Source organism: Myxocyprinus asiaticus, chromosome 8 (genome assembly GCF_019703515.2).
Source record: "Myxocyprinus asiaticus isolate MX2 ecotype Aquarium Trade chromosome 8, UBuf_Myxa_2, whole genome shotgun sequence".
Taxonomy (NCBI): Eukaryota; Metazoa; Chordata; class Actinopteri; order Cypriniformes; family Catostomidae; genus Myxocyprinus; species Myxocyprinus asiaticus.
In genome coordinates, this window is record NC_059351.1 from 24,890,749 (window position 1) to 24,962,837 (window position 72,089).

Below are 72,089 nucleotides of genomic sequence, written 5' to 3' on the forward strand. Positions count from 1 at the left end.
CAGTAAGCTTTTGGAAAAGGAGGATGTGGAACTTCAGTGAAAAAATACAGTTTTTGCTCAGAACAAACCAAAATGATAAACATTTTGTTTTTAGTCCCTGATATACAATATATATATATATATATATATATATATATATATATATATATATATATATATATACACATATATATAATATATATATACAATATACTATATATATATATATATATATATATATATATATATATACATAATAATATACACATATACAATATATATATATATATATATATATATATATATATATTCAAATACATACATACATACATACATGTGTGTGTGTGTGTGTGTGTGTGTGTGTGTGTATCACAATCATTTAGTCCAATGATGGCAAAATGGCAAAAAGCAACACAAAAGTAGTCCAAACGACGATGTGCCACATTCAAAGTGCTCTCTACAATAGCTTTGTGTGAGGTAGAGACTGGAATTTAAGTTTTAAGACATTACATTAACAAAAATAATTCAAGAAAACATTCTCCTTATCCATTCTGTGAAAATATATAAAAATATATTATTGTCAGCAGTCTGGCAATTTCTCCAGCCACAAAGCACTTGACTAAGTGAGTTGTAATTATGACTTCAGAAATGGGACTGTGAAGCTCCCAATGCTCACTCATGCCTCGTTTTGGGAATGTTCTTTAGAAGAATTAGTCAAATTGGGTTTAAATATCCAGACGAGAACTGTCTTTTTGATTACCGAAAATGCAGAAGCATAAATATGAATCACAAATGCATAATTAGCTCCCATAACAAGCAGTTGGTGCACCTTTAGAGGCAGTGTGTGAAGATAAAATGTCAGCTTGTCCTCATTTTGGGGTTACGCTTCAAACACCAGTATGACCCAATGTCTGGGCTAGGGTGAAATGAGCCGCTTGGCTGCGTTCGAGCTCAGGGTGCACATGTGCAAAAATAAAGGCAAGAGACACTTGGGAGAGGATGTGCATATTTTAGGTATAGTCTGGGACACAATTTCTCTGTCTTAAAGTTTTTTTGTCACAAATACAATGTGTATGAATAATATTTACAGTATTCCATGCTGGAAAATCTAATGTTTTGGAATATGGTAGCTGGTTTTCAGCTGGTCATTAACTGGTAAACCAATTCTTGGACCAGCTACAAACCACCTTCTATCTGATCATCAGCTAAAAAAAAAAAAGCTACCAGCTTAAGCTGAATTTCCAGTATGGTTACCACATTATAGTAATGTGGCAGGGCAGTCAGGTAGGGGCAATTACAGGGAAGGGGGACCAGGCCTCGCTTTTGCGGGCTCTAGTAAAACCAAAACAATTGGTGAGATGGGACACAAAGGAAAATAAATTAAGGGAATGAATGAGAACCCTATGAATGACACTCTATAGTCAAATAGTGCTCCCAATGCTGCTAAGCTTCATTTACATTTATGCATTTGACAGATGCTTTTATCCAAAGTGATTTACAGTGCACTTATTACAGGGACAATCCCCCTGGAGCAACCTTGAGTTAAGTGCCTTGCTCAAGGACACAATGGTGATGGCTGTGGGGATTGAACCAGCAACTTTCTGATTACCAGTTATGTGCTTTAGCCCACTATGCCACCACCACTCCGTGGTAATGTGTGGTAAAATGTGGTAAAGCTAATTCTGTGATGCTCTAATAAGGATAAAATTACATAGCACACACAAACATTATATAAAATTATTTTTTCATTCTTTGAGCAATTTTTATCAATATTTTTTGGTATTGAGCTATTTTTAACAATATTTTTTTGGTACTGTATAAATTAAATGTCATTCAATTAAGGATCTAGCTTAATAATTTCTCGCTTTATCCGCCATCTTGATTTTTTTTACTGATTAGCTGTGTCCCAAATAGCACACTATGCACTTGGCCATCTAGTGTATGCATTTTCGAAGAAATTTCGTTGGTTGAAGTACATCATCCAAGTGCTCATAGTACACTTCTTTTCATTGCATTTTCAGTGTGAACATACTTCTCGCACTACTTGCACTACAAAGAAAATGACCAGATTCCTGCTTGTGGAAAACGGGACAGCCCCCTCCCAGCAAAAATTAAATTGACATATCCTTACCTAGGCGCAGATCAATGTGAAGTAGAGGGTGCATCCGGATCTGTAACTGTTGTCACCTTGTACTTTTCGCTGGCAGCAATTTCTCTCAGTGTGCGCTTGTCTTTCAAGAGTTTAACGTAAAATGCATAGCAGTCCAGTCCAAAATTAAGATGTACAAATAGCATTGCCTTCATGTCTGTTACACTTAGTCAAGATTTAGCCGGTGTCCATGTTACGTTCTTTAATGAGGACACACGCTCCACAGATGCAGATGTCCCAGGCAGGCATTAAACAAACTGCACGAACTTGGCTAAGACTCCAAAGTTGATGGTCTTGCTCTCCAGCTCACGAAAAATATCTGTCCATGTCTCAGACATGGCCATCTTGTTCATGTTCCACTCAGTGATGCGACAAGTGACAATATTTTTCGCGCAAGCCCACTCATCAAAGAGCGAGGTTTCATCAATCAAACTGAGAGTGGGGATTCTAGAGTAGAAATGTTCGAGGCTGCTCTGAATGTCTTTCCATTCTGGGATATCTTTCAGTAGGGCCCACTCAAGTTTTTCTGTGTTCTCCAATGAGCAGCTCCAATTTTGGAGGTAATCCACCGATGCTGAATAAAAGTTTCTGACTGCACAAAAGAAATCATCCGCTCGCATGTCACCAGCTTCAACCAGGGCATCCAACTGCTTTTTAATTTCAGAGGGAATGAATGATTCCTCCAGCCTGGCCTGCAAGACTTTTCTCAGGTCATGAATGTGCAAAGCTATGGTCGTGCACAACAGAATGATAAGCAAAAAGTCCTTCGCTTGCGAGCACCTTGTCAGATTCTGAACTTTGCTTCACAAAAAAATCGCTAACACTTGGTGTGGCACACTTACTTTTAGCAGCATCCACATTCTTTTTTGTATGAACATGCTGTGCGATGTCGGTGCAGCCTCCATGGGCAATGGAAAAGTGAGCTCCACAAATCTCACACCTCACTTTACAAGGCTCTGTGTGTGACTCCTTTTTTAGAAATTCAAACTCTTTTTGAAGATCCTCATTAAATGTACATGCACGCTACCTTTACATTTTTCCAGCCGCAATTTAATCTGTGTGCTTTTTCAAACTGACTCTTCAATCAGTTCACTAAATGGATGTCTATTGATAGGGGATTGTGATTGGATAGTTTAATCCAATCATGTACTTCAAATAACATGGTGTGATTTTATTGGTTTACAAGCCGTAACCTTGGCTACCTTTGATTAGAATACTCACGTGACTGAGAAAGCCGCATAGGTGATAGAGACATTTTAGAAGAGGGGAAATATAGACAAAACATGATTTTTTCAGAATAAGTCGAGACACTAGAAAAAGTGCTTAAATACGGGACTGTCCCGGGAAAAATGGGACGTCGGGCCACCTTACTACAAAGTGCCGTAGAATAGTGCAGAAGTGTGCATTTGGAACACATCTAGTGCGTTTACATGATAACTACCACCCCATCCCCCCAAAATAATAGAGGATGTAAGAATACCGCATTTACAAGTGATTTGAAATAATCTGGTTATTTTCTGCTTATGATGTCAAAGCGTAAATAGGCATGCACGGTACACTTCCTCATATTGCAAGAGCACGTAAGAATGCCAGTAAAGATGTTTACGTGCAATGCAAAATAGGGTTGATGGGCAAAAATCTACCAGTGTCGACGTTTTTTTGCTTAAACTGTTTATGACCTTACAACGATAAAGGAAAGATATTTTTAAGCCATTTACATGACCATATCTTGCAAAATCGTAAAAATTAAGACAAAACCTCCCTTTGAGGACATTTAGGAGACCCTCATTTGGAAGCGACCCATATACTGCAATAAATAAATAAATATTTAAATAAATACATAAAAATTATAATTATAATAGTAATAATAATTTTCTTAATAAATATTAGTAATTAGTATTGTTTTCCAAGAAAAAAAAATCTAAATATTCTAAAAACAAGATATATTTATTTGAAAATAAAAATGGCATAATATATTAAGCATTGTTTTCAGAGAAATCTGACAAAAATTTTTAAAGTTTAGGCTAAAAACAATAAAAACAATCTGCCAATGGGGAAATAAAAATAAACGTGTTTTCCCCTTTGAACTAAGTTTATTTCCACATTGGAAAATATGTAAAAAATATTATTATTATTATATTTTTTTTTTTTAAGCATAAACCTCACTAAATTTAGTTACTGTAGATGTCTCTGCTTGTTAAGTAAATATATACTGTACTAAGAATTAAGAATGCATTAAGGGTGGGTCACATGGCACCATGCGAGGGTCAGACGTGTGAACGGCGAGCTCTGCACACTTTGCTAGTTTTAAAACTTTTTAGGTCATAAACCAGTGAGATACGATACACTCTGACTCTTAACTGTTCTAGGAATACAATATGTCAAAGAACTCAAAATCCTGGAGCTCTGGAGACATTAAAAGACACTTACGTGCTCAAGCTGAAGCCCCTGAACAACAAGCTGAAAGCCCGGAACTCAATTTGGACAATGCAGTGAAAGAGATTCAGCGTCAACTGTTGAACATGATGGCGATGCTGACGAAGGTCGTTGCTGACTTGGAGGAGCTTGCTGTAATACGTTGATCGATCACTGCCATGGAGATGAAATTCACTGAGATGATTACAAGAGTGTCGGATGTTGAGAAGCGGATCGATTATCTGGAGTCATCAGAGAGGGAATTAGCTGCTAATCCGCTACTGACCAAGACAGACTTGGAGCGCATTTGGGAAAAGTTGGAAGACCTTGAGAATCGTAACCAGCTAAAGAAGTCAGAATTGTTGGAATTCCTGAAGACAAAGAAGGCCAAGATATGGTGAAATTCCTAGATGGGCTCTTCCCGAGTCTGCTCAGCATAACAGGCCATAAGCTGGAAATCGAGCGAGCTCACAGGGTTCCGGCTCGGAGATCCATGGAGGGAGACAGGCCCCGATCAATTATGGCCAAGTTTCTGAGATCATCCGATAAAAATCTCGTGTTATGCGAGGCGAGGAGTAAAGGAAGGCTTTCTTGGAAGAACCACAGCATTTTCTTGTTCCCAGACTTTGCAAATTCGACAAGAGAGTAACGTGATCGATTCAAGGAATACAAGAAACTCTTACATCAATGGAAGGTCACTTTTGCACTGATGTTCCCGGCCAAATTGAGAATAGATACTATGGATGGCCGCAAAATATTTACTTGCCCACTCAGCAAGCGATGTCCTTCATAAAGTCAATGGAATGAGTAAGTCATTGTGAGATACTGTCCATGCAGCCGAGTGGGCCTGACACACTGAACATTCACTTGACTGTCTAAGGAAACTGAGTGCCTTCTTTCTTTTTGTGCTGGTTCTGCCTAGTGGCTGGAGTATGTTTTGTGGAGTAACACTCCTTCGAGACAGTTTGTGTATGAATCTGCACGTTCTTTGTGCTTATGCCTCCTATTGGTTGGAGTTTGTTCTGTGGAATATTTCTTGCAAAACATTGGAGTTATTAGGGCATTTTTTGCACTCATGTAACAGCCGAGTGGGCCTGACTCACTGAACATTCACTTGACTGTCTGAGGAAACTGGGTGCCTTCTTTCTTTTTGTGCTGGTTCTGCCTAGTGGCTGGAGTATGTTTTGTGGAGTAACACTCCTTCAGAACAGTTATGTGGATGAATCTACAGGTCTTTGTGTTTATTCCGCCTACTGGCTGGAGTTTGTTATATAGATTATCTTCTGTTGTGTAATTCTGTCTCACAAAATTTGTATAGAAGCAGCTTGAACAATCTGACAGCAAAGTTGTCATGGGGGCTCTCATAGGCGTAAATGGACTGTTTGAGTTTAGAGGGATGAACACCAGTTGGCGCTGTCGTGCGCAGGGTTAATGCACACGTTTTTATTTTTTCTGTTTGTTTGGTTCAGGGGGAAGTTCGGAGTTTGATTGTTGCCCTAATGTTGGAAGGTGGTCTTTATAATTTTATTTTTGACACACAATATATTTTTTCTAATATGTCAAAATGTCAAATGTTATTATGAGTAGATTGTCTCTCTCCATGTGGAATGTGAATGGGTTGGAGCACCCCATAAAAAGAAGGAAGGTTATTTCTTTTCTTAAACGTAAGAAATATGATATTGTGTTTCTTCAAGAAATGCATCTTTCCCCTCAGGAAGCTGAAAAATTTGGGAAGATATGGGGAGGACATGTTTTCTTTAGTGCTGGCTCAAGTAGGAGCAGGGGAGTCATTACATTGATAAGTAAACATCTACAATTCAAATGTCTCAAAACAGATTAATGATAAATTAGGGAGAGTCAGTATTGTTTTAGCAGAAATTCAGGGGCAAAGCTGATTTGGGCTAATATTTACACACCTAACGCTGATGATCAGGGCTTCTTTATAGATCTTGAAGGGATGTTGCAAGCCACTGGCACCCCTCATGATATAATATTGGGAGGAGACTTTAACCTTTTGATGGACTCAGTCCTTGATCATAGTGAAGCAAAAATGTGCAAGCCCCCTAGAGCAACATTGACACTTCATAGGATGTGTAAAAATGTTGGTCTTACAGATATTTGGAGACTTTTGAACCCATCTGGTAGGGACTATACATTTTTTTCATCAGTCTATAAGATTTATTCTAGAATAGATTATTTTATATATATATATATATATATATATATATATATATATATATAAAATAAAGTCCTACATTTCATCTGTTGTTGAATGCTCAATTTGAAACATCTTAGTCTCAGATCACATCCTGGTGAGTTTAGAGGTGTTGCCACATACAGAGAAAAATAAATCATATAGTTGCCGCTTTAATGTATCCCTTTTGCAAAATCCTGAATTCAAACAAATGTTAAGGGCAGAAATCAATGCTTATATGGAAACCAACTGGTCCTCATTATCCTCTGTGGGCGTGGCTTGGGAGGCACTTAAGACAGTTCTTAGGGGTCAGATCATACATGTCTCATTCAACAAAAAATCCAAAGCACGAGAACTCATGGAACTGGAAGGGAATATTAAAGATGCTGAGGCAGAGCTGAAACACCGAATGTCCTCTGATGGCCTCAGAGAATTGATCCGACTAAAATACAGTTATAATACTATTTTGTCATGGAAGGTGAGGTTTTGGCTATTCAGGGCAAGACAGTCATACTTTGAGTCAGGGGACAAGGTTGCGAAGCTTTTGGCTAGATATATAAAGCAGAGAGAGTCTTTTTCTACCATTCCCTCAGTGAAATCTGCTGGTGGTGAAATATTTACCTCAGCCTTTGATATTAAAAATGCTTTTAAAGAATTCTGTCTTGATCTCTATAGTTCCACGTCTTCGTCTACTGATGAAAATATTAGAAACTTTGTGGAACCATTAGAACTCCCTAAACTGACGACTGAGCAAAAACATTCTCTTGATTCTGAAATAACCTTGGAGGAGCTTGGTGAGGTAATTAAGGCCTTGCCTACAGGCAAGTCTTCAGGGCCAGATGGCTTTGCCACTTGTAGGGATTTACTGGTTGTTTAGATCAGTGTTACTATCAGAAATAATTAATAATTATTTCTTTAGTTATTAATAAATATTTAAATTAATTAATTGAATCTAACTCATTAAAACCTCATATGGGGCTCCATTAAATGTAGTGCGCTACGTTTAGGAGCGGGTTTGGTTATTAGCAATAATTAATAATTATCAAAGATAATTATTAATTATTAAAATCAATAGAACATTGATGAGAATCAATGTTAGCTTTTTTTATCCTTTAAATCAACAATTGTCAAAGATAATCGTTAATTGATAACATCGATGAAACATTAATTAAAATTAACACTAGCTTATTGATCATTCAAATTCAACAATCATCAAAGATAATTATCAATTATCAAAAATCAACAGAATATTAATAAGGATTAACATTGACGGGGTACCACCCTGGAATCAGGGACTAATAACCAGATAGTATAACAGTCTCAATATTAGATTGTTTTCTTAGGAAAATCAACATCCGAAGAATATCGATTTTCGGGAAAAAAACAATGAATGAAGGCTTGAATCCGAGCACTGACATCCCGTCAGCATGACACAGGTGTATGCAAAACAAACCAAAACACTTCTCTTTTTAATATAAACAAAGTTTATTTATGCAGTAATATCAATTTATAATTAATACAATGCAGTCAATAAACTTCCGACTTACAACTACAAACTAAACAGTGATATGATTAGATATGGAAATAAAAATAATTCTATAACACATGAGGGGGTGAGTGTGTGAGAGAGCGAGTGTGTGTGTGTGTGTGGTTAGTATGAGAGAGAGAGAATAAAGTGATGGCCCTAAAGCCGATTTCGCGATCGTGGGAGAGAAAGCAGCTGTTAGTTTATTGCTCAAAGACGCGGTGGACGGCTCGTAAAAGTCCCGCGTTCTTTGACTCTTTAAAGGATAACTCAGTTTGCCGGTTTCACCCGCGATGGCGAAAATGCACAACAGTCCAATTTGGTTGGACCACAATACAGCAAAACATATTCGTGATAAATAATACCCTGAGTATTAATAATGAGCGGGCATGGCGGTCCGTAAACTGTACAAGCAAAAACTTTGAAACTCAAGAATAACACACTATAATATTCTATCTCTGCCCAGACGTAAACCTCTTACTTGAATCGCATGAGAACAGAATGTGTGTTCATCCGTCCTTTAATTCCGACCCGGTTCCTTGAGGCTCGGGTGATGACGGGAGGCCGTTTCCTCGCTCTGTTGGCGGGCACGGCTGTTGATTCTCGGCGGGCTGGCGGAGAACTCAGAAATGTTGACTTGATTGAAGATGGAAGAGAAATCTTTAATCTCTTCACTTCTGCAGGCAAACGGATGAAGATGCGGATTGCTCGGCGGTCTCCTTCGGATCCGTTAGAGTGTTCGGTTGAACACAGAGTAATCTCAACTTGTCCAGCAAGATGGAGATTGTATGGCCACAGTTTCAAGTCGGACGTTACTTCCTTGTGCCACGAGGTTGCACCTGAGAGCAGCGATGAGCTGCGTCTACACACTGCAAACAAAGTTGCTGGAAGCCAATCCCGGAAGCATTTCAGAGGTATTTCAACTCCTGATGATGTCATGGTTTGAGGGACGTTCTGTTGTGTGCCTCATCCAATAGGAGTTGAGAGTTCGATCCTTTAGTGAGCAAGTCTTCATGGGATTTGTAGTCTGTTTTGGACTCCCTTTGTTTGATTTTGGCATGATTTTTATCAATATAATTTATGACCTGGTATGTGGGTGTCTGAGTTAGGTTTTTACGACTGTGTTAGGCCTGTCTTTGTCTTCTATCTGAATACATGAGGCCCAACACGCTGAATTTTTTAGATCTTATGCTACAGAACTGGCTCCACTTTTGTTAGAAGTTTATACAGAAGCATTAAAGAATGGTAAGCTTCCGCCAACCATGACACAAGCCCGGATCAGTCTGATTCTTAAAAAGGACAAAGATTCAAGCGAGTGTAAGAGTTACCGTCCAATTTTCATGATCCAGCTAGGCATAAAAATATTGTCAAAAATTTTGGCTAACCGATTAATTAAAGTTATGACATCTCTTATACATGTGGATCAGGTGGGGTTCATTTGGGGCCACAGCTCTTCTGATAACATCAGGCGTCTCCTCAATATCATGTGATCAGTGGCGAATGATCAGACTCCGGTCGCTGCCATTTCACTTGATGCCGAAAAAGCGTCCTGAAGTGGTTTGAGCGATCGGATTGCAATCCACCTCAAATGCATTTCAGAAGGCATTTACACCTGGTCTTTTCATGATCAGATAGCTATCCGATTGTCATGGACCCATCTGACCCTTCTGCCACATTCACTCATCCTTCGCTCTCTCCTGATTACTAATCACCTGCACCTGTCTCTCATCACCGCGTCAGTCAGCTCCTCTACTTTAACCCCATTCTACATCAGTCATTGTTTGGTCTTGACAAAGAATTCAGACTCACTTACCTGGTCCTCCAAGGAACTTCTTCACAAGATACCGAATAATTCTGCTCCACTCCTGCGATCCCAATCTCCCGACGATTCCACTCCGGCGCTCCTGATATCTTCCTTTCCTATGTGAGCACTCAGTAGTACGATCACCACCTAAAGTATATCCCACTCCTGAATTATCCCAGTCCTTCACAGCTCGTCACTACACATCTGAACCATCTTGCTTGTTTACAATTCACCTGTTTGTTTCTGTTTGTTTTTGTGTTGCAATAAACTCCTGCCATTGGGTTCAACACCATCTCCGTGTCTGGGTATTCCTAACACCGATCAGTGAAAAAGCATGAAACAGCCAAGTGTAAACAGGCCCTTTTATTTCATTTTATTTATAAAGTGTAACACCCATCCACTGACATACAGATGCAATCTTGGTTTATTAAAAGAAAAAGTTAAATTTGGGCGAATTAGAAACCAGAACCTCTAAACACTGGACCAATTAGTCATGTTTTAAAGTGCTCATCTATGTGTTCATCTACTGACTAACAAAATCCCAAGACTGATAGTGGCAGTTGTAGAGATTAAATTACTGAAAATGTATTTGAGTACTTGAATTCATCATTAAGAATGATAAGTTTATCATAACAGGTAATTTAAATAATCATTTACTGTGTATAACATAATTAATATTCATGAGTTTTGCAGCACTACCCCCCACAGTACAATTTTCCCATTAAGATGGCTTAATCCAGCTATTACAAAGGTGATAGGCCTACAGGACTTTATTAGCAGAATAGCATGGGATATGCATACACTCCATTCATGGGTACACAAAAAAATTAAACGTCACCACCTTTGTGGCCAAATTGTTTTGTCCAGATTGTCAGCTTTATGGCAAGCTAAGGATCATTAAGAATTTGTTGATGTGTTTAAAAGACAATGTCTTGGTGATAGTCTCTGGAGATAGAAATGTTGTTACTTATTTGTTTCTTGTTTTTATTGTTATTTATTTATATATTATGATGGCAAATCAGTAGCAAAATGGTTACTATGTGGTTTCTGTGGAAGTGCAGTTGTATTGCAGATTCATGGATATTTGTTAGTGACTCCAATTAATGAAATATAATTGCAAGCAGCGATGACGGGCCCAAGCACCATGGGTCCATTTCCACCTGGTGACATGCATTTGGCATTTGACATTATTCTAAACCATTTTGAAGCAATTTGGGTAAATATAAGAGGACTTTTTTAAGTCTGTTGTAAAAGCCACACTTCCTGCTGCCAGGTAGTGGCGCTATGATTGTGACACAAAATAGTCACATCCATGTGATTAGCCCCCAAGACTAAACATACAATTCAATTTTGATCTAAATCACACATTGCACACAGAAGACACGACACAGTTCCTGTTTCCCATTTTTCCGCCATTAATTGAATGCCTCACCATGGCAACACCGTTCAATATATAAAAAATCTGTTCACAATTTAGCATCCTCAATGTCTTGGCATAATATTGTCTAAATGTGGTGACAGTCTCATGAATTCCGCTAGGATGAATATTTAAAAGTTCAGAGACTGCAATATTAAAAAAATTATTTCCAATATTAAAGAAACAGACTTCCTTTTGGGCGAGGCTAATGACTATAATTATGAAAGTTATCCGGCTTGATGAGAACTATATATGTACCAATTTTGGTGAATGTACACTACCGGTGAAAGTTTTGAAACACTTGACTGAAATGTTTCTCATGATCTCAAAAATCTTTTGAAATGAAGGTGTATGCTTAAAGGTTTGAAATTAGTTTTGTAGACAAAAATATAATTGTGCCACCATATTTATTTATTTAATTATAAAATTAAATTTTATAAAAAATAAAAAAAAAGTTTTGAAATTGATGACTTGGACTAAATAATAAAGTAAAGCAGCCAATAAGTGCCCAACATAGATGGAACTCCTTCAATACTGTTTAAAAAGCATCCCAGGGTGATACTTCAAGAAGTTGGTTGAGAAAATGTTGAGTACATTTCTGCAAAATCTAGGTAAAGGGTGACTACTTTGAAGATGCTAAAATATAACAGTTTTGATTTATTTTGGATTTTGTTTAGTAACAACATATTTCCCGTAGTTCCATTTATGTTATTCCATAGTTTTGTTGACTTTACTATTATTCTAAAATGTGAAAAAATAAATAAATAAATAATTATAATAAAGAATGGGTAAGTGTTTCAAAACTTTTGACCGGTAGTGTAGGTGAAAATGGGGGTGCTACAGAGGCGGTCTTACACACCCATTTTAAAAGGAGTGCAACAGAGCTCCCCTCCCCCTTCATGCCCATGCTTGAACATTTGCCCATCCCTATTGGCAAACGATTCTGATGTGTGTGCAAAATGTAATTAAATTTTAAGCATGACAAGTGCCTCAAAAACACCCAAATATAGGAAGAAAGGGATAATAACAATGTGTTGCCATGCCAAGATATAAATTATCTCTTGACAATTTAACATCAGCAGTGTCTTGACATTATTCTAAAGAATTTTGAAGCAATTCATGTACACATAAGAGTTTCACACAAATTTCAGAGTCTGTTAAAAGTGCCATACTTCCTGCTGCCTGTTGGTGGTGCTATGACCATGACCCATAATAGCATCCATGTGATCAGACCCCATTATCAAACAAACAGCTGAATTTTCATCAAAATTACACGATGCACACATGAAGATATACGGCACTTACTGTTTCCCATTTTTAACCATAAATGTATTGCTTCGCCATGGCAACACCATTCAACATTTTAAAAATCCATTCGCAATTTAACATCTACAATGTCTTGGCATGATGTTGCACAAATTTGGTGCCAGTCACATGAATCCTCTAGGAGGAATATTTAAAAGTTCGAGCCTGTGATTTTCAGAAAATCATAATGGCTGACTTCCTGTAGGGCAGAGCTAATGACTGTGAGTATGAAAGTTGTTTAGCTTTTTTGAGAACTATATTTGGTGACTCTCTGTGAAAATGGGGGTGCTACAGAGACCCTGTTACATGCCCATTTTAAAGGGGCTATACAGAGCCCCCCTACACACCCATATGTGATCTTTTGCCCTGTTCTAGTGGCCGACGACTCTGATGTGCTTGCAAAATTGCATGAAATTTTAAGCATGCCAAGTGCCTCAAAAGCACCCAAATATAGGAAGAAAGGAATAATAACAATTAATGCATTGCCATGGCAACAGTATTTAAGATATCAAATATTCCTTTTCAATTTTATCAGCAGTGTCTTGACATTATTCTAAAGAATTTTGAAGCAATTCATGTAAAAACAAGAGGGCTATTTCAAAGTCTGTTAAATGTGCCATACATCCTGTTGCCAGTTGGTTGCATTATGACCGTGATCCATAATAGCCACATCAATGTGATCAGCCCCCATTACCAAACATACTGTATAGCTGAATTTTCATAAAAATTGCACAATACAAACAGAAGATATAAGGCACTTCCTGTTTCTCATTTATTGCCATAAATGTATTGCTTCGCCATGGAGACACCATTCAAAATATAAAAAAATCTGTTCGCAATTTATCATCTAAAATGTCTTGGCATAATGTTGCACAAATTTGGTGCCAGTCAAATGAATCCCCTAGGAGAAGTATTTAAAAGTTCAGAGCATGCGATTTTCAGAAAATCCGAAATGGACGACTTCCTGTTGGCCGGAGCTAATGACTGAGTATGAAGGTTGTTCGGCTTTATGAGAACTATATATGTACCGATTTTGGTCAAGGGGGCACTACAGAGCACCCCCCCCCCCCCCCACAACTTTGCCCAGCCCTAATGGCCGACGATTCTAATGTGTGTACAAAATTTTAAGAGTTTTCAAGCATGTTAAGTACCCCAAAAGTACCGAAAACCTTGATGATAATAATAATAATAATAATAATAATAATAATAATAATAATAATAATAAAAAATATAGCTGCAAGAAGCGATGACAGGCCATCTCCACCCAGTGGCTTTCGGAAAACAATACAAGGTGGACACATAAGGGTAGAGGTGTGTGTGTGTGAATGGGTGTATGTGTGTGTGTGTGTGTGTGTAAGGAGAGAAGGAGTGCACAAAATGGCGGGTGTGGCTCTCGTGGAGAGTGTGTCATGTGATGTTTACGGCCAGAGAATGTGGGCGCGAATGTGGGTGGAGACCCATTTAACATGTGTCTCCACTGGTATGATAACTTAGGGACAAAGCTGAGCTCTATCGCCAAGTTATCTGTTCGCCAAATGTGTGTGCGGTATGTTTGTAAGGGGTCATGTGGGTGTGCGGTTAGTATGAGAGAGAGAGAACAGGGTGAAGGCACCGAAGCTGGTTTAGCGATCGGGGGAGAGACGGCAACCATTAGTTTTATCACTCAGAGATGCGGTGAACGGTTCGTAATCCATCGGCCACATTGGCTCTTTAATGGATAAACTCAGTGTGCCGGTCTCACCCGCAATGGCGGAAATGCACAAACAGCCCAACGTGGTTGGACGACAACACAGCAAATCTAATTTGTGATAACAGTAAGTTACAGTAATACCTTGAGTATTATTAGCAGCAGTGAGTGGACTCGGCGGTCCGTAAACTGTAAAAGCAATAACCTTGATACACAAGAATAACACACTATAATAATCTATCTCTGCCCAGATGTAAATCTCTCTGACTCGGATGAAGAAGGAGCTCTTCTTTCTTCACTTCTGCAGGTAAAAGGGTGAGATGCAGATTGCTCAGCGGTCTCCTTCGGATCCGTTAGCGTGCTCAGTGGAACACGGAGAATCTCGGCTCGTCCAGCGAGATGGAGATTGTATGGCCAAAGTTCAGGTACGTACGTTACTTCCTTGGGCAGCGAGGCTACACCTGGGAGAAGCAAGACTGCAATTAGATGTGGCAAATACTGTCGCTGGAAGCAAGGCTTAGGAGGAATCTCCAGGGTTTTATACTCTCGATGATATCATGGTTGAGGGACACGTTCTGTTGTGCGTTTCATCCAATAGGAGATGAGAGTTCGATCCTTCAGAATTTCACATCTAGGTGTAAAGTGCTTGATGGGATCTGTAGTCTGTTTGGACTCCTTTGTTTGATTTTGTCTCTTATCTGAGCACATGAGGCCCAACAGTAAAAACTTAATGAGGGTTCTTACCAGATGTGGTTTTGTTGCTGTTTCTCCCAAAGACAAACTTCGCTGTGATAGCGCCATGTTGTTTTGTCACATGACTTGGTGCATCGAAAGTTTAACACTTTACTGACAGTCAAGAGTCTTCTGAGCTAAGTCAGTTTAAATTAATTTAAATTATGCGTTGTGTATAGCGAAGCCAAAATACAACGTCCACGCATGTGTGCTCGTGAACGCACAAGGCTAGAGGCGCTACGACAACTGTGCGTTTTATTCACTTACTCACAAATCACAAGTACAATGCCTGATTAAGACTTTAGAAACATTATTTTTTGCTGTTTTGCCTATACAGTACTATGATATTATATCAAAACACTTTTACTGTAACGCATAATTTGAAAAACAATACGTTTTAATGCTAGTAATACAGATCCACCTACATTTACACACTTATTCCAATATGATTAGTTTCTCTGGTATCTCACGTAGAGTGCTGAACTTTGAATCGGGGGTCCGCGGTTCGAGCCTAGCCAAGTACACAAGCTTTTGCATTTGTTTTTTTAAACACTATCGGTTAGGTTTAGGGGTTGGTTAAGGGTCAGGATGTCTCTTTTTTTCACCTATCATTTTATTTAATACACTGTAAGTATTGATTAGGTTTAGGTTAATGTTTTAGGTTAGGGAGGTACTTTATGTTTTTGTAATATTACTAAAAATATTTCTTAAAAACCTTGTCTGATTACGACACCATTTCACTTACTTCCAGCTGTTAATTTCAACTTCATGGTGGTGATCATGCTTGTCAATACGATCATTACAGCATGACTTGAACCCATCATAAAAAACAGATAGAAATTTCAATTGAATAAGTCAATAAGGCCGTTGTAAAATGCAGATAAATACATAAATAAGATGTGGCTTATTTGTAAGTCACTTTAGATAATAGGGGTGTGCAGCGAAGCCATAATCTGTATTTGTATCTGTATCTGTTCATATGACAAAATTATCTGTATCTGTCTTTGTATTCGGATAGAACATTTATAGTTTCTATTAATAAAATATGCCTTGTATATGCCTTTTCATAATAATAATAATAATAATAATAATTATTATTATTATTATTATTATTATTATACAATTATTATTTTTTTTTTATTTACTTTTTTTTTTTTTATTTCTTACCAGATGAAGCTGAATTTGTAGGCTACATTAACTGTGGAATATATTGTGGTTTCTCCTGGTATTTCAGATATTAATATCTGCATGAAACAGAATTTTCTGTTTTTTGTCTGTGCATGTAAAACAACATTATTCTGGAGGCAGGAGGTGTCAAACAAAAAGTGAAATGTCAAGCACACATTTTAGAGTGAATAATAAATACAAATTCAAATATTAAAATAAATGAAAATAAAATCAAAATAGCCTACAAACAGGTGAAAGTCCCTTAAGTCTATCAGGAATTGTTATGATAGGACAAAATTATTTAGTTAAATAATAATAATAATAATAATAATAATAAGTAGTTAAGAACATCAGAACAGTTAAGATTTTCAAATTTAGCACAGTTTAAAGAAGAAGAAGAAGAAGAAGAAAAAAGACAGAGTTTCAGTTTCTTTGTTTTACATAAGGAGGAATATTCCTAACAGATGAATACGCTATGGAGCATTTAAAGCTGGAGTATGCAGTTTATACCAGAAGCATTTTTATTATACTGGTTGACAGTCTCTTTGCATCCTGATAGCAATCAATAAATCAAGTGCTCTGCTACAAAAAAATAAAAAAATAAAATAAAATAAAATCCATTATCTGTGGCAGTCACAGGCCTGTAAAAGGCCCATCCAATCATTGCATTCGGGCCAAATGCAATGATTGGATGGCCTACCTGCCTATCTAACTACGTACCTGCCTACCTCCGTGCTCTCTGCCCGTGCACTCAATGGTGTGAGTTGGGGCGGGACTATTCTGAACAACTGCAGGCAAGGGGCGTATTCAGAAGGCTGTTTTAAAAACAAAGTTTATTTTTGCAATTCCGTTTGTTGGCGCTAGTGTCACAGAAATGACATACTCCAGCTTTAACAGAGACAAACGGAGCAAATGGAGTTAAGACCACACCCATCCGATCTGAATTCACACCGTGCACATTTTCATTTGTAAGGTTTACACTTTAGAAATATTGTCTGCACACATTCATAAATTCTTTGTAATTTTGGATATGTTTATATAAAATGTCGCTTTATCCTTGTGCTTTTTGGATTATCAGTCATACAAATATTTTTTTTTTTATATATTATTTGGATGAATCCGTTATTCATTTTGAAGTTGTTATTTGTGCCTTTCTGAAAAGTTATTTGGCTTCAGGCACATCCCTATTAGATACATTAGCTATATTGTTTACAGGAAGAATCAGTTTAGTTGAAATCATGGTTAGCATGGTATATTTTTGTAGTGCACATCAAACACACACCTATTCAGAGTGCACGATTCTTTTTGTGTTTGACAGGTACAGTATAATGTAATCACAACTGGTTACTTTCAAATAAGATATTTCCTCAGTGCTAATCTCTGAGCGCTTTTAGTGAACATACATTAGACAGGTCAAAGCCACAGAGTCTCCCACAGACTGCAAACATATATATATATATATATATATATATATATATATATATATATATATACACACTGTACAGTATATATTTATTTTAATGTGTATTTTTGTCTTATTTTCCGATAGAAATATCTAAACATACTTAAAACAAGATAAAATTACTAAAGAAGCAGATTGATATAAGATATTAAGTCTCATTTTCAAAAAAAATATAACAAAATTGTATAGGGTTTATAATTAAAAAAAGAGGAAAAAAATTAGGCAAGATAAGATTTTTCTTCTTCTTCTTCTTCTTCTTCTTCTTCTTCTTCTTCTTCTTCTTCCTTACCCTGTTGGCAAATAGTTTTTTTTATTATTTATTTTTTATAAGCATAAACACTTCTAAAGTTTTTTTTTAATTTATTTTGTATTATTATTTTTTTAGATTTCTCTGAAAACAAGACAGAATATCTTATGCCATTTTTCAAGTATTTATCTTGTTTTAAGAATGTTTTGTTATTTGTCCTGAAAAATATGAAAAAAAAAATAAAATACACTAAGAAAATTATGTTTTACATGTGACAAAATTGTGCATAATGCATCTTTAGGCTGCACGTTTAAAACATTTTAACAAGTGTGCAAAAGAGATTTGCTAATTATATTTTAGTGTTATGGCTAAAGGGAATTCTTTTAGGGAACAAAAAACTTAATTTTGGTATGTTCCTCACACAAGGCAACTGTATATCTTCAGAAGGCACGGATGTATCGCACTATAGTTTTTATGGTGCTTTTGTGGCTTTCAAATGTTGAATTGTGGGTTTTAAATGCCATGAAACCATGATGCATCCATGTGCGTCTCGCAGCTGCTGCCGCAGAGGATTAAATAATAATAATAATTTATATTTGCTTGAGCAGCAGCCACGTTGGTCTACAATCAGTCTGAAATCTTTAAATACCAACCAAAGAAAATTTCATTGAGCTCTTCTTTAACCGCAGAAACATGGAGAATAATAATTTTGAGTCATAAATGTAACAGAATTGTCCTTCAAAAGTGTCAGAGGACAATTCCATTTATTTACAATAAAAAATAAAATAAACATTTAAAATAAAAACATTATAACCAACTATATTTAAACTTGTAACATGAAGTTTAGCTTCATACACAAACTCTGTTATCGAATAATACATTTATTTTATAGTCTATAATTAAATTATAAACAAAACATTTCACTGCCCAAAATATCCTAATATTTTATTGTGCATGGTTGAATATTGTGAATGGTGGACAAATGCTGTAAAAGAATGTATTTTAAGCAGCTTGTCAATGCTTTGAAAATAGTCAATCAACAATAAATAGGTGCTGTTTATCTGTTTAGAGGTGCTGTCTGTTTTAGCAGTAACGCTTTTTCCCCCGACTATTTAAAAAGTTACCCAGTTAATTCATCAAGCTATTATGGACCAGTTCAAGCTGACAACACTGAGTGGACCACAAGAGACTACAGAAGCCTACATGTGTAGATACATTATGCCTAAAAAGACTTAATATCCAATATTAATACTATTTTTATGTATTTTTATTTTGAACCGCTGAACCGCTGTGTTAAACAAGGACAGTTTCACAGAGAATAATATTTAAAAGCAAAGTTACAGATTTTCCACTGCTCAGCAACCTGTTGTTAACCTTGAAGTGAATAGTTGCTGTGGTAAGGGTGCATGTACTGACACGACTGAAGTAGTTTAAGTAGGGCTGGAAATTGTTTCCAAAAAGAATTGATTCTTCCACTCCGAGGTGTTCTACATTTTTAATCAAAAAAATTTTTTTCATTAGCCTACATTTCATTAAAATTATTCTATGTGTATCCGGTGGGTTGAAAATAATCACCACAGGAAACAAAAATATATTTTGGGTGTTTAATCTGATGGCTGTTTTAAATTTTTTTTAAATAAACAGCGGTTTATTGCTTTTTTTACTGTCACGTTATACTTTATTCAAGGACCCGGTAGTAGTCGTGGAACACAGACGATTGCCTTACGCTCACACTTTACCTCGCAACTTTCGTAATGCACCTCGCAGTGCAAGGCAGGTGTTCAAATGGCAGCTGTCTTGCAATCATGTTACAAAGTTCCGAGCTCTATCTGTGAACTACGGTTTATTCAAAGGATCATATTACGTGTTAATGGCGTTAAAAAAAATTGTGGCATAAAACAAATTTTGCGGTAACTTCGACAGCACTAATATATATATATAATACAAAAACTGAAATATGGTACAACGAAATACGCTAATGAAATATGATAGAGGCTAATGTCAAATATAAATACAAACAGGGCATCAGCCTACCCATATGCTTCAACTCATACTTAAAATACAAGCTTAAACATGATTAAACACTCACAGTATTTTATGCATTTAAGTGCTTGCTTAAATCACTCAAAGCATTTGATGCATTTTTAACAAGGCTTTAAGGACATGTATAACAGTTAAAACAATAGAATTCTCATAACACGTTTTCACATATAGCACATATTGCGCTTATTTACTAAACTGGAAAACACTACAGGCTATAAATCATTAAATAAGATATGGTTAATTCAAAATGTATATACCCAGTCCTTACATGTGCACCAAAATATGGTCAAACTCCACACATGCAATCCATATGCATCCTTTGTGTAAAGTTTTATATTTACCCAAAGAATTATCAAACTATGATCAAAACCAGGAGCTCTCCTGCACAAAGTGTGCCCTCACATCTCCAACACGAGGGAGGGAAATTTCTCCACTTGGCAACATTCTCCCCTGCTAAAAGTCATTGTCCCCGATGACTTAATACATATTTTTCACTTCTTTAACAGCTTCTCTAAAGACACACTACCCATGCTTGTTAACACCTGAGAGAAGTCTTCAGGACTGAGTGAAACAGCATTGCATGCTGATTTTCTCTCATAGAATGGGTTTGAGTGTATGCCAGCATTGGCTCTTTTGGTTGTTCTTGGTGCTGGTTTAGATATTTTCATATCTGAATCAAATACTCTAGGAGCCGTGCCAGTGTTAGGCTCAACTCTTTCTGGACCAGACACTCTAAGAGCTGTATCATTGCTAGACTCAACTCTCTCTGCTATAGAACCTTGGTGTTCATTGTTCTCTGAAATCAGTACAGGTTCACCTATAAGGGCTTCAGCGGCTGACACAGGATGTTCAGGGTTCACATTCTCTGTCTCTTGAAGACTAGGATATGTAACCTCTTCTAACACAAGAAAATCAGGATCAGAATCAGAATGCACAACCTCAACCTGCTCAGTAACAGATTCTCCCCTCGACTGTGGTGTTGTGGAAGAACGGGTTTCAGACACCGCTCAGGAACAGAGTTAAAACAAGGGTGCAAGTCAACTCTATGGACTCTCTTTATAGGACCACCCTCAATGGGCTCAATTGCATGTGTGGCACCCTGCACATCTATGACCCTGTATACAGCAGGACCCCATGAATCCTGCATTTTGTTCCTACCAAAAGGTCTGTAACGCAAGTATACCTGTTGACCAACATCAATCACATGGCAATAGACCTGGTTATTATAAGGGGCAAGTCTCTCTGCAGCCTTATGTTCATCGTATTCCCTGACTTTTTCATGAGCTTCTTTCAATCTGTCTTGGTGAATCAACCAATCATGTTTTCTGTCCACAGTTTTCTCTTGACCTAGAAGTGCATTGTAGCGTGGAGGAGGGTGGGGCTGGGCTGGAATGACACACGCCCAGACCCCAATCAGCCTGATGAGGTGAGTGAGGGATAAAGGCGACCGGAGTTGACAGTTCCAGAGAGAGAGAGAGAACTATGGGCAGCTGCCCTGTATGTGTTTATGTTTGTGTGTTTTTGTTTAAGGTTATTATTAAACTAATATTGTCAAGCCGGTTCTCGCCTCCTCCTTTCCCTTTGAACCCCTTTACATGCATCTACTGGAAGATGTGGGATGACTCCAAAAAGCAAGTAATGTTGTGAGTACCCAATGGTTGCATGTGGTGTTACATTATAAGCATAAACCAACTCAGGAAGGTGTTTTGGACAACACTTTTTCTTTTCAGGGGGGGAAAAGTACATAATAGATCATGGAGCATTCTGTTCAAGCACTCAAACTGAGCATTACTCTGAGGACAATATGGTGTGGTGTGGGTTTTCTTTACATCATACATTTTTCATAGCTCACCAATCATGTTGCTTTCAAAAAGTCTGCCCTTATCAGAATGCAATCATTATTTCACACCATATTTCATGAACCACTCTTTCAGAAGGATCTTGGCAGTGGTATAAGCCCTTTGATCCTTGGTTGGAAACGTCTGTGTAACATTGTGAAAACATCAGTCACAATTAACACATTCTCATGGCCATCAGAGGCAGGTTCAAGCACAATGAAATCTACTGCCACTAATTCAGGGGGCCTTGAAGCCAGAATGGCTTCATAGGAAAATGTATCCTTGGCTGTGGAATCTTGGTTATGATGCACCTTTGACACTTTTTGATTCACTGCTACACATCATTATTCATGCCAACCCAAAAGCATCGTTGCTTCAACAGGTTTAGCATGCGCTCAATGCCCTGATGTCCCATACTGTCATGAACACTTTCAATGACCTATTCTTGAAAAATAATTTTTCTCCTTGTAGTGCATAAAAGCTTTCATCTATTTTAGGCAGAGGAAACGTGTCTCGCTTGGTCTTGAGTTCAGCTGCCTGTAATCGACACAAAGCCTGAGACTACCATCAGTTTTCCTAACTAGCACGATAGCTGAAGCATAAGCACTAGTGCTTTCTTGGATCACTCCTTTCTTAAGGAGCTTGGTGATATGTTCTCTGACTTCCCTAAACTGAGTGGGTTGGATACGCCTATAAGGCTGGGCCAGCGGGACATCATCCACCACATGAATCTCATATTGCACTTTGTCTGTAAATCTGAGGTCTTCATCCTAGAGAGCAAAAATATCAGAGTACTTCATCAACAAATCACTCAGCTCTTCCTGCTGTTCAGGAGTACTACTAATGTGTAGCTTGTTGAGAAACTCATTAGAGCTGTCCTCCAATAAGTTTCTTTTGTGTTTTCTCTGATCTCTTCGATACCAGCTGAAATTCTCAGGAATCTCACCTCACATGTCTCAATGGACTTCACACTCTCGACACGAGACCAAGACTGGTTCAGACCTGTAACCAGATATCTTCTGGGGAGAGGTTCACAACCTGTACAGGAATCAACATTTTTTCTGAAGACACAAGAGAGGGAACAACAATCAGACTGCCAGGTAAGGGTGTGTTCACTGGTTCTAAAAGGAAGTCCCTTGAACCATCATTTAACATACTCTTTGACCCCTTGACCATTACTATTTTAATTGATGAAGCAGGTATGTGTACCGTGTCTTTTCCAGCTACTCGGACTATGCTTCGCTTCTCTAGACTGCTGACACTCTGCATCTGCTGAAAAGCCTCCCTCCAATCAGACTGCAACTCTCCACCTCGGGTAGTATCAAACTCTGCTTGAACCAGTTGTCTACATCTGCTAATGAAGTTCATGCCAATGAGGGCTGGTAGCAGAAGTGTTTTGTGAGTCTCTGACTACTAGAAAACCACACTCTTGTAGGTAATACCCATGGTTTCAACCTCCAACTCAAGATAACCTAGGTAAGGTATGTCTAAACCGTTGGCAGCTGTAATCTTCAGCCAACCTGCTGTGGACAGTATATCTTCATCCTCCCTAGACAGGTGTTCTCTGAAGAAACTCTAAGAAACAGTACTGACTTGGCTTCCTTTATCAAGTAAACAAGAGGCCATTGCTCCACTAATCTTTAGATTAGCATCATGACATTTTCCCACAGCACACTGGAATAGTCGGTCATGACAAGTATCGATATTGGCTGAGCCTATGGACTGCCCTCGCACTGCCTGGCTCACAGCAAGCGAGGGTTTAAGTTTCCCTGCTGCACTGATCAAGTTCAATTTCAAGTGAGATTTATTGTCATTCCGCAATATGTAGAGACATACAAGGGAATGAAACCACGGTGCTACATACTGTATATACATATATAAACATATTACACATAGACCTATCTAACTTATTTGAGAAGTAATCTAACTGTACATGTACTATACATTTAGTATACATATACTTTACATATACTTTCAACATATACTTTTCATTTAAAGACAATTAACATACGTAGTGCAGCAGTACAGAAAAACAGTGCAAAAGAAACATTCAGGGCAAACTGTACAAGTGGAAACAGTGCAATAGGACATTAAGGGCTTGAGGACGTTAATATTTAATATACACAGGAAATGTATGTAGATGTGTTTCTCTGGTGAGCCTGCGTAGCAGCGAAGATGTTAAAGTGTCCAGTGTGTATAAACTGAGAGAGAGTGAGAGAGAAAGAGAGAGAGAGAAGAGAACACACACCCAATATTGCACATAAGAATTGTCCTTGTAGAAAAATTGCAGCAAGAGATTACATGTCTATTGAGGTGAGAGTGTGTGTGTGTGGGGGGGGGGGGGTGTTGAAATGTTTCTGATTCAGGAGATGGTGGGGGGGGGGTCAGAGGGGTGATTGGTATTGAGGGCTCTCACAGCCTGGGGGAAGAAGCTATTGAGCAGTCTGGTAGAGCGGGCTCGGATGCTCCAGTACCATCTTCCTGACGGTAGGAGCTGGAAGAGACTGTGGGAGGGATGGGAGGGGTCCTTCACAATACTGGTGGCTTTGCTGGAGAACCGTGCAAGGAAAATATCCATGATAGAGGGGAGAGGGACACCGATGTTCTTTGTGGTTGTATTCACTGTTCGCTGTAGGGTTTTGTGGTCTGCGGCACTGCAGTTCCCATACCAGACAGTGATGCAGTTGGTCAACACACTCTCAATGGTGCCCCTGTAGAATGTGGTGAGGATGGATGAAGGGAGACTTGCTCTTTTCAGCCGGCGCAGGAAGTGGAGGCACTGCTGGGCCCTCTTGGATATTGATAGAGTGTTGGTGGTCCAGGTGAGATCCCCTGTGATGTGCATCCCTTAGGAATTTAGTGCTGCTGACACTCTCCACAGTTGCGACGTCGATGGTCAGTGGGAGGTGGTCAACAGAGTTTCTCCTGAAGTCCATCATAACCTCCTTTGTCTTCCCCACATGGAGGGACAGGTTGTTAGCACCACACCATTCAAGTAGCTGTGCCATTTCCTCTCTGTAGAGTGTTTCATCATTGTTGCTGATGAGGCCTACCACAGTTGTGTCATCCGCAAACTTGATGATGTGGCTGGAGCTGAACTTGGCAGTGCAGTCATGTGTGAGCAGCGTGAAGAGCAGCGGACTGAGCACACAGCCTTGGGAGACACCTGTTATCAGTGTGGTAGTGCTGGAGGTGTTGCGGCCGACCCAGACTGACTGATGTCTTCTTGTTAAAAAGTCCAGGATCCAATTACAGAGGGAGGTGTTGAGGCCCAGCAAGTTCAGCTTTTTGATGAGCTGTTGTGGGATTATTGTATTGAATGCCGAGTGTCGATAAACAGCATTCTTACATATGAGTTTCTGTGTTCTAGGTGATTCAGTGCCAGGTGGAGGGAGGAGGATATTGCATCATCCGTAGAGCGGTTTAGATGGTATGCAAACTGTAACAGATCGAGTTTGTTAGGGAGACTGGATCTAATGTGATGCATGACTAACCTCTCAAAGCACTTCATCATGATTGGTGTCAGTGCAATGGGGCGGTAGTCATTCAGGCAGGTCACAGATGACTTCTTCGGTACCGGTATGATGGTGGTGGACTTGAGACATGTGAGGACAACTGCCTGGATCAGCGAGGTGTTAAAGATGTCTGCTAGAACTCGGGCAGTTGTTGCCATCCTGTACTTGTCCCACAGTTGTGATATTCGGATGTACTGATCCTGTGCAGGTGTTGTTACACGTGGTCTGCCACTGCGAGGACGATCAGCTGTCCTTCCTGTCTCACTGTAGCACTGTCTTAGGTGTCTCACAGTACAGACATTGCAATTTATTGCCCTGGCCACATCTGCAGTCCTCATGCCTCCATGCAGCATGCCTAATGTACGTTCACGCAGATGAGCAGGGACCCTGGACATCTTAATTTTGGTGTTTTTCAGAGTCAGTAGAAAGGTCTCTTTAGTGTCCTAAGTTTTTATAACTGTGACCTTAATTGCCTACCGTCTGTAAGCTGTTAGTGTCTTAATGACCGTTCCATAGGTGCATGTTAATTAATTGATTATGGTTCATTGAACAAGCATGGAAAACATTGTTTAAACCCTTTACAATAAAGATCTGTAAAGTTTTTGGATTTTTACAAAATTATCTTTAAAATACAGTGTCCTGAAAAAGGGACGTTTATATATATATACAGTGGGTGCCTTAAATCACTCAAAGCATTTGATGCATTTAACGCGTTTAAATCTCTCAAAGCATTTTATGCATTTTTAACCAGGCTTTAAGGACGGTTTAAAACAAAAGAATTCTCATAACACATGTTTTCAGATATAACACGTATTACACCTATTCACTAAACTGGAAAACACTCTGGGCTGTAAATAATTAAATAATATATGATTAATTCTAAATTTACATACCCAGTCCAAAATGTGGTCAAACTCCACACATGCAATCCATATGCATCCTCCAAAAATAACCCACAACAAACACTCTCTGAACACATATTGAATGTCATTTATAAGCATTTTGTGTAAAATTTTATATTTACCCAAACCTCATGTCTCCAACACTAGAGAGTGCCAGAAAGCAGGTGTCACAAAACTCCAGTCTTAAAGTGGTCACGTCCAATTTAAATTACATGAAATTTCTTGGGACGGTTCCACCTCTAAAAAACTAAATTGTGCCCAAAACAAAAAATGACCAAAACGGCAATTGCGAGTGGGGTGGCCAATGGGGTTGCCAGGCCACACCTGGCCACCCCCTAGCTCCGCCACTGTTGTACAGAGCATGCCATTGCACAAACAGTATGTCTATCTTTCACAGCCTCTTTTTAAAATGCGTAAAATTTACACAAGGTTTATTTCTTGTGCTCCAAACTTACTTCAAACTTAATTCTCTGTCTGCTCATATTAATGTAACACATCATAAGAAAGTGTTTCACCACTGTTCAAATGCACTTTGGATCGCATCATTTATATGTCTAAATCTTTTCCATCTGAAAGGACTAAATATTAACCCTTTAAAGCCTGAGGCCAAAATTCCATTCTGTGCCAGAATATGATATTCATATCCATATTCATATTACATTCATATTCATATAACATCACACACCTGAACTGTATATACCATATTGAAGAGAAGAACTAGGGCTTTCAAATTATATAAATATATGTATGATTATTTAAGGCTAATGATCCTTTATCAATAAGATTTCACACAGCAATGTTTACAAAAATCTTCTCCGGCCACCATACTTCATCAGACAACTGCATTTTCAACCATTTTATTTACAAGCTAGAGGGAAACTTACAGCGTATGAAATATACATAATTTTGTGGGCAATGAAGAATAGCAGACAGATTAGAAATATAATCTATTGTTTAAAAGTTATGACCATTCTAGTGATTAGTGGGAAAATGGAATAAAACAAACATTTAGAATGTTAAGATACATTTCACATGACCACTCCTCAAATACTCCTTTTGAGCACCTGTAATAATAAATTGAGATTGCATCTGAAATTGAAGGACACAAACACTGAAATATACATTTTATGTGTTCAATAAAACACACACTTTATTTAATTTGAACATTAGAATTACACACGAATTACACAGCAAAACATACAAAATCAAACTTTCTAACTATCTACAGTAAATATATTTTTAATAAAGAGTGCAGGAACAGAATATATATAAATTCATATGAGTCTAGCATCAGTCATATGAGAAATAGAAACAAACAATACATACACATTCATACATACCGTGTTGATGGTCTTGGCTGGGGATCAGGTTCCATCTCTTCCTCCATCTCCTTGTAGTCCGGGTCTTCCTGCAGTAGTTCCTGGTCCAGCAGATCTTCCTCCTCTGTGCTCATGCCCTCATGCCACATCCTCCTCTGCTATGAACCTAAGCTCATCAACAGTCAGCTGCCTCCTCCTCTTGAGGGTGCTGAGCAGGGATCCATAGTCTCTATCCATCTCTACAACAGAAAAAAAGTACAACAATTGGTAGTCAGCAGTGTGTTCTTCACAAATCCTTACACTGAATAGTCACCAAAGGCTTGCAGACTAACTAGAATGTCCAACTGCAGACAGCCCTCTCACACTTTCTTTGTGAACAGGAAGCTACACACAACCTAAAATCATGTCTGTGTGATGGATGGGTAAGGCTATCTGCTAAATTACAGAAAGATATCTACCATTTTTTTTATTACATGGGAAAATCAACAAGCTAGATAACTTATCTAAATAGCAGGCCAGTTTCCAGGCAGGTCTGAAGAGCATCTGCTCTCTGCCTCACATTACTTCAGGCAGATTTTTCACAAGCTAAAATGTAACATAGTATTGCTAGCTAATGTTTATTTAGCAAGTTTCACAGAAACTGCCAAAAAAAAATTATATAAAAAGAAGAGGCTCCCCGATGACGGCCCTTACGCAAAGAAAATATATTTCCTTATAAATTAAGGCTCAATATATTAAATAATTTTCAGTATATTCATAATTATATAGAATAATATATTGTGTTAATATATTACAATATACTGACTAATACATAAGGAATTGCCGCTTTTCATATATTGGGAAATATATGACAATATATGTCCTTATATATTGTAATGTACACTACCAGTCAAAAGTTTTGAAACACTTGACTGAAATGTTTCTCATGATCTTAAAAATCTTTTGATCTGAAGGCGTATGCTTAAATGTTTGAAATTAGTTTTGTAGACAAAAATATAATTGTGCCACCATATTAATTTATTTCATTATAAAACTAAAATTTAATAAAAATAAAAAAAAAGTTTTTGAAATTGATGACTTGGACCAAATAATAAAGAAAAGCAGCCAATAAGTGCCCAACATAGATGGGAACTCCTTCAATACTGTTTAAAAAGCATCCAAGGGTGATACCTCAAGAAGTTGGTTGAGAAAATGTCAAGAGTACATGTCTGCAAATTCCAGGCAAAGGGAGACTATGTTGAAGATGCTAAATTATAACAAAGTTTTGATTTATTTTGGATTTTGTTTAGTCACAACATAATTCCCATAGTTCCATTTATGTTATTCCATAGTTTTGATGACTACTATTATTCTAAAATGTGAAGAAAAAAAATTATAATAAAGAATGAGTAAGTGTTTCAAAACTTTTGACCGGTAGTGTATGTCATTTTATATTCAATAATACACTTAATAATATATTGATGTGCATGTGATAAAAAATAGTAGTGCGTGCTTAAATATATTTTAACATATATGTTGTACATATGTATAGTCACATTTTTATGAGAATATGTATGAGCAATATATGTACACAATTCTGAGGAAATATATACTGTAATATATATTCATATATGTGAATATTTATGTAATTATATATTTGTAAATATATACATATTGAGTATAAATATATTTGAACATATATGCACTATATTTTAACATATATATGGGAACATGTATGTTAAATATATATACACAAATCTGAGAGAAATATATTCTGTAATATATATCCATATGTATTTTATATATATATATATGTGTGTGTGTGTGTGTGTGTGTGTGTGTGTGTGTGTATATATATATATATATGTATATATGTATATATATATATGTCACAGATCCACCTGACCTTCCCGCCACAAACACTCAACCTTCCCGCTCCCCGAATACTGATCACCCGCACCTGTCTCCAATCACCGAGTCAATCAGTCTGGTATCAAAGCAGTATACAGACTCATTTACCTTCTACTTACCTGACTCTTCAGACACCATTCCAGCATGCTCCCTCGACGATTCCTCTCCAGTGCTATTCCGAAATTTGTTCCAAGTCTCCTCTCCTGCGTCTCCTTCCCTTGGTGTTATCCTCCAACCCAAGTAATACTTCTACCTGCAAATACAATAACCTCCATCAAGTACTGTTGTCTGTTCCAGAACCAATCTGCTCATTCACCACTCATCTGCCATTTGCTGTCTGTGTTTGTGTTTGTTCAATAAATACCTGCTATTGGGTTCACCACCATCTTCGAGTCTGGGTTACTGTAACAGGATACAAGACCCTCAAGAATCATGAACCCAGCAGGTCCGGATCCCATCCAGGAGCTGGTTGACACACTCCGTCAAGCACTAACCACCTCATCTAACCCCATTGCCAAGCCAATCTCGAACCACACTTCCACAATTTCTTCACCGGTCTATTCTGCCAGTCCCTTGGTCAATCCAGCGCCATACTCCGGATCGGCGGAGAACTGCGGCGGCTTTTTGCTTCAATGTTCGCTTGCCCTAGAGATGCAGCCACATCTATTCCCCATAGAGCAGTCTAAGGTGGCATATATCATCAACTTGTGACGAGCACTACAGTGGGCCCAACCACTTTGGGAGCAAAACATTCCCGTTACTCAAACTTTTGAGAGCTTCACTCGACACTTCAGAGAGGTATTTGGACACCCTGTGGGTGATACTTCCACTGGTGAACAACTCTTTAATCTTCATCAAGATAAAGTCTCCGTCCAAGATTACGCTCTCAAGTTCTGCACCCTAGCAGCCTTTAGTGGATGGAATGAGACTGCTCTACTCACCACTTAACATCAGGGGCTCGACCCAATGCTGCGGTTGCATCTCTCTTCATTTGATGACACCATGGGGCTCTTACGCTTCATCCAACTTTCCATCCGAGTCGCCAACCGAATAAAGCCCTGCCTCAGTGAAGTGCCCGCCTTGCAGTCTCTGCCTGTTCCTGCACGATCACCCTCAATCCAATCTTCAGAACCAGGTGGGGAGCCTATGCAGATGGATGTTTCCCGGCTATCATCGGCAGAGCGCCAGCATCGGTAGACCCAGCGGTTGTGCCTGTACTGTGGTGGTAAGGGACACATCATCCCGGCGTGTCCCATTCGTGCTCCGCGCCCACTGGTAAGTCATGTTACTTACTCTAAAGTTTGTTCCTCTCCCTTGTCTACCAGTGTGACGCTTACTGCTCCTAAATTTTCCCTTACAGAACTCGCACTCCTCGACTCTGTGTCAGCCGGCAACTTAATCTCAGATGCGCTCTGTTACCAACTCCAGCTCCATCCACGGCCATATCAGCCCAACCTAAAGATCCACTCCATTATTGGCAAACTCATCGGCAGATGTTTGATTTGTCATTGTGTGGGTCTCGTGATGCTCCAAGTTGGGTGTCTGCACCACGAAACCATCACCCTCCTGGTTTTGGAGAACTCCACCGCTGACATCGTGTTGGGACACCCATGGCTTGAACTGCATTCCCCCATCATTTCCTGGTCTTCCGTCGACATCTTGAAGTGGGGCTCCCAATGCTTTCCTACCTGTTTCCCCAATCTTCCCATTCCAAGGCCCTCGACTATCGCAAAGAAATCTCCTCCTCTCTGTCTCAACTCCACCTCCATCGAGAGTCCTATCCGCTCCACCTCTGTGGAAATCCTTCCTGTTACTCCCACTTCCAGGATGTCATCTGCCCACTCCATGCTTCACAACTTCCTCCTCATCAACCTTTGGACTGTGCGATAGACCTTCTCCCCAGTGAGCCAGTGCCCCATGGCAAAATATATCCTCTCTCCATCCCTGAACAGAAGGCCATGGAGAAGTAGATAGAGGAGGCTCTCAACAAAGGCTATATCCGACCTTCCACATCCCCTGCTGCTTCGAGCTTTTTCTTTGTGGCGAAGAAGGACGGAGGTCTCTGGCCCTGTATTGATTACCACTCCCTCAACAAGATAACGGTAAAGATACAATATCCACTTTCCCTCATCCCAGCTGCCTTGGAACTGTTGAGAGGAGCTACCATCTTCACCAAGCTGGACCTGCGCAGTGCGTATAACCTCATTCGAATCCAGAAGGGAGATGAATGGAAGACCACCTTTGTAACTCCAACCGGCCACTTTGAGTACCGGGTGATGCCGTATGGCCTGGTCAACGCCCCCTCCGTGTTCTAGGGCTTCATGAATGAGGTGTTCCGAGAGTACCTCCATCGATTCGTCCTCGTTTACATCGACGACATTCTGGTGTACTCCCGGAACAAGATTGACCATCGTCAACACATCGTGTTAGTGTTGGAAAAGTTGAGGGAATACCATCTGTACCTCAAGGCTGAGAAATGTTCCTTTCATCAGTCATCCCTCCAGTTCCTAGGTTACAACATCAGCCCTGAGGGTATCCAGATGGACGAGGGGAAGGTAGAGGCTATGCGATCTTGGCCCATTCCTACTACCATCAAGGAACTCCAGCACTTCTTGGGTTTTGCCAACTTCTATCGTCGCTTTATCAGGAATTACATCTCCCTCACACCCCCTTTAAAATCTCTTCTCCGATCAAAGCCTAAATCTCTGACCTGGAACTCCGAGGCTTCCTATGCCTTGTAACATCTGAAGAAGGCCTTCACCACGGCTCCACATCTCATCCACCCCGATCCTAGTAAGGCTTTTGTGGTTGAAGTAGATGCCTGAACTAACGGCGTAGGAGCCATGCTTTCCCAGCAGCAGGGGAAACCATCTAAGCTCCATCCACGTGCCTTCTTCTCTCGAAAACTTTCCCCAGAGCAAAATTATGACATTGGAAAATGGGAGCTCCTGGCTGTCAAGTTGGCCCTGGAAGAGTGGCGGCATTGGCTAGAGGGGGCCCAACACCCCTTCCTGGTACTAACAGACCACAAGAACCTCGAGTACCATCGTAAGGGAAACTAGGTGGTTCGTGGAAATTTTCCCATTTGTTTAAGCTGCCATTGGTCAAATAGTAGGTGCAATGGATTGTAGGTTGAATTTGGATCCCCCACACATGCTATATAAAGTTATGAGTTGGCATCTTCCCCCTTACTCTTGGAAGGCAGGGCCAAGAGGTCAAAGGCACTGTATAGACACCACTAGAGGTGCTCTGGGGTTAGAACGGGTATACGGGGGGATGTCCACCAGTCTCCTAGTGTCCACTCCCCATAAGCTCCATTATAAGTGTCCACAGAGTGTCATGTTGTCCCCTTACCTACTAGTCTTCCCAATGGTCTTCATCACGTCCATGAAGTGACTACGGTGCCCCCTTGCCACCTAAACTTCACCATAGTCTTCCTCATGTCCACAGAATGCCTATTTGTCCCCTTACCTACTAAGTAACACTTTTACATGCCAGCGCCCCTGGGATGCCCACCGATGCCCATCGTCGCCACAGTTCATGACGGGCGGTGCCTGGGCATCCCCCAGACCATTATAAGTGCGTTTCACTCGATTTTGCCCCAGACCACACGGTGGGTGCCCGCTGTGCCTGCCCAGTGCCCTTTAAACCCATTTCATTGACTTTCGACCAAAACGGCACCGAAAAGGCCACCCCCTTAGTATTGTCGAGGGGCTCTCGAGGTGTCACCGTGTCAAATTTGGGGTCTGTATGACCCCCCGGAAGCGATCCCAGGGTACATCCCACGTGCAATCTATTTTTATTCAAATAGGCTTTCTGTGGACAGAGTGGATTTGTTTGCAAATTATGCACTTTATTGAACTGTAAGTTTGATAAATACCACTATTTGACTGTTCTGGGTGTAAAACAAGTGGTTTAGTTGAGAAAAGTCAGCTAGTTAGCTCAGAAGAGGGCACTTCCTGTGTTTTCAGCAAGAGGGCTGTGGGGGAGATTCTAGAATAAAATGCTAAGAAAAATGCATCTTTGTTCTAGAGACCTGTCCTCTAGATATGATATTTGGGGGCGTCCAGACAACCAGCATGTGAAGTCTGGGGTCTGTCTGACCTCAGGGTGTGAGATGGGAAGGAGTTACACGTGCAACTTATTCCATTCATTTCCATAGGCTTTTCGTGTACAGCACTTAGAGAGGTCCAATCGTCCCAAAATTGACATATATGTCTCGTTACAGTGCCCTGTGTTGGTGTCCAGAGTTCTGCAGCCCTATGACCTTTTTTAATACTTAATTGGCCCAAAAGGGGACAGTGTCCATGGTCTGCTTATGGATTTTGCATTGTTTAAGTTGCAAGTGGATGTCTAGAAAAGGGGGTTCCAAAGGTCACAGGACCTTGACATTTGAGATCCTTGACTTTCAGGGGACACCGAATTGGGTCCCAAAATATGGGGTCTCTAGAACCTTCCTGAGTGTAAATCCCAACCCTACCCTAGTTGTCTCTAATCTAATTCAAGAGGCTCTGTTAAGCTGTGAGTGCAAGAGGCCTATGTGAGAGAATCTCACTTTTCCTCTTTTCTAGCTCTCAATATGTCGATAAGGGGCACTTGACATGTCAGCATGTGAAATTTGGGGTCCATGGGACCTCTGGGCACTCTGCCAGGGCGCATAGCAAAAGCAACTGTAGGGCTTTACTGGTTGTTTAGATCAGTGTTAGTGTTAAATAATTAATAATTATTTCTGTGGTTATTAATTAATATTTAAATTAATCAATTGAATCTAACTCATTAAAACCTCATGGGGCTCCAGTAAATGTAGTGTGCTACGTTTAGGAGCAAGTTTGGTTATTAGCAATAATTAATAATTATCAGAGATTATTAAAATCAATAGAACATTGATGAGAATCAATGTTAGCTTTTTTAAATCCAATTATTTGATTTATCAAAGATAATTGTTAATTGTTAACATCGATGAAACATTAATTAAAATTAACACTAGCTTAATGATCATTCAAATTCAACAACCATCAAAGATAATTATCAATTATCAAAAATCAATAGAATATTAATAAGGATTAACATTGACGGGGCACCACCCTGGAATCAGGGACTAATAACCAAATAGTAAAACAGTCTCAATATTAGATTGTTTTCTTAGGAAAATCGACATCAGAAGAATATCCATTTTCGGGAAAAACAATGAATGAAGGTTTGAATCCGAGCACTGACATCCCGTCAGCATGACACAGGCGTATGCAAAACAAACCAAAACACTTCTCTTTGTAATATAAACTAAGTTTATTTATGCAGTAATATCAGTTAATAATTAATACAATGCAGTCAATAAACTTCCGACTTACAGCTACAAACTAAACAGTGATATGATTAGATATGGAAATAAAATAATCCTATAACACATAAGGTGTGTGTGTGACAGTGTGTGTGTGTCAGTGTGTGTGTGTGTGTAAAGAGGGACGTGCACAAAATGGCGGACATGACTCTCGTGGAGTGTATGTCACGCGAGACTTCCGGCCAGGGAATATGACCGCGAATGGGGGCGGAGATGGCGTCTACCAGTTACTGCGTGTATCCGCTTGTACGATAGCTTAGGGACAAAGCTGGGCTTTAGCATTTAAGCTATCTACGAGCCAAAAATGTGCGCCAGAATGTTTGTGAGGGGTCGCGTGCGTGTATGTGTGCGTGTGTGGTTAGTACGAGAGAGAGAAGTTACGGCCCTAAAGCCGATTTCACGATCGTGTGAGAGAAAACATCTGTTAGTTCATCGCTCAGAGACGAGGTGGACGGCTCGTAAACAGTCCCACGTTATTTGACTCTTTAATGGACGAACTCAGTTGCTGTCTCACCCGCGATGGTGAAATTGCACAACAATCCAATTTGGTTGGACCACAATACAGCAAAACAAATTTGTGATAATTAATACCCTGAGTATTAATAATGAGCGGACATGGCGGTCCGTAAACTGTACAAGCAAAAACCTTGAAACACAAGAATAACACACTATAATATTCTACCTCTGCCTAGACGTAAACCTCTTACTTGAATCGCATGAGGACACAGGTAGAATGTGTTTTCCTCCGTCCTTTAACTCTGACCCGGTTCCTTGAGGCTCGGGTGATGACGGGAGGCCGTTTCCTCGCTCTGTCGGCGGGCGGTACGGCTGTTGATTCTCGGCGGGCTGGCGGAGAATTCAGAAATGTCGACTTGATTGAAGATGGAAGAGAAATCTTTAATCTCTTCACTTCTGTAGGCAAACGGATGAAGATGCGAATTGCTCGGCTGTCTCCTTCGGATCCGTTAGAGTGTTCGGTTGAACACAGAGTAATCTCAACTCGTCCAGCGAGATGGAGATTGTATGGCTACAGTTTCAAGTCGGATGTTACTTCCTTGTGCCACGAGGTTGCACCGGAGAGCAGCGAAGAGCTGCGTCCACACGCTGCAAACAAAGTCGCTGGAAGCAAATCTCGAAAGCATTTCAGAGGTATTTCAACTCCTGATGATGTCATGTTTGAGGGACGTTCTGTTGTGTGCCTCATCCAATAGGAGCTGAGAGTTCGATCCTTTAGTGAGCAAGGCTTCATGGGATTTGCAGTCTGTTTTGGACTCCCTTTGTTTGATTTTGGCGCGATTTTTATCAGTAAGATTTACGACTTGGAATGTGGGGGCTTGAGTTAGGTTTTTACGACTGTGTTAGGCCTGCCTTTGTCTTCTAGGCCCAACACAACTTATTCCATTCATTTCCATAGGCTTTTCGTGTACACCCCTCAGAAAGTTCCAAATGACTCCAATTTGAAATCTATAGCTTCTCATGGGCCCCTTAGACAGTGTGCAAAGTTTGAAGTCTGAATGAGTTCGTTAAGTGCTTAATTGGCTGACTTGTGCGCCTAATATTTTCCAGAATATTTTTCTTTATTTTTTTTTAAGTACTTCCCAATTGGTGAGAGACACGCATTTGTAATACTTTGTTTATGAGGGCCCAAAGATGAAGCATTCGAAGCCCCTAGGTCTTAGCATCAAATTTAAGGTTATTTTCACCAGTTCATACAGGAAGTGCCCACCTTCAACTTATTTAACAGGCTCCACATAGGCTGTCTGTGGACAGACGTTTTTATGCAAAAATATGCATTTCTATGACTTTTAAATTGCATGCATATGTTAAATTGTGTGTCCAGAATGTTATACAAATGTTGTTTTTTTTTAAATATGCACCTAAATAATAAATATGTCTTGAAAATTGATTGTCCAGAGACCACCTATCTGAGGCCCATCAAATAAGTTGTACTTGGGAGATCATAGCTAAAAAAACAGAAAGTCCAAAACAGCATCCCACCTGCAACTTATTTGACAAGCTCCACGTAGGCTGTCTGTGGACAGATGTTTTTGTGCAATAATATGCATTTTTATGAGTTTTAAATTGCATACATATGTTAAATGGTGTGTCCTGAGCATTATAAATGTGGTTTTGTAAATAAATATGAATAAATGAATTAAATGTCTCTTGTTAATGCATTGTCCACGTAATACATAACTGAGGCCCATTGAATAAGTTACAGGTGGGCACTTCACTGTGTTATTGCTTAGTCATGCCCACCTGCAACTTATTTGACAGGCTCCACGTAGGCTGTCTCTGGACAGATGTTTTTATGCAAGTTGTAGGTGTTTTTGACATTGAAGTTTTTGCAAAATGTTCTACGTTGTGTCCAGAGTGTTATACAAATGGTTTTATTTAAAATATGCACCTAAATTATAAATATGACTTGAAAATGGATTGTCTAGAGACCATTTATCAGAGGCCCATCAAATAAGTTGTACTTGGGAGACCATAGCTAAAAAACAAAACAGCATCCCACCTGCAACTTATTTGACAGGCTCCATGTAGGCTGTCTGTGGACAGATGTTTTTTAAGCTCCATAATCATTTAATCTAATAAAAAATGTTTCCCGACTTTACACTCCAGAGGAAAGCCCTGAGAAGTCGGACACCTTCCTTCCCCCTCACATAATTGTAAGCCCTATCCAATGGTCCCTGGATGATAGAATCTCTGATGCCACCGCCACTGAACCTGCTCCGCTGGGCTGTCCCACCAATATAACCTTTGTACCCTCCTCTCAATATTTATCACTCACTGACTCCATCCACTCCTCCTTGGGCACTGGCCACCTTGGGACCAATAGGACCCTCTCGATTATCCAGGACCGGGTCTGGTGGCCGCGCATGACAAAGATGTCAGAAGGTTCATCCAGGGATGCCCAGAATGTGCCATGTCCTGAACTCCTCGACATCTACCGACTGGCAAGCTCCTTCTGCTACCCATCCCACGGCGACCCTGGTCACACCTCGGGGTTGACTTTATCACGGACCTGCCATCCTCTGAGGGATTCACCTGTGTTTTGGTGGTCATTGACCGCTTCTCCAAAGCCTGCAAGTTGATACCCCTCAAGGGTCTTCCCACCGCCCTTGAAACTACTGAAGCCCTCTTCAACCATGTGTTATGTGTTATTTTGAAGCGTTTCTTGTTGTTTTGACCAAGGAGCTCTGATGTTATGATGGCAGATTCCCACTCTGGAAAACCCGGTCGCTACATGACTCAATGTGATTATTAAACCACAAAAGGATGCTATTTAATTAAATCTGTATGTACTCTATATGTGCCTCGCTGTAAAATGTGAATTTGCACTCTGTTTACTGTTATCTGCTGCAAACAAAGCGTGCAATGCTCATGACGGTGTTTTTCCTGTATGAGCCAAGGAGGAGCTATAAATGCTATAAGCAGCCGGTGTCAGCACAACACTGTCTCCACACATTCACAAGCGCTCACATTTGAATTACATGCAAACTATATATTTATCTCATTAAATCGCAGCTTTTGGGGTTAAATAATCTCACTTGGACATAACATGATTTTAATTTTTGATCTGAATGTTTATGTAATGACATTCATACGTCAGATGGTATCAGTTTTTGGTATCAGAGCATTTTTGAGTACGAGTACTAGAACATGAGCATGGTATCGGACCCGATACCCCTACTAAAAGTAATTCCCTATCTGTCACTCACTCGATGTTGTGTAGATGTAGTGACACAAGGGGTCACTCTTGGGAGCCCCAAACACCTCAATGGCCAATGGGAATTGGAGAGTGGAATTTGCATGCCACTCCCCCGGACATACGGGTATAAAAGGAACTGGTATACAACCACTCATTCAGATTTTCTCTTCAGAGCTGAGCGGTTGTATTCAGTGCACTGAATTCAATTCCCTCCAAAGACGCACCTCAAAACTGCTGGATTTGCAGTGCATTTCAGTGGCTTCTCCCCCTCTGCACCCATGGAGTGCAGAGAACGCCCCTGGGCTCTTCGGCAGAGCGAAAAAGAGAGTATATTTTAATTCACAAAAAGAGCAGAACACATGGAACGTCTTTTTAAAGATGCCTATCCGTTTGTGTGTTATTCCTGGTTGCGGTCGTTATATCTGCTCTTCTGATGGCCACGATCGCTGTCTTACGTGTCTGGGCACTGCCCACGCAGAGACATCATTCGTGGATGGGTCAAATCCTCATTGTGAGAACATGACCATGGCAACATTGCGGTCGCACACCAGTCCTTCTACCTACGGGTTTGAGGCCACGTCGGTTAGCACTGGGAGCGATTTGTGTGGAGCCCGGGAAGACGATGAGTTATCGAGTGCAGCATCAGAGAGCAGGCTCGTCCAGTCGGATGCAGAGGCTTCGGCTGGGCTTCCTCCTTTGGGAATAGTTGCCCAGTCTCAGGCCGACGCGGAAATGACGGACATGCTTTCCCGGGTGGCCGCAAGCGTTGGGCTAGAGTGGAACCCTCCACTCTTCCCTGAACCCTCGCAGCTCAATGATTGGTTCCTGGGCTCAGGGCGCCACCCACGGCCACGCCCTGCCCTGGTTCCTTTCTTTCCGGAAGTGCATGAGGAGCTGACAAGATTGTGGGAGGCACCTTTTACTGCCCTATCCCGGTCTTTCAGCTCTCACTACCCTCGATGGAGGAGCAGCCAGGGGGTATTCGGTGATCCCCCAGGTGGATAAGGTGCTCGCGGTGCACTTGTGTCTGCAGAGTGCCGCCACCTGGCGTGGGTGCCCAAAGCTCCCATCCAGGGCCTGTAGGTTTACGTCGTCCCTGACGACTAGGGCTTACGGTGCCGCTGGACAAGCCACCTCCGCCCTGCACGCCATGGCTCTCCTGCAAGTACACCAAGCCAAGGCGCTAAAAGAGCTGCACGAGGGTAGTTCTGACCTGGGATTGATGCAGGAACTGCGCTTGGCGACCGACCTCACTCTCTGGGCGACGAAGGTCACAGCGTGGTCTCTCGGGCAGGCGATGTCCACCCTGGTGGTCCAGGAGCGCCACCTTTGGCTCAACTTGGTTGAGATGCGAGAGGCTGACAAGTCACGGTTCCTTGACGCCCCCATCTCCCAGGTTGGCCTGTTCGGTGACACCATCGGTGACCTTTCCCAGCAGTTCTCGGTGGTGAAGAATCAGACGGAGGCCATACAACACATCCTGCCCTGGTGCGGCTCAAGACCCCGCACCCCGTCTGCTCGTTGCCAAGGGAGTCCAACTGCAGCAACAACACCGGCTCTGCCGCAGCCCACCCCCTTGGCCCGGCCCCGGCATGGAGCCCAATGCAGGAAGCAGACGCCACCCGTCTCACGGCTGGCCGCTAAGAACCTGAGGAAGGCTTTGAAGCGCCCCTGAGACGGGCGACCCAGGGGCGAGGAGACCTGATGGATGCGTACATCCACGTCTCGGTCATACCTTGACACAGACCCTTCCTGCGGTTTGCCTTCGAAGGCCAGGTGTACCAGTACAAGGTCCTCCCCTTCGGCCTGTCCTTGTCCCCTCGTGTCTTCACGAAGGTCGCAGAGGCAGCCCTTGCCCCGCTAAGGGAAGTGGGCATCCGCATCCTCAACTATCTCGATGACTGGCTAATCCTAGCTCACTCTCTCGAGTTGCTGTGTGCACACAGGGACCTTGGGCTCCAGCACCTCAGCCGACTGGGGCTTCAGGTCAACTGGGAAAAGAGCAAGATCTCCCTGGTTCAGAGCATCTCTTCTCAGTTTTAAATTGGACTCAGTCTCGATGATGGCACACCTCACAAACAAGTGCGCACAGTCGGTGCTGAACTGTCTGAAGGCGTTCAGATGGAGGACAGTGTTTCCACTGAAATTTTTTCAGAGGTTCCTGGGGCATATGGCATCCTCAGCAGCGGTCACACCGCTCAGGTTGATGCATATGAGACCGCTTCAGCACTGGCTTCAGACTCGAGTCCCGAGATGGGCATGGCGACACGGGACATATCGCGTGGCCATCACGCTGATCTGTTGTCACCTCTTCAGTCCTTGGACCGATCTTGCATTTCTACGGGCAGGGGTTCCCCTAGAGCAGGTCTCCAGGCAAGTTGTGGTTACAACAGATGCCTCCAAGACGGGCTGGGGTGCCATATGCAATGGGCACACAGCTGCCAGCTCCTGGTCTGGCCTGTGGCTGCATTGGACCATCAACTGCCTAGAGTTGTTGGCAGTACTGCTCGCCCTGTGGAGGTTCCAGCCATTGATCCAGGGCAAGCACGTGTTGGTCCGGACGGACAACACAGCAACAGTAGAGTACATCAACCATCAAGGCAGTCTACGCTCCCATTGCATGTCACAACTCGCCCGCCGTCTACTCCTCTGGAGTCAGCAGCGCCTCAAGTCGCTATGAGCCACTCACATCCCGGGCGACCTCAACACCCCAGCAGACACGCTGTCACGACAGGTTACACTCAGGGGAGAGTGGAGACTCCACCCCCAGGTGGTCCAGCTGATTTGGAGTTGATTTGATCGAGCACAGGTAGACCTGTTTGCTTTCTGGGAATCCTCCCACTGCCCACTTTGGTACGCCTTGACCGAGGCACCCCTTGGAATAGATGTGCTGGCACACAGCTGGCCCCCTGGACTACGCAAATACGCATTTCCCCCTGTGAGCCTACTTGCACAGACCCTGTGCAAGGTCAGGGAGAACGAGGAGCAGATCGTCCTAGTAGCACCCTACAGGCACACCCAGACGTGGTTCTTGGATCTCACGCTCCTCGTGACAGCGCCCCACTGGGGAATTCCCCTGAGGAAGGACCTTCTTTCTCAGGGATGGGGCACCATCTGGCACCCGTGACCAGACCTCTGGAATCTCCACGTCTGGCCCTTGGATGGGACGCGGAAGACCTATGTGGCCTACCACCCGCGGTGGTAGACATGATCATTCAGGCTAGGGCTCCCTCTACGAGGCGCCTGTATGCCTTGAAGTGGCGTCTGTTCCCTAAGTGGTGTTCTTCCTGATGCGAAGACCCCAGAGATGCGCAGTCAGATCGGTGCTTTCCTTCCTGCAGGAGAGGCTGGAGGCGCGGCTGTCCCCCTTCACCTTGAAGGTGTATGTAGACACTATTTTGGCTCATCACGATGCAGTAGATGGTAAGTACTTGGGGAAGCACGACTTGATCATCAGGTTCCTGAGAGGCACTTGGAGGTTGAATACCTCCAGACCGTGCCTCGTCCCCTTGAGGGACCACTCTGTAGTCCTTCGGGGTCTACGGGGAGCTCCCTTTGAGCCCTGGGCGTCAGCTGAGCTTAAGGCACTCTCTTTGAAGACTGCCTTCCTGACTGCGCTCACTTCCATCAAGAGGGTAGGGGACCTGCAGGCGTTCTCTGTCAGCAAATCGTTCCTGGAGTTCGGTCTGGGTTACTCCCATGTGATCCTTAGACCTTGACCGGGCTATGTGTATACGGACTCAAGATGGCGCCGAGTATGGCTGCTGTGTTGCGAGCTCCGACACAACATAGCAATGGTTTGTTTGTTTTGTTATATATACTTTTTTCATATATATTTTAATTTTTATTGAATAATGTGTATCTATATAATATCTATATAGTAAAAAAAAAAAACAAAAACAAAAACAGCATATTGTATACTGTACAGTGTATGTTATTATTTGTATATTGTTGAGTGTAATTGTGTATAACAGATGTTTAAATTGTGTTGTGTTAATTTGATGTTTTAAGTTGTGTAATTATGTATAACAGATGTTTAAATTGTGTTGTGTTAATTTGATGTTTTAAGTTGAGTGTAATTATGTATAACAGATGTTTAAATTGTGTTGTGTTAATTTGATGTTTTAAGTCGAGTTTAATTATGTATAACAGATGTTTAAACTGCGTTGTGTTAATTTGATGTTATTGTAAATTGGTATATGTCTCATCACTGTCACGACTGCTATGTTGATCGGAACTGCACCCAAGAATTTCACACACCATTGCACTTGTGTATATGGCTGTGTGACAATAAAGTGATTTGATTTGATTTTGATTTGATTTGATGTGCCCAAGGTTCCCACGACCTCTTTTAGGGATCAGATGGTGAACCTGCAAGCGCTGCCCAGGCAGACCCAGCCTTGGCATTGCTGTGTCTGGTGCGAGCTTTACGCATCTATTTGTATTGCATGCAGAGCTTTAGAAGCTCCGAGCAGCTCTTTGTCTGCTTTGGTGGACAGCGGAAATGAAGCGCTGTCTCCAAACAGAGGATCGCCCACTGGGTCACTGACACCGTCGCGATGGCATATCAGGCTTAGGATGTGCCACCCACTGCGGGGTTACTAGCCCACTCTACTACGAGTGTGACGGCCTCCTGGGCCCTGGCCAGTGGTGTCTCTTTGGCAGACATCTGCAGAGCAGTGGGCTGGGCAGCACCCAACACTTTTGCGAGGTTCTACAATCTCCAGGTTGAGCCGGTCTCGTCCCGTGTATTGGCAGGCACGAGCAGGTAAGTTCCGGGACAGCTGGTTGGGTGAACCGCTTGCGCATAGCGCCTTTCCCCTCCCTTGAGGTGAAGAAGTGCGCTCTTGACTCTCAGTCGTGTTCACAGACTGTGATCCCTGGATGACTTTACTCCTTAGCCCTGTGGCAGTTGAGTTTGCGGAAAAACTCGCTGCCGGTACAGTACGTGTGCTAATGAGGCCCTGTACTGAGGTGCTCCACATGTGCTGGTTCCCCGAAGGCGACCCCATGTGATATCTTCCGCAAAATCGTTTCCCTGTCGGTAAACTTTGTCTTCCTTGGGCAGAGGCCCCTCTGCCCCTGGTCACCATACTTTGTAGAAACACCTCCCCCTTTTGGTAGGACCTACCATGGGAGCTCTCCACATGACATACTTCTGACAAGACTCGGTAAGACCATGTGATGTATTCCACTCAAAATACCCCCCACTTTTTGGGCGTGGTGTGGTCTCCGCGGTGTCTTCCCCTTGGGAGGGACACCCTCCGACATAGACACTTATGGCTCCCAGTCGGTTAACAAATTCCACTCTTTTTGGGGAGAAAAAAGAGGAAAAGAGGCCCCGGCTGGGCTAGCCTGTCCCTATTGTTGGGCAGTTGACTTGTTCCTGAAGGACCATTCGAGGAGGTTACGTGACAGCCTGGTGCACTGGCCATGAGGCACACAATGGTCTGCCCGTCTTGCACCGCCAGTCCACGTAACACAGTTCGAATAGTTGTGGCGTTTTGTATAGGGACCCCGAGTATCACTACATCGACACAACGTCGAGTGAGTGACAGATAGGTTACTTTCATTGATGGTTCACTGATGGAGGGAACGAGACGTTGTGTCCCTCTTGCCACAATGCTGAACTACCCGCTGAAATGGCTGGGACCTGAGATTTTCTAACATACCAAAGTCTCCAATCAGAAGAGATAAGCTATGCAAGTCATATGCAGAGTCAACTATAAGTAAGCTATCTGTACATTAATTTCACCTCAAATATTTGAGCAAGACAGTGTTTGTACAACCAGTGAAAGAGAGTTTTCTGTAATCTGTTTAAAAGCAGTGAATATTTTTGTGATTCCATTTGATGACTCAAGTGAAAAAAAACAAAACAAAACACACACACATTAGCTTCACGTTGCATTGAAAAAAGTGTGCCCCTTTTAATTTAAGAAAATATTCACTAAATAATAATAGCAGTAGTAGCAGTAATAATAATAATAAACAATTTGCGTAGCAATATTATATTAAACAATAGCCATAGACAGAGTAGGCTGAAGGCAGCCACAGTCACACTGTTTCCTAACCTGACGGCAAATGATACGCCATAAAAGGTATCTCTTTTATGTTAATCATCAGAGTTTTTGTCCTAACTATCCGTGACAAGCAACGGTACATCCTGTCATTCACTTGGTTTCTATTTTCGGCATCATCGCACTGGGTAACCCTGCCAGCTGTGAACTGGCACTGATCCAAAAACTTTCTCATAACAGCATTTTGAAGCCAGCATCTCATGAGCCTGTTAAAAACTACTTGATTTTGGCCAATAATGTCACAACTGTGAAATATTTCGCTGAGTTATCACTCTCTTCAGATAGAGGTTCAGAATGGAGAACAGGTGACAGACATTCCTGTCACATCTATCTCTGTTTAATTGAATATTGGACTACAAACTCTTTAGACATGTTTTGTAAGTTTGGTTCTTTGGTTTGTGTGCAGCTGTGCTCTGTTCTTTAGTATCACTGTGGTGGACCTATTTTTAGATAAACAAAACACAGCATTTTTTCACAATTTCTCCCTTTGTGTTAAGCAAAACAAAAAACTTTGAACCATATAATGGCCCGTTTTTTTGGCCGGGCCTTCAAGGCGACGTACGCAAGTCAAATGGGGTTATAACAACACAGGGGTGAGTAAACAATGACTAAATTTTCTGTTCATTAGTATCACTGTGGCGGACCTCTTTTTAGATAAACATAATGCTTTTTTGCTTGAGAAAGAGAGAGAAAGGGCGACTGGTATAAGCCTACATGGGTACACAGAAATACAGTATACAGGTGCATCTCAATAAATTAGAATGTTGTGGAAAAGTTCATTTATTTCAGTAATTCAACTCAAATTGTGAAACTCGTGTATTAAATAAATTCAATGCACACAGACTGAAGTAGTTTAAGTCTTTGGTTCTTTTAATTGTGATGATTTTGGCTCACATTTAACAAAAACCCACCAATTCACTTTCTCTGTGTATGCCCACACACTGGTAAATCTGCACAATACTACGTATTGAGGTCTCAGACTATTTAATGAAATGCACAAATCAGTAGCAGCACTACACTAAAGACAGTCTTGATGTTGTGGGAGTTACTGATGCAACGACTCTTGTTTCCTGTAAATGATAAAGATAAGTGAGGATCTGAATTGACCACCTGAGAGCAAATACAGATTAAGGTTTAATCTGGCTAAACTAAACCCAGATCCTGTAGAGAAAGAACATGACTACATGCAACAAATGTCTTTCTAGCTTTCTAATGTTAAACTGGACTAGGTTTTAAGAACAGATATGATTGCTTCCCTTTCATTAAGAGTGCTTTCACATTAGAGGTATTGGTGCAGAACTGAGATTATTTGACATTAGAGATCGATTTGTTTGTTTGGTGTGAAAGTGGCTTAAAAAACTGTCAATATAATATAATATTCATCCACTACAATATAATATTTGTGATTTAAATGTATTGTGGCTTGCGCAAAAAAATAAAATAAAAAAAAAATAATGTCAGAATACACAGCCAAATTTGAATGTCCGTCAATGGAGAAAGATGCTTTTTGCACCTATAATGATGTAGTTACAGCATCTACCAGCAGAGGCTAACTTGATCATGCTAACTGGCCAAACTTTGAACCATTGGGCAAGTATGGTTTACAATTGTTATTAAAACAATTCTAGGTCTCAAAAGCTTAAAGCTATTGATGATTGTAATGATGCTGGCAATAACAGGAAGATGATGATGATGAAGTGTAGAACCCAACTGCAGTTTATTACTTGAAGCGTGAAAACCAAAATGTGACTACAAAACATAAACATGGACTTGACTTGACTTGACTTGACTCGACTTGACTTCCAAACAAAGTTACAACACAATACTCGACAATGGACAATGGCAAACATGAGGGCTAAATACTTGGACTTGGGAGAACACATGACAATGATAACCAGTGAACACACAGAACTCTAAACAAGATAACGAGACTGCTAACAAGCTAATGAAACAATGAATCAATGGGGACAAGACACAAGAACATGGGAAACACATGACAAGATCACATGACAATGAAACAGGAACAAACATGGCATGGAACTATTTTACCAAAATAAAAGACATGAACAAAAACACATAAAACCATGATAAATCCCCCCCACTAGAAGCGGCTCCCGATGCCCCAAAACAAAAACACAAAAAGAGGGAGCTGGGGGGGGGGGGGTGGACTGTGGTTACATGACATGACATGATAACATGGTACGGCAGGACCCTGAATTGGCCATGGTGGAGCAGAGGCAGGCCTGGACCATGGAGCAGAGGTGGGCCTGGACTGTGGAGCAGAGGTGGGCCAGGACAGTGGAGCAGAGGCAGGCCAGGACAGTGGAGCAGCGGTGGGCCTGGACCATGGAGCAAAGGCTTGCTTGTGACATGGCATGGAGCAGTCTGTGGCTTGGCTGAGACATGGCATGGAGCAGACAGAAGCTTGGCTGTGACATGGCATGAAGCAGGCTGATGCGTTGCTGTGACATGGCATGGAGCAGGCTGAGGCATTGCTGTGACATGGCATGGAGCAGGCTGAGGCATTGCTGTGACATGGCATGGAGCAGGCTGAGGCGTGGCTGTGACATGGCATTGATAAGGCTGATGCGTTGCTGTGACATGGCATGGAGAATGCTGAGGTGTGGCTGTGACATGGCATGGAGAAGACTCAGACGTAGCTGTGACATGGTATGGAGCAGGCCGAGGCATGACATGGCATGGAGCAGACTCAGGCATGGCTGTGACATGGCATGGAGAAGGCTGAGGCACTGATGTGACATGGCATGGATAAGGCTGAGGCGTGGCTGTGACATGGCATGGAGCAAGCTGAGGAGTGGCTGTGACTTGGCATGGAGCAGGCTGAGGCATGGATGTGACATGGCATGGAGAAGACTCAGACGTGGCTGCGACATGGCATGGAGCAGGCCGAGGCATGACATGGCATGGAGCAGACTCAGGCATGGCTGTGACATGGAGCAGACTTGACGTGGATACATGGCATGACATGGTAACATGGTATGGCAGGACCCTGAATTGGCCGTGGTGGAGCAGAGGCAGGCCTGGACCATGGAGCAGAGGCGGGCCTGGACTGTGGAGCAGAGGTGGGCCAGGACAGTGGAGCAGAGGCAGGCCAGGACAGTGGAGCAGATGTGGGCCTGGACCTTGGAGCAAAGGCTTGCTTGTGACATGGCATGGAGCAGTCTGGGGCTTGGCTGAGACATGGCATGGAGCAAACTGAAGTTTGGCTGTGACATGGCATGGAGCAGACTGAGGTTTGGCTGTGACATGGAGCAGACTCTGGCATGGCTGTGACATGGAGCAGACTTGACGTGGTTACATGGCATGACATGGTAACATGGTATGGCAGGACCCTGAATTGGCTGTGGTGGAGCAGAGGCAGGCCTGGACTGTGGAGCAGAGGTGGGCCAGGACAGTGGAGCAGAGGCGGGCCAGGACAGTGGAGCAGAGGTGGGCCTGGACCATGGAGCAAAGGCTTGCTTGTGACATGGCATGGAGCAGTCTGGGGCTTGGCTGAGACATGGCATGGAGCAGACTGAGGTTTGGCTGTGACATGGCGTGAAGCAGGCTGATGCGTTGCTGTAACATGGCATGGAGCAGGCTGAGGCATTGCTGTGACATGGCATGGAGCAGGCTGAGGCATTGCTGTGACATGGCATGGAGCAGGCTGAGGCATTGCTGTGACATGGCATGGAGCAGTCTGAGGCATGGCTGTGACATGGCATGGAGAAGGCTGAGGCGTGGCTGTGACATGGCATGGAGAAGGCTGAGGCGTGGCTGTGACATGGCATGGAGAAGGCTGAGGCATTGCTGTGACATGGCATTGATAAGGTTGAGGCGTTGCTGTGACATGGCACGGAGAATGCTGAGGCGTGGCTGTGACATGGCATGGAGCAGGCTGAGGCATGGCTGTGACATGGCATGGAGAAGACTCAGACGTAGCTATGACATGGCATGGAGCAGGCCGAGGCATGACATGGCATGGAGCAGACTCAGGCATGGCTGTGACATGGCATGGAGAAGGCTGAGGCATTGCTGTGACATGGCATGGAGAAGGCTGAGGCATGGCTGTGACATGGCATGGAGCAGGCTGAGGAGTGGCTATGACATGGCATGGAGCAGGCTGAGGAGTGGCTATGACATGGCATGGAGCAGGCTGAGGCATGGCTGTGACATGGCATGGAGAAGACTCAGATGTGGCTGTGACATGGCATGGAGCAGGCCGAGGCATGACATGGCATGGAGCAGACTCAGACGTGGCTGTGACATGGAGTAGACTCAGGCGTAGCTGTGACATGGCATGGAGCAGGCTCAGGATCAGGGGCAGAAGGTGGCGCAAGCTGTGCGACCATGACGTGGGACCCTGGTTCGGCGACCATGACAAGGGACCTGACTAGTCGACCATGACGTGGGACCCTGGCTCGTCGACCATGACGTGGGACTCTAGCTCGTCGACCATGACGTGGGACCCTGGCTTGTCGACCATGACGTGGGACTCTGGCTCGGCGGCCATGATGTGGAACTCTGGCTCGGTGGCTATGACGTAGAACTCTGGCTTGGCATCCACCTCCCCCACAGTGAATGATGAACCACATATCAGTAGGGCAAGGTCGATAAATTGAGTCAGACTCCGGCCGTCTGGCATCAAAGAGGAGATTGGTCATTCAGCCCAAAGCAAAAACAGTCCTTGAGGGCAATCTCATTAAAATCAACCTTGCTGGTCAGAGCACAAAAGTCCTCAACATATTCCTAAATGGAAAGGCCTTCTTGACGTAGACGAAGTAACTGAACTGCTGGGTTCATCTTGGTGGGTCGAGTACTCTGTAATGATGCTAGCAATGACAGGCAGATGATGATGATGAAGTGTAGAACCCAAGTGCAGTTTATTACTTGAAGCGTGAAAACCAAAAACGTGACTACAAAATATAAACATGGACTTGACTTGACTTCCAAACAATGTTACAACACAATACTCGACAATGGACAATGGCAAACATGAGGGCTAAATACTTGGACTTGGGAGAACACATAACAGTGATAACCAATAAACACACAGAACTCTAAACAAGATAACAAGACTGTTAACAAGCTAATGAAACAATGAACCAATGGGGACAAGAACATGGGAAACACATGACAAGATCACATGACAATGAAACAGGAACAAACATGGCATGGAACTATTTTAACAAAATAAAAGACATGAACAAAGACACATGAAACCATGACAATGATTGATGACAGGGCCTACCCCACCCATGGCCCTGATGAAAATGGGGCCATATGATGATTCGGAGGCCTTCCTTGACCTGTTCGAGAGGACAGCCAAGGTATGGAGGTGCCTCCCGATCAGTGGGCAGCCCGCCTGTTGCCCTTACTCTCCAGGGAGATGCAGCTAGTGGCACAGCAACTTCCCGCTGCCAGCCTCCTTAATTACAATCACCTGAAAAAGGCCATCCAGCAACGGGTCAGTCGTAGCCCGGAGCAGTGTCGGCAGCTCTTCAGGTCCCTGGGCTTCGGGAAGCATGGCCACCCGTTTGCTTTTGCGCAGCAGCTCCGTGACGCCTGCCGAAAATGGTTGCTGACGGAGGGAACACGCGGCACCATGGAAGTTGTCAATCTGGTGGTGCTGGAGCAGTTCATCTCCCAACTTCCTTGAGGCATGTCCGAGTGGGTCCAGTGCCACCACCCGGTGTCGCTGGAGGAGGCCGTCCAGCTGGCAGAGGACAACATGGCGTTGTTTCCAGGAGGCAGCGAAGCAGTGTTTTCTTCTCTCTCTCTCCTCTCTCTTCTCTCTCTCCACCCCCTGTGTCTCATGTGTCCCCCCCTCCCGTCCCCCTCAGTCCTGCCCAGTTCCGGCTCCTCGGAAGTGGGAAGGAGACCCGCCGCCCAAACCACATCCCCGGACCAGGGCACCCTTCCCCTTGTCTGTCTCTCCTACTCCCCTGTCTCCCTCTGCTATCCCCCCCAGGTTGGCGAGACCGCCCCCACGAGTGCGGAAGGAAGACCTGGGCCGGTCTGCTGGAGCTGTGGGGAAGCCGGACACAGTCAGGATCGGTGTCCAGTGATCGAGTTGGGGACACTGGTCCGGATCCTCAACACTCCACAGGCCATCCCCAATCAGGCAGGGGCTTATCAGATACCAAAGAGTAAAAGGGGATACACATCAAGCTTTGGTGGATACGGGTTGTTCTCAAACCTCGATCCACCAACGCTTGGTGCAAGGCGGGGCATTGGATAGGAATAAGCGGGTGAGGTGTGTGCATGGTGACCTTCACAAGTATCCAGTGGTTACCATTGTAGGTGCTACTGGTTGTTTAAATCAGTTTTACTATCAGAAATAATCAATAATTAATTGTTATTAATTATGGAACAATCAAATAGCAATTAAATAATTAAATAGTAATTAAACAGAATTTAACTCATTAAACTCTATTCTCGGGGCACCACTCTTTGAAAAGAGAAAAATGATAGCAAGTTACTGATTGAATCTCATAAAACAAAATCTACCCTGTAGGTTTAGTATCTTAATTGTAATCAAAATAATCAAACAGGGGAAAAACTAGTTAAATTATTGGTATACAAATCTAATAGTAATCTAGTTACAGTTAGTTTCTAAAACAATAAAATAATAGTACTCTGAGGTAACTTGGGAGTTCTTCACGTGGCAGAGGTTGGCTTCACCACAATATTCAAACAAAAACAAACAGGAGTACTTATTATAATATAACAAGATTTATTATAATCAAGCAGTAGTGAACACAGCCAATACTATCCAAATATAATCCAAAAATAAAATCAAGGATATCCTAAGCTAACAGTGGAGCTATATGCTAGTGTGTGTGTGTGTGTGTGTGTGTGTGTGTGTCCAGATGTGGTAACAAAGGAATCAAAATGGAGGATCAGTTCAAAATGGAAGGTTAAATCCAAAATGGAGCTGATACCACGTGAGGGTGGAAATGAGCGGACACACAAAGGAACTGACGAAACAGGCGAGAGAATTTGGTTCACCAGCCAGTGAATACAGCCAATACTATCCGAATATAATCCAAAAATAAATCAAGGAAATCCTAAACTAACAGTGGAGCTATATGCTAGTGTGTGTGTGTGTGTGTGTGTGTGTGTGTGTGTCCAGGTGTGGTAACAAAGGAATCAAAATGGAGGATCAGGTTCAAAATGGAGGGTTAAATCCAAAATGGAGCTGATACCACGTGCGGGTGGAAATGAGCAGACACACAAAGGAACTGACGAAACAGGCGGGAGAATTTGGTTCACCAGCCTGAGTCCAACACAAACCGCGGCGCCGCTCACTCAATGAATATCAGTGAGAGAGAGAGAATGAGAGCAAGAGAGAGGAAAAATGCATGCAGTTTAGTTAAGGGTAACCGCTTGTAACAGCGGGACTGAATTACTAGTTCAAATCACTCAACAAAACAAACATAACCCCAAAAGAAACTAAAACAAATCTCCCAACTCGAAGCAGTGAGCAGAGTTTAACATACAAATATACTCAAAACATCAGCATTTAGAATAAAAAAATATGATTTAGTTTCACAAGAAAAATCAGTTTCTAAACTAAATCTGCCCAGATATCAAGCCTTACTTGGGAAATCCTGTGTGATTTCAGTAGGGTTGTCTGTTGGAATTCCTGTTGCATTAAGCGGTCAGGAGAAATGGTCTGGATGGTTCCTTGTCTTACGCTCGTCAGCGAAAAGACGCGTCTCTGCTTTATTCTTCGGATCCAGCGATGGAGAAGAATGCAGAAAGTAGTCAACGTTGAATGAAAAAGAGGGAGAAGGGAAACTGGTCGCTTTTCCGTTTTTCAAAATAAATTCACTGTTGCTTTACAGTGAAACTGAACCGGTTGATATAAGTATACCATAAGACGAACAAAGCTAAGTTAATCTTACCCTACCGTGGCCAAATGGTGAGGTTAGAAAAATGTGTTCTCTTTGTTCTCAGTCCAAACGGAGGATGTCCCTTAACAGCCAGGCAGAGCTTAGCACAGAGCCCGAACTTCATCTGTCAGCTTGTTTTGTTGACAAGATGACGTCATCGGTCATAGGCCGCTCGACCAATGGCGTTTGAGACTGGGTCCATGGGCGGGACTTCGAATCCAGTTGTGAATTTGTGAAGAATCCTGGGAAACTGAGTTCAATGTCTCTCCTTTGATCATAGAACAAAGGGCCATGCGGTTTCTGCTGCCATTTTAAGTGGGCCAAGGCCCTACACCATTGAGATACGATTCAGGGGAAAAAGGCATAGTGTCGAGGCTGTGGTTAATTCCCGCCTCACCCATACACCCATGCAAAATATTGTGACGTGTGATGCTATGGCGGGGGAAGTGGTGCCAGGTCCTGATGATGCAGATGGGGGAATTCCCATACTCAGGGGTTTCCCTGAGGGGGATTTCCCTCTGGAGCAGTCATGTGATTAGTCCCTCAAGCACACCTTCGGCCAGGTGAAAGTAATTGAAGTTCAACAGCACCAGCCTGATGTTGCGCTCACATACTCCTACTTTTCTATTAGTAAACAGCAGTTGTATCGAGAAAGATGCAGGACACTCAGACCAAAGAGAATACAATGCAGCTATTAGTACCAAAGAGCCACCGGGAAACACTCTTCCAGGTGGCTCACTATAACCCAATGGCTGGTCATTTAGGTCATGAAAAAACTTTGAACCATATAATGGCCCGTTTTTTTGGCCGGGCCTTCAAGGCGACGTACGCAAATGGTGTGTGGCGTGCCGTGAATTCCAGTTGGTGAATCCACCGGCCACCCCAAAATTGCCATTGCGCCCTCTGCCGTTGATTTGCATGGACCTTATCAGGCCATTAGAGTGGACTGCATGAGGCCATCGCTTTGTATAAGTCCTGGTGGACTACGCAATGCGATATCCGGAAGCAGTGTCTCTACGCAACATCACAGTACGTAGTGTTGCGGAGGCACCCTTCAGAATTATCTTCCGAGTGGGAATCCTCACTGACCAAGGCACAACATGTCATGTACGCTAAGCAAACTGTACGAATTATTAGGCATTAAATCGATTCACACCAGCGTTTATCACCCGCAAACCGATGGGTTGGTCGAACGATTTAATAAGACTTTGAAAAACATGATTCTTAAGTTCATACACGAAGACGCTAAAAATTGGGATAAGTGGCTCGAACCCCTGTTGTTTACAGTACGAGAGGTCCCGCAAGCCTCCACAGGGTTTTCCCCATTTGAGCTACTGTATGGGCGTCGGCCGCGTGGCATGCTTGACATCATACGGGAAGCTTGGGAAGAAGGACCTTCAAATAGCAAAAACCAAATTCAATAAGTTCTTGACCTTAGAGAAAAACTCCACACTTTGGGGCAGGTAACACAGGAGAATTTGCTTCAAGTGCTAGAACGTCAATGCCGACTGTACGACAGGGGCACTCGACTACGGGAATTCGCACAGGGAGATAAAGTGCTTGTATTGCTGCCCACCTCAAGCTCCAAATTACTCGCCAAGTGGCAAGGACCCTTTGAGGTCACACGACAAGTCGGAGATCTCGATTATGAGGTTAGTCGTACAGATAGGGGAGGGGCACATCAAGTCTACCACATCAACCTCCTCAAACCATGGAGGGAGGTGGTGCCTGTAGCCTTGGCAATGGTAGTTCCGGACCGGGTGGAGCTCAGGCTGGAGGTATCTCCCAAACCAGATTCATTCACCCCGTCCCTTGCGGAGGTCACCTCTCACTGTCGCAGCTTACAGACATTGTCCGGTTGCAAGCGGAATTCGCGGATGTGTTTTCACCCCTTCCTGGTCGCACGAACCTCAGAGCACCATATCGAGACCACCCCAGGGATGGTGGTTCGTTGCCGCCCCTATCGTCTTCCTGAACACAAAAAAGATTGTTCAGGGAGAGTTTCAAAGCGACTGGGCCAGCCCGGTAGTTCTGGTACTGAAGAGTGACGGCTCAGTCTGGTTCTGTGTTGACTACCGGAAAGTGAACGCAGTGTCCAAATTTGACACTTATCCAATGCTGCAAATTGACGAGTTACTCTATCGGTTGGGCGCGACTCAATTTTACCGGACACTGGACTTAACAAAGGGTTATTGGCAGATCCCTTTAACTCCAATATCCTGAGAAAAAAATGGCTTTTTCCACACCGTTCGGATTACAACAATTTGTGACGCTTCCGTTCGGTTTGTTCAGAGCCCTGGCCACGTTTTAGTGCCTTATGGACATGATCATCGGACCGCACATGGCATATGCCACTGCATATCTGGATGATATTATAATTTATAGTAATGACTGGTGGCAGCATATGCAACGTCTGAGGGCTGTCCTGAGAGTGCTGTGACAGGCAGGACTCACGGCCAACCCAAAGAAGTGCGCAATTGGGCGGGTGGAAGTTAAGTATCTGGGGTTCCACTTGGGTCACAGACAGGTGCGTCCACAGGTTAATAAAACCGCAGCTTGCCCGACACCCAAGACTAAAAAGGAGGTAAGGCAGTTTTTGGTGCTGGCTGGCTACTACCGGAGGTTTGTGCCTAGTTATTCTGACATCATCAGCCTGCTGATTGACCTTACTAAAAAGGGGGCTCCCGATCCGGTCCAGTGGACAGAGTTGTGCCGACAGGCTTTCCTTAAGGTAAAGTCCGCACTTTGTGGGGGGCCGCTGTTACATGCACCTGACTTCTCTCTCCCCTTTATTCTGCAGACGGATGCATCTGACAGGGGGCTGGGGACAGTGCTCTCGCAGGAGGTGGGAGGGCAGAAATGGCTGGTACTGTTTATTAGTCGCAAGCTCTCCTTCAGGGAGACAAAGTACAATACCATCAAGAAGGAGTGTCTTGCGATTAAGTGGGCCGTTCTTACCCTACGCTACTACCTGCTGGGGTGCGCCTTCACCCTCTGTTTCAATCACGCTCTTCGGCAGTGGCTCCACTGCATGAATGATACTAACACGTGGATCACCCGTTGGTATCTGGCTCTTCAGCCCTTTAAGTTCGAGGTGATCCACAGACTGGGGACGCAGATGGTTGTGGCTGACTTTCTCTCCAGAAATGGGGGAGATTAGGCAGGCCGGATGTTGCCCCGGCCTGAGTCGGCGGTGGGGGTATGTGGCATGGGGGGTGTGGTCATGTGTCTGTCTGCAGGAGAGGGAAAGCGGTAAGGCTCGTCACCTGGGCTGTAATTACTCTAACACCTGTCTCTCATTATAGTGATTGTGGAGGGAGACCTGATAAGGCTCGCCAGAGCGGCAGAGGAGAGAGAGAGAGAGAGTGGCCCTGAGCAACAGATCATTCAGAGAGAAAGTTATTTTGAGTTGACCACCAAGAGCCGTTTTTGCTTTGTGTGTGTGTGTGTGTGTGAAGTTGAATTTGAAGAATAAACACTCAATTGTTCACTGTCTCCTGACTTCTCCATTGCCCACGAACCTATCCTTATCACAGTGATGTAATATTTTAATCTTGGCATGTTCCAAGTCACATTTTATTACACTATACTGCATTGTCTCTAAATAAATTAACTTTGGAGAAGAGCTCACCATCTTGTAATCTTTTGTAGTGCATCCGCTGTGGACAAACACAAGTGCCATTCTGTGCGTCTAAAGTTTTGGTGGTAAATCCGAAGGGACTAATACTTCAATAACACAGTGAAATGTCATCTCTTCCTGAGTTGTTACCTAGTCACAGTGGTAAACAGTTGCCAATAGTAGTCAGGTTGATTACACAACCACAGTTAAGAACCAGGGTAGGGTTGCACCAGCTGTGTGTAAGGTCTCACGTAACTTGGGACATAATGTTCACACTAAGGGCTTAGTAACTACTAGTTAGTTTGTAACTAACTCAGTGCTTAATTTGGATGCACCACCTTTTCTTAAGGCAAGACTTAACTAGTAGGTCATAAGCTCTCCATAAAGTAATGCATAGTCGCATAATATGATGTTTACCTGTATTTATCCAATAAACAGTTTTCAAATTTGTACACAGAAGTGTTAAAAAGCCATGAATTTCAGTTTGATCTTGTCACGCTTGATGTTCAAACCTTGTTTGCTCACGTAACTTTCAACTGTAATAAATTATATCACCATTAAAATACGATATGTAATAAAAGTAGATTTGATAAATAGTATATTTGCCGTCTAAATATTCATTTTAATATCATATATATATATATATATATATATATATATATATATTGAACTTGACACCAGGCGACGCATCCTGAAAACTGCACCGTTTGAACTGTTTCATGCTGAAGAGCTGCTTAAAAGTAAGATTTTTTTCTCTCGTAAGTGTAAATGAGTTTAAATGTCAACATCATACTGTATGTTGAAAGGATTGAAGCCTGTCATGCAAAACATGAGCTTGTTGATGTCATAAAATATCAATCTGCTTTTTTATTCCATCCTTTACTCCTGGTCGGAGACTTCTGTAAATATTTAGTTTATATGTAGGATTATGTCCTACCTAGGTTTAATGGTGCAATGCTCAAATATTTAGTAGTGTTTAAATTGTGACTTAGTTCCCATTTACACCACAACTAGGCTAAGTTGTAACGTAGGTATAGCTGGTGCAACCGGCCTCAGAAGTACAAAATAAAAAAATAAAAAAATAAAAAAGACCTGCAGGGGAAGGGAGGTAAAATCTATGGAGCACTCTAGTGGACAGGGGATGATTTTTTTTTTTTCTGCAGTAGTTTTGTGTGCCCTCACAATAAGTTTTGCATTCCCTTGCAATACATTTACCATGGTTCTAGTATAATAACTTTATTTGAACCATGATATTCATAGTGAAATAATACATTTATAGTTTTGGCAAGTTGTTCAGGACATCTTTGCACATGACAAAATTGTTGCATGACAGATTGTTTCACTTTTAATCGACTATATCACAATTCCAGTGTGTAAGAAGTGTACATACACTACACAAGTTAACTGTGCCTTTAAGCAGCTTGGAAAATTCAAGAAAATTATGTCAAGCCTTTAGACAATTAGCCAATTATCTTCTTATAGGAGGTGTACTGAACTGGTGGTGTACCTGTGGATGTATTTTAAGGCCTACCTTCAAACTCAGTGCCTCTTTGCTTGACATCATTGGGAAATCAAAAGAAATCAGCCAAGACCTCAGAAAAAAAGTTGTGGACCTCCACAAGTCTGGTTCATCCTTGGGAGCAATTTCCAAATGTCTGAAGGTACCACATTCATCTGTTCAAACAATAGTATGTAAGTATAAACACCATGGGACCATGCAGCCATCATACTGCTCAGGAAGGAGACACATTCTGTCTCCTAGAGATGAATGTAGTTAGGTGCGAAAAGTGCAAATCAATCCCAGAACAACAGCAAAGGACCTTGTGAAGATGCTGGTGGAAACAGGTAGACAAGTACCTACTGTATCTTAATCATGGTATTTGAAGTCAAACCATAGTAAGGTATAATTGTTATATTTGTTTTGTTTTCCAGTAAACGTATCTAAACATCTTTAAAACAAGAAGAATTTACCTGATAAGCAAAACTGTGCAAGATATTTTGGCTTATTTACAGAGAATGTGTTTTGTATACTGTATGTGGATTATTTATTTATTTTTTTATTGTAAAACAAGACAAATGAACTCATTAAGAATATGATTCTTTGCAGTGTAGTGAAGATAAAATATAATTATCTCTTGTTGGGCATACTAATCAAGCCTGGTTTGGTACCATACCATTGATTTAAAAAGATGGTTCAAGTCTAAACTCCTCATCATCATGGCTGACAAAAAAAAACTGTTCTTGTTAAATGATTATGGAGAGTGAAATTTATCATCCATTCAGCCCATTACCAATTAAATTGAGAAAAATATCAGCTGAACAATATTTAAGCCACTTTAGATGCCATAGCTATTGAAAAATGAACATATCACAAACCATTTTATACAATTTTGTTCAGTGCAGGCAATTTCAATGTCTATGAATAGTTTGAACTACTTTCAAATTTCATGTTGGGTTATGTTTGAGTACATGTGTGTTTCAGGCTTTTTTAAAGCTCACAGTCATTAAATGAAATCCCCCAAATCACCTCCTTTCTTTTGTTTTGTTTTTTCATATGTTGTTTATTCATCAACATTGTGGGGCAAAATGTACTGTTATTTAAACATCCCCTGTGCAAGATGTCACTTGTTATTCACTTAGGGGCTCTTGGGATATAATGACTCACTAATGCTGCATGCATACTGTGTTTTTCTGCACAATGTGAGGTAAACGGTGAAGGCTTCCTTTTAACATTTGTTACCAGAATTGTTTAACCCATGCATACACCTCATTGCCACCCACCCACCTAAACAAACCCACAAATCAAATCAAATAACTTTTATTGTCACACAACCATATACACCAAGTGCAATAGTGTGTGAAATTCTTGGGTGCAGTTCCGAGCAACATAGTAGTCGTAAACACAGTTTAAAATCTAATATACACATAATTACACACAACACAATATATAAATAATAACATACAATGTACAGTATACAATACAATATAGAATACACATTATACAATAAAAATGTATATATAGTATATATAGAATGTACAGTAGGTTGTATTGTACTGTATTGACATTCAGGCTGTCGGTTGATAGTAAGTTGTTAAGAGAGAATATAATATAATAATAATATAATTTATGACAGTCCGGTGTGAGATATAAGATTAATAAAGTGCAGTGCTGATGTATTTCATTGTGGGAGATCAAGAGTTCAAAAGTCTGATTGCTTGGGGGAAGAAGCTGTCATGAAGTCGGCTGGTGCGGGTCCTGATGCTGTGATACCGCCTGCCTGATGGTAGCAGTGAGAACAGCCCATGGCTCGGGTGGCTGGAGTCTCTGATGATCCTCCGAACTTTTTTCACACACCGCCTGGTATATATGTCCCGGAGGGAGGGAAGCTCACCTCCGATGATGTGTCTGGCAGTACGCACCACCCTTTGCAGTGCTTTGCGGTTGTGGACGGTGCTATTGCTGTACCAGGCGGAGATGCAGCCAGTCAGGATGCTCTCTACAGTGCAGGTGTAGAACTGTGTGAGGATGTGGCGGTTCATTCCAAACTTCCTCAGCCATCTCAGGAAGAAGAGGCGCTGATGAGCCTTCTTCACAACAGCTTCAGTGTGGATGGACCATGTTAGTTCCTCAGTGATGTGGACACCCAGGAACTTGAAGCTGCTGACTCTCTCTCTCATTGATGGTGATGGGACTGTGTTCTCTATCTCTTCTCCTGAAGTCCACCACAAGCTCCTTTGTCTTGCTGACGTTGAGGGAGAGGTTGTGCTCCTGACACCAGTGTGTCAGAGTGTGCACCTCCTCTCTGTAGGCTGTTTCATCATTGTCAGTGATCAGACCTACCACCGTCATATCATCAGCAAACTTAATGATGGCACTGGAGCTGTGTGTTGCCACACAGTCATGTGTGTACAGGGAATACAGGAGTGGGCTGAGAACACAGCCCTGTGGGGCTCCAGTGTTGAGGGTCAGTGATGAGGAGATGTTGCTGCCTATTCTAACCACCTGGCATCTGCTTGACAGGAAGTCCAGGATCCAGCTACACAGTGAGCTGTTTAAGCCCAGAGCCCGGAGTTTCTCATCAAGCTTGGAGGGCACTATGGTGTTGAATGCTGAGCTGTAATCTACAAACAGCATTCTCACATAAGTGTTCTTTTTTTCCAGGTGGGAGAGAGCAGTGTGTATTGTAGATGCAATGGCATCATCAGTGGAGCGGTTGTTGCGGTAAGCAAACTGCAATGGGTCAAGTGAGGGAGGCAGCACAGAGCAGATGTAATCTCTGTAATCTCACAATAACACACATTTATGACCAATTGCTAATTACCTCTACTTGATTTGCTTCAGTCTACCTAAGCTTTTACTTTGTTTTCCCTGCTTAAAAAAATAAATAAATAAATAAATACTTAGACCAGCATGGCCGACTAATCATTCAACAACAGTAGTGAAGTCGACACATTTTGTATTAAATTGAAGTTTATTAGTTTTGTAGTCAATTAATGAAGACAATTATTTAAGACAGTTAGTTATGGGGGCCTGGGTAGCTCAGTGAGTATTGATGCTGACTACCACCCCTGGAGTTGCGAGTTCAAATGCAAGGCATGCTGAGTGACTCCAGCCAGGTCTCCAAAGCAACCAAACTGGCCCGGTTGCTAGGGAGGGTAGAGTCACATGGGGTAACCTCCTTGTGGTCGCAATTAGGGGTTCTCACTCAATGGGGTGCGTGGTAAGTTGTGCCTGGATCGCAGAGAGTAGCATGAGCCTCCACGTGCTGTGAGTCTCCGTGGTGTCATGCACAGCGAGCTACGTGATAAGATGCGCGGATTGATGGTCTCAGAAGCGGAGGCAACTGAGACTTGTCCTCTGCCACCCAGATTGAGGTGAGTAACCCCAACACCACGAGGACCTACTAAGTAGTGGGAATTGGCCATTCCAAATTGGGAAAAAGGGGATAAAATTAAAACTATAATTTTGTTTTAAAAAGACAGGGAACTAGTTGACATAACTAACTATCTGTCACATACTCGACATTGTGTCGATGTAGTGACACTAGGGGTCACCCTTGGGAGCCCGAGACACCTCTGGTCTTTGATAAAAGGCCAATGAAAACTGGCAAGTGGTATTTGCATGCCACTCCCCCGAACATACGGGTATAAAAGGAGCTGGTATGCAACCACTCATTCAGATTTTCTCTTCGGAGCCGAACGGTCATGCTCACTGAGCTGAATTCCCATGACTGTTCATTAACCTCTGCTGGATCTGACGGCGCATTTCAGCGGCTTCTCCCCCCTCTGAACTGGTGCACTGCAGAGAATGCCCCTGGGCGCTTCAGCATAAATAAAAGAGTATATTTCTCTAAAAAAGTATATTTCTCTAAAAGAGTATATATCTCTAAAAGAGCGGCACACACGGAACGTCTTTTTAAAGATGTGTCTTTTTAAAGATGCCTTTCCGTTTGTGTGTTATTCCTGGTTGCGCTCATTATCTCTTGCCTTCTGACGGTCACGATCACTGTCTTTCGTGTCTGGGCACTGCTCATGCAGAGACAGCGTTCATGGATGGGTCATGTACTCATTGCGAGAACATGTCCATGGCAACGATGTGGTCGTGGCTTGCCTTTGTAAGAAAGAAAGCCACCCCAGAGGCTCCCCGCCTCGGTTCTTCTACCCACGGGTATGAGGCCAGCGCGGCTAGCACTGGGGGCAATTTGGGGACCCCAATGGGACCACCTCCACTGGGTATCACCCCACGGACCTCCCATTCCCCAGCACGTTTGTCTGCCCCGATCGGGCTTCCGGATGAGTCCGCCGACTTGTCTCACAGCGAGTTCGACCTCTTATTCGGAGCCCGCGAAGGTGATGAGCTCTCGAGCGCTGCATCAGAGAGCGGGCTCATCCAGTCGGACGTGGAAGCCTCAGCTGGGCTCCTCTCTTCGGGTGCAGTTGCCCAGTCACAGGCTGAGGCGGAGATGATGACATGCTTTCCCGGGCAGCCGCGAGAGTCGGGCTAGAGTGGAACCCTCCGCTCTCCCCTGAACCTTCGTGGCTCAATGATTGGTTCCTGGGCTCGTGGCGCTGCTCAAAGCCACACCCTGCCCCCGTTCCTTTCTTCCCGGAAGTGCATGAAGAGCTGACAAGGTCGTGGGAGGCACTTTTTACTGGCCGGTCCCGATCTTTCAGTTCCCCCGCCCTCACTACCCTCGATGGTGGGGCGGCCAAGGGCCATTCGGCAATCCCCCCGGTGGATAAAGGCACTCGCTGTGCACTTATGCCCGCAGAGCGCCGCCACCTGGCATGGGCACCCAAAGCTCCCGTCCAAGGCCTGTAGGTTTAAGTCGTCTCTGACGGCCAAGGCCTACGGTGCCGCTGGACAAGCCGCCTCCGCCCTGCACGCCATGGCTTTCCTACAAGTCCACCAAGCCAAGGCGCTAAAGGAACTGCACGAGGGTAGTTCCACCCCTCGATTGATGCAGGAGCTGTGCTTGACGACCGACCACACTCTCCAGGCAAGGAAGGTCAGGGCGCGGTCTCTTGGGCGGGCGATGTCCACCTTGGTGGTCCAGGAGAGCCACCTTTGGCTCAACCTGGTCGAGATGGGAGAGGCGTACAAGGCACAGTTCCTTGCTGCCCTCATTTCCCAAGTTGGCCAGTCCAGCGACACCGAGGACTTTGCCCAGCAGTTCTCAGCGGTGAAGCAGCAGACGGAGGTTATCCGGCACATCCTGCACCGGCACGGCTTAAGATCCCGCACCCCTCCTCCCTTTCGGTCTGTCCTTGTTCCCTCACGTCTTCATGAAGGTCACAGAGGCAGCTCTTGCCCCGCTAAGGGAAGTGGGCATTCGCATCCTCAACTATCCCGATGGTTGGCTAATCCTAGCTCACACTCGAGATGTGTTGTGTGCACACAGGGACCTGGTGCTCTCGCACCTCAGCCGACTAGGGCTTCGGGTCAGCTGGGAAAAGAGCAAGCTCCTCTCAGTTCAGAGCATCTCTTTTCTCGGTTTGGAGTTGGACTCAGTCTCGTTGACGGCGCGCCTCATGAATGAGCGTGCACAGTCGGTGCTGACCTGTTTGAAGGCGTTCAAACAGAAAACAGCGGTTCCACTGAAATTTTTTCAGAGGCTTCTGGGGCATATAGCATCCTCAGCGGTGGCCACTCCGCTCGGGTTGATGCATATGAGACCACTTCAGCACTGGCTTCAGACTCGAGTCCCGAGATGGGCATGGCACCACGGGACACATCAAGTGGCCATCACGCCGATCTGTCAACCTCTCTTCAGCCCTTGGACCGAACTCAGATTTCTACGGGCAGGCGTTCCCCTAGAGCAGGTCTCCAGATGCGTCGTGGTCATGACAGACGCCTCCAAAACGGGCTGGGGCACTGTTTGCAACGGGCACGCAGCCGCCGGCTTATGGACGGGCCCATGGCAGTGTTGGCACTGCCTTGAGTTGCTGGCAAGTCTGCTCGCCCTGCAGAGGTTCTGGCCATTGATCCAGGGCAAGCACGTGTTAGTTCGGACAGACAACACGGCAACGGAAGCATATGTCAACCGCAAAGGTGGTCTGCGCTTCCGTTGTATGTCACAACTCGCCCGCCGTCTCCTCCTCTGGAGTCAGCAGCACCTCAAGTCACTGTGAGCCACTCACATCCCGAGCGGACGCGCTGTCATGGCAGCTTACCCTCAGGGAAGAGTGGAGACTCCACCCTCAGGTGGCCCAGCTGATCTGGAGTCGATTCGGACAGGCACAGGTAGACCTGTTCGCCTCCCAGGAATCCTCCCACTGCCTGCTCTGGTACGCCCAGACCGAGGCACTTCTCGGTATAGATGCGCTAGCACACAGCTGGCCCCCTGGACTGCGCAAATATGCATTTCCCCCAGTGAGCCTACTTGCACAGACCCTGTGCAAGGTCAGGGAGGACGAGGAGCAGGTCATCCTGGTAGCACCCTACTGGCCCACCCAGACGTGGTTCTCGGATCTCACGCTCCTCGCAACAGCCCCCCCCCCAGCTAATTCCTCTGAGGAAGGACCTTCTTTCTCAGGGACGGGGCACCATCTGGCACCTGCGACCAGACCTCTGGAATCTCCATGTCTGGCCCCTGGACAGGACGCGGAAGACCTAAGCGGTCTACCACCCGCGGTGGTAGACACGATCACTCAGGTTAGGGCCCCTTCTAGGGAGTGGAAAAAAAGGGGATAATAGGCCATGACTGGGCTAGCCCGTCTCTATCTTTTGGGTAGTCGACTTGTCCCAAAGGGCCGTTCGACACTCATAACAGTGTTGGGGGAGGTTACGTGTCAGTGGCTGGTGCGCTGGCTACGAGTCACACAGTGGTCTGCCATCACACACTGCCAGTTCACATAACACATTTCAGCCAGTTCCGGTGTTTTGTATAGGGACCCCTAGTGTCACTACATCAACACAACATCGAGTGAGTGACAGATAGGGAACGTCCTGGTTACTTGCATAACCTCTGTTCCCTGATGGAGGGAACGAGACGTTGTGTCCATCCTGCCACAATGCTGAACTTCTCAACGTCAGCAAGACAAAGGAGCTTGTGGTGGACTTCAGGAGAAGAGATAGAGAACACAGTCCCATCACCATCAATGAGAGAGAGAGTCAGCAGCTTCAAGTTCCTGGGTGTCCACATCACTGAGGAACTAACATGGTCCATCCACACTGAAGCTCTTGTGAAGAAGGCTCATCAGCGCCTCTTCTTCCTGAGATGGCTGAGGAAGTTTGGAATGAACCGCCACATCCTCACACAGTTCTACACCTGCACTGTAGAGAGCATCCTGACTCAGAAGAACGAGTAATCTCAGAGAATGATTAGTTAATTTTGTGTTGGCATCGCATGTGCATTGCACAACCTCCATTCGTTTGTTACGTGAAAGACCTAAGCGGTCTACCACCCGCGGTGGTAGACACGATCACTCAGGTTAGGGCCCCTTCTAGGGAGTGGAAAAAAAGGGGATAATAGGCCATGACTGGGCTAGCCCGTCTCTATCTTTTGGGTAGTCGACTTGTCCCAAAGGGCCGTTCGACACTCATAACAATGCTGAACTTCCCGCTGAAATGGCCAGACTTTGTCTCGGCTCTAGTGTGCCAGTGTGTCGAGGGTGGCTTCCTCCTAATCGCTACCTGCAAAACAGAGATATGTGTGAGCGTGATCACAAAATGATATTGTGTGTGTGTGATCACGATCCAATCTCCTCATCAACTTCTCGTCAAACTGTTTCTCATGCTGGCTTTTATCCCTGCATCTCTCTCGTTGGCCGATTGGCATCAGGTGTGCCTTGTCATACCTGTGAGTGAGTCAGATTGCCATTAGCAGTGGTGATGCTGACTGAATTCTAGGCTCCTCGCCACAGTTAGTAAAGTCAATTAATTATGTTGTTCATTAGTGAAGTCACATAGTTTTTTAGTCAGTTTGTGTAGTCAACTAGTTTTGTAGTCAATTGGTAAAGTCGATTAGTTTTGTAGTAAGTTCGTGAAGTTGATTAGGTTTTTTAATCAATCAGTGAAGTCGACTAGTTTTTTTAGTCAATTAGTAGGGGTGGGTAAAAATATGTTTTTTTCGGTTAATCACGATCTTCATTTGAACGATCTTGATATCGATTCTTAAATCCCAAGATCGATCTTTCACTCAAACACAACTCTCTACTCCAGCGGTTCTCAACAGGGGGAGTTCAAAGGATGCCAGGGGGCACTGAGAGCAAATTAGTTGAGAGGTGGGCGTTAGGTCACAAATGGGGGGCGTTTATCAGTCATATTAATCAAATCTATTGTCAAGTTCCTCGTTGCATAAACACATTTATCTAGACTTGGAATATACAAGTTCTCCATTATACGGGTTGGTACGCATTTGTACCACGGTCATCTGAAGTATCTGGTTTTATGGCATCAAATAGACAGGTAGAGTCACAACCTCCGCTAATGTACATGTATGGCTCTGTAGATGGCTTCATGGACAGAGCAGTACGAGCCCAGAGCAGGTGCGTTTTTAATTCTCGATCTTTCAAACGCGCACCTCTGATCATTACAGTGGTGTGAGAACCACGGCGCAAGATGTGGAAACCATTTGCATTCAGCACAGATTTATCTGCTGCTCTATGAAAACCCTCGGTGAATGAACTAGTTAGTTCTAAATAGTACTGATCAGATGAACGAGAAAACACTGTGACACTCGACTATGAATAAGTCTTTTCACACATCACCACCCTTGAATTTACTATAGTAACACTAAATGTTTATTTAGGCAGAAACAGATGCAGAATAAATATGATCATATCACTTCTGCTATATTTTAATGGGCAACATTAGGGGAGTGAGGGAATAGAATTTATTTTTTAATAGTTATAAATGTTTATATATGGTATTCAGTCTGGTCTCCCACACTGCTGACGCGACATGCTTCTGGATGCGATGCGCTGCGCTTCCGGGAGCGCCACAGTGATAAGCAATCAAACTTGAACCGATGCAAACATATCTGATAGGAGATGACAGCAGGCCATGAGTCGGCATAATCCTAGTGTACAGGAACTATTGGAAATAACATGCTGACCTCCCGTGTGATCATGTTGCTTTGTAAGCACTGCCGCTACAGCCATATACGGTACTTTGGCACCATGCGCCATGATCATTGTGTTTTTAAGAAGCTGTGTCTAGTTAGAGGATTTGCACTAAAATTTTATTTTTAAAGAGCCCTGTGTTATATTCCATTCTGTTGTTCTCTGTTAAACTGTTTTTGAATGCATCTTATGTATAGTAAGCATCCTTAAGAAACAAATCCATATTGGATGCTTGATCGAAACCAGAACAGGACTTTCTCAAGACTGATTAGTCGATTAGTCATTTTTGGCACACATCAACTAGTCAACTTTGAAGATTTGTAGTTGTGCACATCCATATGTTGGTTATGCTGGTTAATGCTGATGTAACTATGTTTCTCATCTTTAAAATGCTGGTCAACCATGGATAATTTTATTGAAGCTGGTTGATGAAAAAAAGTCTTGGAGATTTAGCTTGCTAAAAATCCGGTTGGGGACATCAGCATCCAAAATACACAAAAAAAATGCTTGTTCTAAGACTTACATTAACAAATGTTAAATTTTAACTGCATAACCCACATTTAAAGTGGTTGGTGTGTTGCAGAGCAGAAAGTCTGACTGTTGACTGAGGCATGAGACAAGACATTTTTAGGTGCCTTTTGCTGAGAACGCATCTTCTGCTTTATATGCCAGTTACTTTAACTTAAGCGGCATGGCAATGGCCAGTTTCCAATCACCTTACAATAGCTGGCAGCTCTACAAACTGTAGAGGTCCTTAACACACTCAAACACACTGGAAAAGTCCCGTGGGCTCTCAAGAGTGAGATGCACGCTCACATAACGGTGCCAACCATTTAGAAAATGACTCCACAATCCCTAAACGCAGCCTCTCAACTTTCCCTGAATTCAGGAAAATGCGATTGTATCGAAAACTGTGTGAGTGTGAAAAGTTTAATAAGTTTAGATATTAGTTGCATACTAAATTGGATGGTAATGAATTGCTTGTTTGCAGGCTAGCTCTGTGGTCATATATGTAACATCTAAGATTCAAAATATTACAACTGCTTCGTCATGATGCTTGTAGGCTAATCCGGAAGGCTAATACACTATGGGTTCCCTCTGAATTTTCTAATAGGCTTTTACAATAGCAGTTTTTGATTGAGTAAAATAACACCTGTTGTTAACATTACTTGAAGAGAGTTTCACATTTTTGGGGCATAAATTACACACATTTTAGTGATGGGAAGATTGGATCATTTTACTGACTTGGATCTTTGAGTTTCGTTCATCAAAATGAACGAATCTTTATGCAAGTCATTTTGTTCATTTGAGCAGAATTAAATTAAAATGTTAAATTTTCAATAGCCAAATCCCCCCAACACGTCTGCTTATGCAATCTTTGATTATATTCCCAATAAGGAAAAAATGATAATGCAGCCAAGGACAAATTATGAGAAACAGAAAGATTAGTTCACCTATGGAATCTTCTTGTCCGAGTCGTTTGTCCGTTTGTCACGTGACAGCCATATACGCTATGTATACGGCTGTCATGTGACAAAAGAACGAACGACTTGGACAAGAAGACTCGAGAGGTGAACTAATCTTTTCTGTTTCCTGTGTAAGCAATGCATGGCGAATACGGCTGTCACGTGACAAAAGAACAAACGACTTGGATCAAAAGAGTTGAAAGGTGAACTAATCATTTCTGTTTCCTGTACAGCTCCTATGCGGTTTTCACGTAACAAACGAATGGAGGTTGTGCAATGCACATGCGATGCCAACACAAAATGAACTAATCATTCTCTGAGATTACTCGTTCTTCTGAGTCACATAAAAGATTCGTTCAAAATGAACGAATCGTTCATGAACGACCCATCACTAACACATTTATACATCACACATGAATTTTGATGACACAGTGCTTTTTTAAAACGAAAGCTGCTATGAAGTTACCACAAATGGAATACAACCGTTGTCTAATTTTTCAAGTACATCAAATCCTTGTGGTTGTTGTAGTCTTTATTTAGTAACTTTAGCAAATCAGTAAGAATATATAAAAAAATAAAATAAAAAAAAAAAACACTTTGGCTGTAAAATTTACTTTTGTGTTATTAACTTGTACTTTCATGACTTCTTTGCAATAAAATAAAATAAATAATTAAAAAATAAGGGTAAACTTCCATAGTGGCAAATGGGAAAAGTAAAGAAAAATGCCACTATTTTTTTCCACAGCTTCCCAAATGAAGAAAAAAAAAATAAAAATAAAAAAATAAAAGGAGCAATGGATTACATTTATTGTCACTCTCAGCAGTTGTATTGGAAACCTCATCACATCTGTTTTTTTTTGTTTTTGTTTTTTTTTGACCAATTCCAGGGTAATATAATACAAAGTACAAGGTTATTAATGTACACCACTTAATTTTGCTAGATTTATGCTGCTAAATAACAGTCTGTGAAAAGGGTCCATTACCCAATCTGCCAATGCATGTTATGCAATACATTATGCTGTCACATGTAAACATTTGAACCAATAGGATTCTTGGACAGAAAAATGCAGCACTTTGCCTCAGTTGTACTCAAACCTGACTTAATCAATGGCATTGAATATTTTTAGAACATTGCCTCTGGTTGCTTTAAAGCAGGGAAGTGAAGGGGGATGGAATATAAGCAATTTTTTTGGTGCGGAGCTGTAAACCCTGAGTCATACTTTATGTAGCACTGGCTGAAAAGCAGGACAAATTATTCTGTTTGACACTGTAATTCAGAGAGTGCAGATGGCTTTTCTTGAACCGAATGGGCCATTTAAACCAGTCAGTTCACTCTGCGGCCATATTCGGATTCCCAGTCAAGCTGAAAAACTGAAATCTCCTAAAACTGAAAAATTATATACACCTGTGTATATATATATATATATATATATATATATATATATATATATATATATATATACACACACACACACACACACACAGTTTTGCTTCTCGTGTATATTTATCTTGTTTTAATGAAGTATTGATATTTTTACTAGAAAGCAAGACAAAGATTGATAAAGAAAATTATTATTATTATTATTATTATTATTATTATTATTATTATTATTTATTGGAGTGTTCTCTTTATTTATTGGAGTGGTTACTTTCAAACAAAATATTTCAAATCAGCATTAAAATCTCACAACAATGGGTTTCACAAATTGTAAGAAAAAAAAAATCAGGCTGGTCTAGCTAAAACACGCACGTACAGTCAACAGAGCCAGTTGACTCATTTTAAACTTTATTTTAAAAGTGCACGCAGTAATTTTCTGTTTTCATAGAAGCGAAGATTCACCATAATGAAAGAGTACAAATTCTCAGTTACCGATTGAGAAATGCGCTAATCGCAGCCTGGCGTGATTAATTTATTCAATTGAAAGTGTCCATTTACTGGGCATTATCGTGATAAATTGAGTAATATTCAGCCGCACATGTAATCGCAACATGGCGCCACTCGTGCGCCCAGCACTATTTGTAGAATAAAGCAGCTTTTTCTCTGAGACTGATATGACAAGAGTTTTCTTCTCATGTGACCATAGTGTTACAATGTGTCTCACTCTATACAAAAGTGGTTTTCTCTGTCCAAACCCAAATTAAAAAGTCAGATCTGACATTTATTCAGCTCTGTGTGTACATAGGATGGTGTTCTGACAATCTGACCTACCTCTCAGAATGTGCTACCCACACGCACTGCGCATGAGCAAGATGTTTTCTAGCTTGGAAATTTCATATCTGAAGACACGCCCATAATTTTGAGCTACCTTTCCTTTAAAATCACGAGTTTGGGTGAAAAATGTAAGCAAAATCAATCTTGCTGTATAATAATACAATTATATATAGTATTTTACAGTAAAAATGAATCTTTCCCAATAATTATAATAATTTCTGCATTGTCTGTGATACAAATATACGTGGTACGAATTTGACGGTTAAACACCACCTTTACATAACTGAAGCGTACGTGTGTTCGAAAAAGGTATCTAAATATATTTTTTAAATACTCTAGAATGATATCTGAAATCTACTCAAATGGAACATTTGTTAGCACATATCTTATAGAATTTTGTATCTGACAAGACATCAAATTAAAAAACAACCACGTTTTTATGCTAGCATAACATGAAATTGGCTAGTAGTCTATGTGGTGATGTTAAATGAATTTTTATGGTCATAGACCAGTGTTTCCCAACGATACATTGGATGTCTCCTTAATCAAACACACCTGATTAATCTCATCAGCTCATTAGTAGAACGAATGCTTAGAAATCACGAGAATCACTTTTCATGCTTTGTGTGCACATATTATATACATGAATATTCTGTATGTGGTTAGTGATTCGCGAAAGACAGGTTAGTTTTACATCTTTTTGCGGGGTATTAATATTAATGTAAAACCGTATAACATGTCTTAAATTGGATATACGTCTGTCAATGTCAAGTCAAATTTATTTGTATTGCGCTTTTCACAGTACACATTGTTTCAAAGCAGCTTTACAGAACTATGTTTCCATTTTCTTAAAAAATACATAATTGAAAACGTGAATTAAAGTTAGTGCCAGTATCAATTAGCCATATGTCACATTTTAGAATAAAATATTAGAAAGGACTGAACAGATATTTGCAATGTTTTAAGACTTAGAGGTTTAATTGTTACATGAGATTAATAGTAAACAAGTGGGTAAACAAGTTACAAAAAATGTAATAAAGTGAAGCTTTCAAGCAGAATATAGAGTTAACGTAACAAAACGTACCATTCTCCATCGTGGACTCCAACAACGCCGTGGCCGAGTCCAGGGCACTCTCCCTCCCATTGCTCGCCGGTCTATTGCCATAGATAGCGTCCATTTGGTCGAACCACTTCCACTTTCTTCTGTTGCCATAGATAGCGTCCATTTGGTCGAACCACTTCCACTTTCTTCTGTTTGAACCACTCCGGCTGTTGTGGTCCTTGATGGTTCTGTAGTCACTTTTATTTTTTTTTTACTTTTCCGTACACTGTTGGTAGGTCTGGTGGTAGCCGTGTGCGGCCAACAGCTGAGACACTTCCTGAAAGACTTTTTCGTTTCACGTCATTTCATTCATCGCTAATGAGAGGAATGTGTGCACCTCGTTTATTGACCACGGCGTGGTCTTTCTTTTTACAATCCGAAAGTCGCGTGAACAAATGATACTGCTATTGCTGTTGCTAACTTTAAAACTAGCTGGTTGATGTCCCGTGTCGCAAATCCAGTGACACTGGTAGTGACGATTCTCTCTGACCAATCAGTGATCTGTA